At 38.6% G+C, this 72,089-nt stretch overlaps 4 protein-coding genes across 7 annotated transcripts; 1 reads left to right on the forward strand and 3 right to left on the reverse strand.

The window, feature by feature from the left end:
- Window positions 1–5,658: 5,658 nt before the first annotated feature.
- Window positions 5,659–11,850, reverse strand: LOC121996272. Its single transcript, XM_042550182.1, has 3 exons — window positions 11,490–11,850; window positions 6,299–6,626; window positions 5,659–6,077 (listed from the first exon to the last, which is right to left on the reverse strand). Exons 1-3 carry the CDS (start codon window positions 11,635–11,637, stop codon window positions 5,870–5,872), a joined length of 684 nt encoding a protein of 227 aa, XP_042406116.1. The 5' UTR covers window positions 11,638–11,850; the 3' UTR covers window positions 5,659–5,869.
- Window positions 11,851–12,018: 168 nt separating this feature from the next.
- Window positions 12,019–16,262, forward strand: LOC121996271. 3 transcript variants are annotated; one of them, XM_042550179.1, is made up of 6 exons: window positions 12,019–12,426; window positions 12,776–12,972; window positions 14,049–14,129; window positions 14,920–15,162; window positions 15,565–15,642; window positions 15,748–16,262. In XM_042550179.1, exons 1-6 carry the CDS (start codon window positions 12,315–12,317, stop codon window positions 16,063–16,065), a joined length of 1,029 nt encoding a protein of 342 aa, XP_042406113.1. In that variant the 5' UTR covers window positions 12,019–12,314; the 3' UTR covers window positions 16,066–16,262. The 3 variants fall into 3 exon arrangements, with proteins under 3 accessions (XP_042406113.1, XP_042406114.1, XP_042406115.1); XM_042550180.1 differs by having other exon boundaries at window positions 14,929–15,162; XM_042550181.1 differs by having other exon boundaries at window positions 14,935–15,162.
- Window positions 16,263–16,432: 170 nt separating this feature from the next.
- LOC121996273 (F-box protein At4g18380-like) lies at window positions 16,433–18,721 on the reverse strand. Of its 2 annotated transcripts, none has more exons than XM_042550185.1 (2): window positions 18,380–18,721; window positions 16,433–17,624 (listed from the first exon to the last, which is right to left on the reverse strand). In XM_042550185.1, the coding sequence occupies exons 1-2, from the start codon at window positions 18,403–18,405 to the stop codon at window positions 16,820–16,822; spliced, it is 831 nt and encodes a 276-aa protein (XP_042406119.1). In that variant the 5' UTR covers window positions 18,406–18,721; the 3' UTR covers window positions 16,433–16,819. The 2 variants fall into 2 exon arrangements, with proteins under 2 accessions (XP_042406119.1, XP_042406118.1); XM_042550184.1 differs by having other exon boundaries at window positions 16,433–17,988; window positions 18,380–18,718.
- Window positions 18,722–35,756: 17,035 nt separating this feature from the next.
- On the reverse strand, window positions 35,757–37,214 carry LOC121994741 (protein MLN51 homolog). Its single transcript, XM_042548676.1, has 3 exons — window positions 36,706–37,214; window positions 35,980–36,082; window positions 35,757–35,799 (listed from the first exon to the last, which is right to left on the reverse strand). The coding sequence occupies exons 1-3, from the start codon at window positions 37,212–37,214 to the stop codon at window positions 35,782–35,784; spliced, it is 630 nt and encodes a 209-aa protein (XP_042404610.1). The 3' UTR covers window positions 35,757–35,781.
- Between the last annotated feature and the right edge of the window lie 34,875 nt (window positions 37,215–72,089).

Below are 72,089 nucleotides of genomic sequence, written 5' to 3' on the forward strand. Positions count from 1 at the left end.
GGATTACTAAATATCAAAAAGAGAGAAACTGTTAAGATAGAAAGTACTAAATAGTCAGACTTGTGTTTTGATATTAACAATAGGTTTAAAGTTAAGCTCTTGAGAATTGATATGGTTCTTAAGCGTGCATCTTACATAATAGGAAAACCCTAACAGATCAGGTGGATCATATACTAGGCAATGAGAAGTCTTAACAGATCAATTGAATTGGACTCCAAGCATAGAAACTCCAGATGAGTCAGTGAAATTGGGCATCTGACAGGACAAACTTGATGGGTCAGTAGAATTGAATATCAAGTAAAAGAAAGTCCTAATGGGTCAGAGGATTCTATGCTAAGTAAAAAAAGCTCAAACATGTCAATTGGATCGAATGTTTGGCAAAAAAGGTTGTTAAAGCTAAGTTTAGGAGTGGGTGAGGCATGTCCTAGATTTGGGACAAAGTTAGGTGTTGATCTGATTAAGATACCAACTCAGGTTTCGAAGTCAAGATCGATCAGTGTTGGCTGTCACACTTAGAAGCATGCATTAATGTTTGTTCGTGCTAATTTTGATTTTTGTAGGAATATTACTTGCTGGACTAACTCAATTTTTTAGGAACTTGAGTTTAGTGGACCGAAAGTATGGTTTGGTCGATTGGACGATTCAAGTGACTGAGCAAATAGGTTCAGTCAACCGTAAGCTGATGTGGCATAGAGGAATGACATGCTAGCTGATGAATCCAGATCATTACTGTTCTGTTGATCTAGCATTTGATGTGGACAAGGATAAGTCTCAAGATGCTGACACAACATAGGATAAACTTCGAAAAGCTGACATGGCAATTGCACGGTCAAAGATAAATACCGAGAAGTCGACGTCTTAAATGATGTGGCGGAGGATAAGCATCAAGTTGTTGATGTGTCAGAAGATAAGCTATGTAGTGTTGACGTGACAAGATATTAGGCGACTGGAAATAGATTAGGTAACCAGAAAGATCCAATTAGCGGCTGAACCTAGATAGGAAGCTAGCTGGACAAGGTTTGGTCGATCGGACCTGTAGATCTATCGATTGGAAAAGTTGATCTGGATCAACTGATCAGAGATAAGACTCTTATGGGTCAATCAGATAGCTGGATCAATTGACCGAACAACACCAATAAAAAAGGGCTTCAAGACATCTTATTCACATCAAATTTCTTCATCAAGCAATCTCTATGTTCCAAGAATCTTGGCCACACTACGCTCCCTCACTCTTCGACAACCAACGCTAAGTTCTGAATCACCAAGAGTTGTTGGTAACATTATAGTTATTTCTTCTTCGTATTTTTTCATTCTATTCTAAAGAGATACAGAATAGAGTGATATTATATTCTCTTCATTTGTGAGACTTCTCTGTCTCCAAAAAATTTCAGGAGAAGAGGTTAGTTGCCTATTCAGATAGTGATCCACCCAACATATAGCTGGCAGAGTAGCAATCCTGGTGACAGTAAACTAGGTAAAAGAAATTGTCATCTGTGTTATGTTTTGTTTCCTATACGTTCCCCCGTCATTCAATCCAACAATTAGTTGATTGCATGGACTATTAGAGTTGATTGACTGATACCATGAAATTGAAGATTGTGATTTGTATGCACTCAACTGTTGTACATGTACAGTTGATTGATGAAAATCACAATGTGTTTAAATTTGTGATGTAATATAAAAGAAATAGAAGGATGAATAGTCAGCTAATGAACTCAAAAAATTAAATCGAAGGATTATAGTAAAGATAATTATGCTCACTTTAAATATTTTTATAATCAGTCTTTAAATTATATAAAGAGAGATAAATTATGAGGTAGTTTATAGTCGATCTCCAAATGATTAGGTGATGAGAGGAGTTTTTATTCGAAAATATTCACCCGTCAAAAACTTGATCCCTGTCTTATTATAAATAAATCTATTATTCTCTAAAAACACTCTTCTTGGTGAACAATCAACTAAACCTGTAAAAAACAAACGATAGAAGGTTGAATAATGACCGATAACTCGGAGGAAAAAAATAGAAAGATGAGTAATTGACTTACAGAATTGACTAATCAACAATATAGTCGAGTAGTCCACTATAGGAGCAAACAATAAAAGGAAGGCAAAATTGTCCCCAGGGCGTAGTACAGATGGGGAGTGCATGGTTTCGTGGTTGAAAGGTCCAGGGGTCGATCCCCGGGATGTCACTACCTGGGGTTAACGTCTCCGCCATGCACTTCATATCCGTGGGACCGGCTCTAGGGGTTATTTACACTTGACCCGAACCCGACCCGAACCCGACCCGTTTGACCCGTTTAACCCGTTTAACCCGTTTGACCTGTTTAACCCGTTTAACCCGTTTATCTCGTTCGACCCGTTTGACCCGTTTAACCTGTTTGACCCGTTTGACCCGAATATGACCTGAATTCATTAAATAAAATTTGTATATTTAATTAAAAATTAAAAATAACATTTATCTACACAAATTGAAAATTCATATCATAAATGATAAGCCATAGCAACATTGCAATCAATAGCATAACATATCTCTATGTTTAGGGTTTTTAACTTTTTTAAATTTGTAATTTTAGTTTAAATTTATAATTATTTATAAACGGGTTCGCGGGTTGTAATCGGGTCATTTCAGGTTGACCCGAACCCGACCTGTTTATTAATTGGGTCAAATGGGTCGACCCAATTTCGACCCGAACCCGAAACTACCCAACCCTAACCTGATTTTTTCGTGTTCGGTTCGGGTCGTGTTTTCGTGTCGGGTCAAAAATTGCCACCCCTATTTGTAAGACAGATCTTGATCTTGATATAGAGTTGTCTTCCTCATAATCTACAATAAAAAAGAAGGAAACACTTTCAACAAATTTAGAGGAATACAGATCACTTTTCTACTAATCTCTACAAAATATTTTAATTTACGTTTTATCAAGCTTTCATGATTACATTTATATCTGTTAAGAGATTTCTTCTACCTCCGCTGAGACCGAAAAGGAAAAACGTTAGTGAAATTTTTGATAAAAACAGTAGGACTGTGGAGCAGCAATCTGAGAATTGTGAACCACGTTAAATTCTCATGTCTTGTGGTTGTGGTGTGTTTGTATTGACAGTGCACTACTTTTGTTGGTTATTTGATTTGCGCTGCATATACTTGAAAAGTGAATTGCAATACTTAAGGTACGTGATTCGCGCTATTCACCTCCTCTCCCCCCCGCTGATGTGGCGGTTCCACATTTTTTTTTTTAATAAAAGGAAGGCAAAATTAGAAAGTTATTTGGCTGATTGCAAAGACTTTGACATACCATAAAATGGCCAGATACAAAACACGTTCAATCAACTTATGGTAAAAAATGGGAAAATTTGCATGCAGTCCCCATTAATAAACATAACTTTGCATGTACTCTCTATTGGAAAATATTTTTCTTTTCACTCCCTAATCTAATATACTTACCTAATTGCCCCTGATATTTTAAATATAAAAAGTCTAAAAATGAATATAAATCCTCTTAAATTCAGTACAATTAAACTAGAATCCAGTATATTTTCTATCTTATTAAGTACGATTCTTTTTCCATCTCAATTGGATGAAAAATATACTAGATTTTCTTTAAATGATACTCAATTAGATGTAAAATATACTAGATTTTCTTTAAATGATACTATACTAGATTTTCTTTAAATGATACTCAATTGGATGAAAAATATACTAGATTTTTTTCAAATGATACTGAATTTAGGAGGAATTATATTAAATAGGAAAAAAGTTGTACTCAATTTAATAGAAAATATACTCTATTCTAGTTTAAAATGCTGAATTTAATAGGAATTATACTCATTTTTAGACTATTTATACTTAAAATATACGAAAGATAATTTTAATTAAAAATATACTCAAATATACTAGATTTTCTTTAAATGATACTCAATTGGATAGAAAATATACTAGATTTTTTTTAAATTATACTCATTTTTGGACCTTTTGTACTAAAAAAATCTGAGGAGCAATTAGGTCACAATATTTGCATGAGGGAGTTGAAGCAAATAAAATTTTGCATGCAGGGAGTGGAAACAAAGTTTTTTATGAATGGGGATTGCATGCAAAATTCAAATTCTGATTGGAGATTTTTCTCTACTTTACTCGTAAAAAATCATAAAAAAAATATTGTCGAATTCGCGCACAAATAAAAAGACACGCAACAAAGAAAAACTACTGATTTTTTTTTTTTTTTTTTTTTTTTTTGCTCTGTTCTCCGTTGAAGATCTTTGTAAGTAGGGGTGGCAATTCGGTTCGGGTTCGGGTTGACAGGTTCGGGTTGGCAGGTTGGCGGGTTGGCAAATGACAACCTGAACCCGACCTGATTATTATTTCGGGTCAAAATATTCAACCCGAACCTGATCTGTTTATTTACACTTGACCCGAACCCGACCCGAACCCGACCCGTTTGACCCGTTTAACCCGTTTAACCCGTTTGACCTGTTTAACCCGTTTATCTCGTTCGACCCGTTTGACCCGTTTAACCTGTTTGACCCGTTTGACCCGAATATGACCTGAATTCATTAAATAAAATTTGTATATTTAATTAAAAATTAAAAATAACATTTATCTACACAAATTGAAAATTCATATCATAAATGATAAGCCATAGCAACATTGCAATCAATAGCATAACATATCTCTATGTTTAGGGTTTTTAACTTTTTTAAATTTGTAATTTTAGTTTAAATTTATAATTATTTATAAACGGGTTCGCGGGTTGTAATCGGGTCATTTCAGGTTGACCCGAACCCGACCTGTTTATTAATTGGGTCAAATGGGTCGACCCAATTTCGACCCGAACCCGAAACTACCCAACCCTAACCTGATTTTTTCGTGTTCGGTTCGGGTCGTGTTTTTGTGTCGGGTCAAAAATTGCCACCCCTATTTGTAAGACAGATCTTGATCTTGATATAGAGTTGTCTTCCTCATAATCTACAATAAAAAAGAAGGAAACACTTTCAACAAATTTAGAGGAATACAGATCACTTTTCTACTAATCTCTACAAAATATTTTAATTTACGTTTTATCAAGCTTTCATGATTACATTTATATCTGTTAAGAGATTTCTTCTACCTCCGCTGAGACCGAAAAGGAAAAACGTTAGTGAAATTTTTGATAAAAACAGTAGGACTGTGGAGCAGCAATCTGAGAATTGTGAACCACGTTAAATTCTCATGTCTTGTGGTTGTGGTGTGTTTGTATTGACAGTGCACTACTTTTGTTGGTTATTTGATTTGCGCTGCATATACTTGAAAAGTGAATTGCAATACTTAAGGTACGTGATTCGCGCTATTCACCTCCTCTCCCCCTAGCATACTTCGATGCAACACCATTACCCACATAAATCATATTTGGGAGAGGTCTTCTATATCACCTCACACTGTGAACTCAGTACACGGCCTCCTATCAAGAGAATGGGCTCCTTCGCTTGCCACTACCTCCAACATATGCCTTAGCACGATCCTCTAATAATTTTATTTCTTTTATTAATTCACTCGTGTGTGACTTAAGCATAAGTTCTAAGAACTAACGTACCCTCTCATGCTTTTCCTTGTGCACCCCAAGTTGAATGCTACCTAATTCCGCACTGTCATCGTCCATCTCAACCTTCCATCTTAGAAGCAAATTACAGACAAGATATACATCATGTTACAACTCTTAGTAACAACTCATCACAATGGCCTGTCCTTTAGGCACCTAAATATACATCATTCTGAGGTTGAAGAAAGGTAATAGTCAAAGAATGATGTAAAATTTTCTAGTAAAAGAACAATGCTCCTTATCGACGTCAAAGTGGCAAAATAGCCTAATGTCACGAAATTTCACAGGGCAAAGGGTCACAGCACGATGAGCTTCCTGTTATGAATGTGGTCACCTTCTGAATGTGTATTGTGGTCATGATCGTGGAAGATGAGGGTAAGTATTCCGACCAGAACGAGCACAGAGCCGACTAGGAGCTTGTCATTTCGCTCCACCCAGTGAAACTTGAGCTGGCTGGCGCCAAAAAATGAGAGGGCCACCAGTGATGTCATGACAGTAATGGTGCTGCAGTCCATAAAAAGGATATGGTAAGTGACATCGAAGGATCTCACGGAAGAACAAAAATGGAAGAAACCGGATTCAGCTGACAATAAACCAAGGGCCTCATCTAACCTGAGAAACATAATATGTCTAATACACTAATCCTGTCTATCTTCCTTTTTTTTTAAAAAAAAAATCTTATTTATATATTCAGTTTTCTTTCTGGACAAAGTGCAATGGCTTACCTAAACAGGAGCACAATGATAGCTAGAACCATCATAGATGATGAGTTGCCGACGGCGAGGAAAACTGGAAGAGTTGTGGCACAAGGAGATAATGCAGGTACAAGAATAAGCCCAGCCACAGCCATCTTCTCCATGGGATGGTTGTGAGAGTGAGTATGACCTCCCTTGCCCAACAAAAAAAGAAGAATATAGCTTCCTCCGAGAACTATCAGCAGCAATGAAGCAAGCTTGTGAACAGTCTCTTCGCCAGCAATGGTGTTAGCCATGGTGATGGCAGTAATCCCCAGCAGTGACGTGGAAATCACATGCAGAACAGCTCCAAATACAGCTGTTTAGTGGAGAAAGGGAAACCTTAATTCTACCTCGCATGCAGAAGAAGGTAATTGTAAATAAAGAAAAAAAAATGCCACGCTAGTGATACCAATAATAGAATCAGCATAAGATGTCTATATTTCCCCAAAATGATTGTTAAACGATAACCAGCCAGGAACAGGAAAGGCAATTAGCATCACAAGGGATGGCACTGGAATGACCACTTCATTTCTCAAATTAGTATTCAATTTTTTTATCATTAGTTCAGGAATTATTTATCTGCAATCATGGTTTCCTTGATCATGTTACTTAATAACTATAAAATACCGAAAATGGGCGAATAACCATAAGGGAATTTTCCAGAAATTTTTAAAAATTTTCTAAGAATTTTTCGAAACTTGTATGACGAGTTTAAGGGGATCAAATATTGAGCCCTAGAAAAGTCTATTTAGATTACCCTATTTTAACGAGGAAAAGTTTTGTTTTCTTTTGTTTTTCTTTTATTTTCTTTCTTCTCCCATCACCGTTTTCTTTTCCCCAACCCGCAGCCCGCGCCTCACCCTTCGTACGTTTCTCCTTCTCTTCCCAACCGATCTATTTAGATTATCCTATTTTAACGAGGAAAAGTTTTGTTTTCTTTTGTTTTTCTTTTTTTTTCTTTTATTTTCTTTCTTCTCCCATCACCGTTTTCTTTTCCCCAACCCGCAGCCCGCGCCTTACCCTCCGTACGTTTCTCCTTCTCTTCCCAACCGACGCGCCATCGCCGCCGCCGCCGCCGCTCGTGGCGGTTTGGTTCTCCCCTACGCGTACAAAGCCTCGGCAGAAGGGAAATCGGGCACCTTTGCTCTTCCCGTTGCTGCCATGCCGAATTCCCTCTTCTTCTCATTCTTCTCTCTGTCTCTCTCTCGGATGACTCAACGCCGAGGCCGGAGGAGCTCGTCACCGGAGCTCGACGGAAGCTAGTGAAGTCACCGGAGCTCGACATTGCCGAGGAAGACCTAGCGGTATCCGGTCGAGAGATCTCTGTTTCGGGAGTTTCAGCGATGATCGTCGACGGTACGGCGGCTAGGGCACAGCGGAGGCTGGATTCGTGTCATCTCCCAACCAAATCGACCTTCCCTTTCCTCTCCTCGCGCTGCTCACAGTGCGTTTTCCCTTTTTGCTGGCCGGATTGGACCGAGCGGCGCCACCTAGCAGCAATCCTTAAGGTAGGTGGTTTAGTGAGCTGTGGATTTGAGTTCTTGGCCTCTATTCCTTGATCTGACCCATGATCTCCACTTTTGATCTCACCTTGAAACGGACAGTGAAGAATTCCAGTAGGGAGTCTTGTTCCGTGGAGTTTTCTTGGTCCAGCCACTCAATCCAGCAGCAGCTCACCTTGTTCTTTGTTCAACAGCGGCTGAGTTTGAGGTATGATGTAGGAATTTGGCTACGTATTGTAGTTAGATAATGGATCATGTGTAGATTGTTTAGATTGATGTGTGGAAGTAGGTATAATTTGGATTTACATGGTTAGTTGTTATTCATCTGGTTTGTTAGGTTTAACTCGTATGATGGAATAATTAACCCTAGTTGAACGTTGTGTTATATTTAACTAGGGTTAAAGGGTCGGGTTTAGTCTAAGCTGCGGTTAGATCCGAATTGTTAGTTAACCAAGAATAAATAAATTAGGGTTCTTGGTAAATAAATATTTTGATTTAGCTATTTTGTTTAAAATAAAAACTTAGCTAAACCATACGATTTATTACAGGATTCGGATTCGGGACGAGCACTTCGACATAGAGGTTGATTAGCTCGATCTACATTGGAGGCGGGTACCTTGACCTATCTATTTTGATACGTCTTGTTGATATGTTTAGTAGATTTTTAACAAGTAATAATAATTATGTTTATATCTGCATCGGCATGTCACTATTTATTTTTGAGCATGTTTTGTTTGTTACCTGATTAGCATTCATGCCCTTGTTTATTATTTATGTTATAGAGGTAGTGACATGCCATGCTTTATGATATACTGGACTGGTTAGATACCCTACTTGACATGTGTACCGAGATCATATTATTTGATCCACATATTTTGGTACACATTATATGGAGAGGGATAGGATTAGGATATTTCCCGGCTTAGTGACATGCACCATCTTGCATGATTGCATGCTGAGCGGTTGACAACTCCATTATTGTTGAGCGCATCGCCAGTTACATGGATCTGCATACACAACCACTCATGGGTTAGTGGTTTTTATTCAGGCAGGATGTGTTGCAGCAGGTTGCTCTGTTTGGCTCCGTTGGTCCGCTCATGGGTAGTGTGACGCAGCGTGGTAGCCGACAGGGATCCCTCCCAGTCATCGCGACCGGGAGATGAAAGCAATGCACTCCCTCACTATGTTTGAGGTAGGAGGATAGGTGTACTCCGACAACATCCCGTCCACTCGATCACTCATCAGGAGCAGTGACGACAGAGTGCACGGTTGTCACAGCCCTACCCACTCGGTCTCACCATCGTGTGTGTGATGACTGGCTGGTGTCAGGGTGACCAGGACATGTTATTGGCATCATATGCATTATTTGCATTTATTACTTGTGTTTGTTACACTTTATATGCTGCATATTAGATGGATGCATTGTTTGACATGCATACAAGATTTATGATACTTTGGGTCTGACGACCTTGATATCCCTATACCCAAATTCTGGTTAGTACAGTTACTCCTTATCTTACAGTTTTGCACTTTCTATATATTATATCAGGAGACTATACACATAGTTATTGCTATTTGTTATAGTTTACTATACATGTCAACTAGGTATTCGCTGAGTGTTGGACTCACACCCCGTTATTACTATTTTCAGGTTGAGGTTGTTCAGGAGGTTCCAGTCGCTAGTCCCCCACCACTGCGCGTCGCGACGAGTTCGCACATTTTCTGTTTTCTTATTATGTTAGACTATGTTTTCAGACTTGTAGCTTTTGACATTTAGATCTTATACGTTTCGTTATTTGTCGATGGGTTTTCATTTGGATGTATGCTGAAATTTGTATTTTATGGGTGTAGTTGAGTAGGATATCGGTTTTGTGTTTTATGGGTGTAGTTGAGTAGGATATCGGACTTGTGTTTTATGGGTGTAGTTGAGTAGGATTTTTTGCGATGATTTCCTTATATTTGCTTTAGTTTAGTTGTTACTATTAAACTGCGTGAATGCTTGCTATATTTGTACTGTTATATATTATTATTGTTCCGGCCCTGTTGGCCGAGGTATATGTGGCTCTGAGGGCATTGTAGGAAATTTCATATTGTCACCCGTACAGGGGAGATGCTGCCGAAATTTTCTCTGGCAAGGACTACCTGAGGCGTGACAATAACAATGGTGTATAGTCCACCCACCGAGCCTATGCTCTGCTTAGGCGAGTAAGATCAGCCTGAGAAGAATGTATATGAACAGCAAAGGTTCCCTGGCAAAGTCAAAGCTTTAGCCTGAACCATAGCCAAAGGGCACTTGCATACCAAGAAGCACCTTCACAAGCTCAACATCATTCAGAATGATGCATGCACCGAATGTTGCAATACGGCAGAGCCATCAGATCATTTGCTTCTTGGGTCCTGTTTTTCATGTATGGACTTCAATCTCTCATTAACTGGTGTCAGGATTGAGCTTAGGTTTTCTTTGGGGCCACATAGTGCGAGCAAAGCAAAGGATTTTTCAAAAACACCAAAAATTGACCAGTGAGGTATTATAGTTACTATGAGGCATTACCATCCTCTAAGCAGACTAGCTCTAATGGAACACCCAGATACTACAATCCCATAAAACTTAATCTTGCCTTCCACTCTAATTTATATATACACCTTTATATTCCAATTTCTAACAACATATAAATTGGTAGGCTTTCGATAATTTGTTCCCTGTCAGAAAAATTAGCATGCCTTTAGGCTAGCAAGTTGCAAGTATAGGCAGAAAGTAAAGTATGCATCTTGCAGATAGTGTTCCATTTCAGCTTTGTAATTTTCTTTTATTCATTTTCTATTCTTGATGTTTTACAATTTACACTGAACTCGCAGCAACCTTCAAAACTTTTGTAATCAGACAAGAAGTATGTCCTCAATCCAATCTAGTTCTCTTAAAATCCTTAAAAGGAACTCGATCCAGATAGACAATTTTAATGCCGACATGCATTTGAAATTAGAAAAGCTTTTTTACACAATAAAACCTGAGAACGTCTTTTTGAGTTTGTGTAGAGAAATCCTTTCCCATCATTGTCATCTATCTTATAAAAGCACTACTCTTTACATGAACAAGCAATACCTTAACAACTATATTCCATTATTCATATGCACTATACTTCATGATATTAGAATAAGGCAAAGCTTGACAATTATATGGGCCAATTTTGTCATATGAAAGACACTTGACAATTGACATTACTTGGATTTCTACATTGCAGAAAAATTAACCCCAAGTGGCAAGTTAAAAACCAAGATTGCTATGAACGAATATCATAATAGTCCAACTGCATCAAACTTGGCAACCAAATAACGAGAAGATAATATAGACAAATGCAGTTCCTTCTGTTGCATTTTTCCATAATAAATCTGATTCTATTTTGCAAGATAAAATCTGGATATTGTAATGACTAATTAGTGGATGAAGATGTTGAAGTTACGACTATTACGTCAGGCCTAAAACTACGTGTCACCAATTCGCTCCGAGATCTACTATATTCCATTTAGAACAGTAAATATTAGGAATAAGATCACAAGAAGGAGGAGATAAAAATGGAAAGTTTAACCAAAATAAGTATCAGTAAACGAAGGAACTAGGGCATGATCTGAGAAACCAGATCCAAAAAAAGCAGGTATAATTAGGGGTCACTGCAACTCACTGACGAGGAGAGTGCGCGGGAGGGACCATTTCTGGGCGCGGCCGACCACGGAGAAGGGAAGCCAGTGGGTAGGAATGAAGGAATGCAACAGTGAGACCGTGGCGATACCTCCGATGGTGGAAAGATCCTGCGCGCTGAAGTTGTCCATTTCCTGATTTCCAAACCTAAACCACCCAATTTGTTACAGATCTGCGACAGGAAACGCCACCATTCCACAGGATACAAACGAGATCTAGGCTCTGGATTCTGCTCGCGTCGATTTGAACCAGCAGCGTCGCTGGATTGACAGTATCGAACCTAATCGTTGGTGATCGCGAGCGAAGAGCGAGATGAGAATCGGGATTTATCTTCAACTTGGTGCCGTGGGAAATAGAGTGTGGTTCATGATGCCGGGATCCTATCCAACCCCTGTGAGCAAGATTAATCGTCAAAGTCGTTCTCATCTAACTCGTGAACCGTCCATTGTAGCTTAATCGTAACGGATTGTCCCGTTACACGGTATCGGCCCCGTCATAAACTTGAAGCCGATACAAAGTCCCTTCTTCGCTGTCGCATCTCTTGCTTGCGTGGTCTCGTCTCGTCTCGTCTCGTCTCGTCTCGTCTTCCCGCCTATACATGGGGGCAAAATCTCTCTGCTTCCTTACACAAATTAGGGTTTACTTGATGGATTGATGACGTTAGAGATACTGTTCTCCGTCGCTCTCTTCGCGATCTGTGGCGATTAACCCTTTCTCTCCTTCGATTTGATTCCTTGTGTGGGGGCACTTAAACCCTCCGTGCGCGCACCACACCTTGGTTAGAGGTTTTCGCTTCGACGCTGGAAGAATGGCGCTTGGATGGAGGCACCACGCCCTTATCCAAACTTTGCTCTCTCGAGGCCCCATGACGGAAGAAAGCTTCTATTCGCTATTCACCGGCATTAGCGGCAAAAACCCAGGTAAATTTTACTGAAAAAAAACTTTTTCCCTCTTTTTATCTGTGAAATGTGAAGTATTATTGTGATTTGGTAGCAAGGTTAACGTTGGATGTTTAGGAATGAAATATTTTTCTGAGATCGGGTCTGCAGTTTCTGATTTACCGTATGCACTGTTTTTTCTTCAACTAAGTTTCAGAAATTATTACCACAAATTTGTATATGTCTATGATGTTGCTCAGGAGGACCTGAAGTTGAAGGAAGAGTAGACTCCCTTTAGCAAAGGGAGTGGTTAATCATTATCTTGGAGTTAATGTATCTCAATGACTTAGATGTTTGTGCAGTATAGCTTATAAAATGGAATGATCTGCAGCTACCCACCGTCAAGTATTTAATGAAACTCTTCTCAAGATCAACAAAGCACTTGCTTATGTGCAATTTGAGCTGCGAGCATGTTGTAACCAATATGATGGAAAGGTTAATTACAGTGTGGTGAACAATGTTGTTGATGAACAATCGAAGCTTGGGTCCAAGTATTCTGTTCCACAGATTGCATTCTATAAAGGGGTGGTAGGTCTCATTTGGCTCATTTGCAATTGAGTTATTCCAAATCTTTTCCTTGATACTAAATGCTAGGTGATTGTTTTCTATCAAATTGTTTTGTGGTACATCTTTATAGTGTATTTCTTATCTATTTGTTTTATTTTTTAGGTGAACATAAGTCTAAAAGGATGACAGAATAAGATTATTCTTAGTAGTTGCTTGGGTTTACATATGTTTAAAGCCTTCATTGTTGGACAGTCATCTAGCTTAGCATACTGTTGTGCAGGTGAATTACCATATTCAATTAATTGTCAAATCCCTTGGGCTTAGGTACAATATTTTAAAACACTAGTGAGATGCAGGGGATTATTATTGTTTTATTAGTGGTTTGGAAGTCAATACTGCTCTAATTAATCAGCCAGCTTCAAAATGCCTTCTTGCTCTTTGTCACTTAAAAACTTTCTAGAGATTATTGAGCCACATAACATTTCTGATTTACTATGTTTTTTTATTATTACAATGTATGTTTTGGACCTCCACATTGTTTGGTCTTCTTTGGGATAATATTACTATATAAATTCTTAACTTCTTATTGCAGAAACAGATAACTGATATGTCTCTCGCTAGATTGTCTTTTCTGTTGTAATTGGATAGTCAACTCATTCACTGTAGCGAATGATTGCATAATAACCAGTGTGTCCGTCAAATTTTGAATAGATTTGAAAGCTCTTGTCTGATTTCTGATCAGCTGGTGATTTTTTTTTAATGCTGAGATATACCTAACATTTTGTGTAAATTGAGTTTCCATTGATTTTGAGTTATTCATCTCACCCATGTTGCATATGAAGTTTCTATGTATATTTTTCGTGAGTCTTTTTTCTCCTAAGTGTGATTTTATTAGTTTTGGGGAGTAAAATGTTACTTGGAAGTTCTCTTGAGTTTTGTGTGAATTCCAGTATAATGCATATATATCTTGTTTGCATTTTAAGATGTGTTTGCCTTTAATATTTTTATCACAAGTTCATATTTAAATGAAATTTTGGAACTACTACTTTTATAAAACATCATAACTTAATAATTTAACATCCTCATATTGATGGCAGATAGAAGCAATTGTTCAGGGTGCAGCATCCCAAGGCTGCATAAGTAGCATTGATGCCCTTCATGTTCGCTTGGAAAGTCAGGTTTTCATTGGTTTCCGTTCCAGTTTCTCTTTTCTGAAAATAAGATCGTTGCATCATCGTTCTCTTAGTTATCTCTTCCTTGTATACTAGACTGCTTTGAATTTCCTACTGTCATCGCTCCATTAATGTAGATGTATTTTGTGATTTGTAAATGGTCTCTTGACTTACGTGTGCCAGTTTCTTGTTGAACTTAGTCTTATCTTCTACTTCCGATCTTCATGATTGCCTTGAAAATTATCTCGTTCCTTCAAATATTATGAGTTTCATTTGTTAAGTTGTTATATCGTGGTGCACTATAAAATGAGACTAACCAAGGGTTATACTACTGGAGGTGGCTCCCGTGAGGAAAATAAATAATAGAGACATGAGAAATATTCAAATCTAAATAGTTCAATAAATCTCCTTGGTGGATGTTATTCATAAGCGAAAGAGTGCATTTGTGCTATTCACTGAGAGTTTAAAAAGAATAAACTTGAAGTTTGAACCATTGATAGAAACTTAACTGAAGAATTTACTAAGTAGAATTAAAATTGAGCATGAAACATAGCGAACATATAGGTTTAAAGTTGATGAATATGGAATTTTCTAGTCTTGCTTGTTGGTATCAAATAAATGGACAGCTTATTTTGCCATGTAAAGTTTTGGAGGGCAGCCTGCTGTTTTTTTTTTTTTTTTTGCTTCTTTTGTAGTTAATATATTTTTCTTGTATTATGATAGGATGTTCTGTGTTCTACTGCTTTGTCAGTGAACAATGTGTCTTTTAGTCATTAAGTTTAGATCAAAATCATAGTGGTTTCAGCTTCAGGATGGGCAGAGCTCACAGGATAATCAACAAAGAGTTCCTGCAGCATTCAAGAGTTTCACAATGTCTCAGAAGGAGAAGACTCTCAATGATCTCATGAAGGACCAGTGGTTATGCTACATACCTGATGGTAAAATAGGCCTTGGTATAAGATCATTCTTTGATCTTCGGGGTTGGTTTCGTAGCAATGATATTCCTTCATGTGAAGTCTGCAATGAAGCTGGTGTGAAGGTATTAAAAATCTCACTAATTTACTAGTCTTTTCTCATAAATAATGATCTATTAATACCTTGCTTACCTTTTCCTATCTGTATAGCATTTCTAGCTATATATGAAAAATCTACATATTCAAAGAAATTATACCATTGAAGACAGTTTGATTAGTTTATGAATCTTAGCATGCAGAACCACAGAGTTTGTTTTCCAAAAGAGAATTGTATTATTTTGACACCCATAAAATTTAAACTAGAATATGTAGAATCACTAATTTCTTAGACCTGAATTGGAATATGTGCCAGCTTCGATCAAATTGAAAGTGTCTCTTGTTACTTGCTTTTCTACTGGACTGCCATGATAAATTTCTTGAATTGACTCTTTTTTTCCGCCTGTTAATTGTTTGGTTCTGTTGTGCAGGCTTCCATCTGTTCCAGTGAAGCATGCAATGTTCGGATTCATTACTACTGCTTAAAGAAGAAATTTTCTGTGCAAAAGGTTCAAAATTCTCGTCTGTTGCTTGTATTTCTCTGCATTAGGTCTTCCTTTTATTAGCAGTTTTTTTGTTTTCAATTTCTTGTGTCAATTCATATGATCCATCAGGGTTCAAAGGCTTGTCCTCGTTGTGGTACTGAATGGCCTCAAGCCGATCTGAGTGAGTTAGATCTTACAGATGCAACTGAACAAATTCAGGCGCATTCATCTGCGTCTAAGCGAACAAAGAGATCAACGCGCATGAAAGCCGAAGCAGTTGAGGCAGTTCAGTCCCATGGTGGAACTCAAAGTGAAGCACCTCAGGTTCCTGTAACAAGGAAGAGGCTTCGGAGCTACAAAGCCGAACCAGAGCCAATCGAAGACGAAGGCTCCTCCCAATGTGCGGCACCTCCAAGAGTTAGAACCCGTCAATCTCACAAAGTTTAGCGAAACACAAATCCTTACCAATTAATATCTCTATATAGGTTCTTGTTGCTTCATTTTGGTTACATTAGCATTCAGACCCTGAATTGGTACTCAGGTTTTGTGCATTCTACCAATCTGAGTGAATAACAATGAAATTAGGGTTTTATGATATAATTAGGATTTTTCAAAAAAAAACATTGTGCAAGATTGTGTTGTTAGATTGAAATGATGTGGATCTATTTTTTTTTTTTTTAAAAAAAAGGCATTCAGTGATGCTTATTTGTTTAATATAAAAAAATTTGCTGAAACTCAACAACGGGAACAGCTCAGATGATCACAGTATTCCAATTTGCACCGCAATTATCAGACAAAAAAAATCCTAAAACACTTCTAAAAAGTGGCAGAAAAAGCTTCCTTCTATAAACTAATAGTTCACAATCTGGTAATACAGGAAGAACACTGAGTGCATTCAATCAATAAAACTGAGAACCGGAAGAGCCATTAGTTCACTATCCCGTAAGACCACAAATTTTAATAGAACCCCATTCATTGCCACCCTTCAATTCAGAAAACCCAATGCAAGTACCAGTAAATAAGACTATCACTCAAAGGAATACAGATCTATCCAGATTTATGGCATGTGACTTCTACATGGATAGCTCTTATCGCTATACATATGCAAAGCAACATAACACAACACAGTCTGCACCCTCAAGTAGAGTGCAAAGGATTCATATGCTACTGCAGTGTGCAAAAAGCAGGCAAGTTTCGTCATCTAGAAGCCTTTCATTTCCAAAAGGTGTGTCCTTCGCTTCATCAATGCCTTGACTGCAGTCTTGAATGGGTTATCAAATGATCCAGAAATGTAGGCATCAGTCTCAGCCCTACTGCTGCTAGCAGTGTTTCCATCAGAAGATGGCTTGATTGTAACTAGGGTCGTGCCTCGCAATGCCATCCCACATGGGAGCTCCAAGTAGGGGGCATATTTCATCTCCATGTTTGCTGCCGGAACTTCTGTCCTGTTTGAAGATGCTGACGGTGGATTCTCCCTGAATTCCTTCAGTTGCCCTTCACCCATGCTCAGGGTTCCTTGCCCGTCCCCATCAGTCAAGACCAAGCTCTTCAAAGTGGGATGGTTCATAATAATTGGTTGGAGAAGATAATGCCTTGTGGAAGCAGCAATGAGGGAGCTGATCATTGTCCATACGACTCGACTCTTTAGTGCCCCATTAGTGCAGATTGATTCGGGAATACTTCCGCTGTCTTCTAAAGACGCTTCAAGCTCAGAGACAGGCTTTAGATCAACACTTGTACCTCTCAAGATCACGCATTTCTGAAGACTACTCCCAAACACAGCTCTCCATTTAAGAAGAACCCCTTCTTCAGTTCCAGCATCGCCCGAAGGGAGTTCAATCTGGAGGTTGCGGACATGGGTGAAATCCTTGAGAACTTGTGCAAGGGAGTGATGAGAGAGCAGCAGAAAGACAGGCTTGTTACTTCCTTTGGTGCTATGAAGGTTGTGGAAGTCGGACTTCAGGAGGGCATTGAGGATCAGTTTTAGGAAGTTGGAGTTCCTATGTCTGCGAAAGGTAGGGCGAAATGGATCATCATCAAAATCACCATCAACAGTGACCACACAGTCGATCTTAATATAGACATCTTGGACCAAAAACACAAGGGAATTGAACCGCCTGCAAACAGCTGAGCAGCGGCCAAGTGATCGGACATCTGCAGGCTTGTTAAAGATTAGGAGGGCAACGGAGTCAGGAAGGAGATCGAAATGATCCAGATGAGAAGAAGGGTCAGCCAAGATTCTTCCTTTTGGATGCATTTTTTTTGTAGTTTGTTTCTCAATGAAAGCTCCTTTCTCTAAATTGCTAAGAATCAAACAAAAGCATGGCCAAATCGTCCCAAACTTAATTGAGATGTTTGAAGCTCAAAATCCTGCAATCACTTCAAATTTCCAGTTACCATTGCCGCAGATTTCAACATTGGAAGCGACACAAAGGAGATCGTAAATTTTAAGATCCTTAAGAACAGCAGCTAATTAGAACAAACTACTACACATGCTAAGCTTCTAAAGGAGATCAAGAAGAAAAAAAAAACCGATTAAAAAGATATTTCAAATCAGAATATCTAAGAAAGAAGAGGGATCAGGATGAGCCACTCAAAATTAAGAGGATAGGAATCTCAATGCAGCGAACCATTCCAGAAAGGATACCAAGAATCCAAAATTTTGTCAAACAACAGACAAAAAACTACACACGGAATCTTTAAACTGATCTGCAGCAGGAGGGCCAAAACGAAGAGGTTTATGAGAAAAATCAGACATTACCTGAATCCATGACCATTAAGATCCATCGCGGGACAGAAACTCCACCAATTGCTCCAAAATCCCCCCTTTTTCACGCACCCTCCTGGATCAGACAGCTCGATGCCTCCGATCGAAAACAAATCGCTCAAATCCGAACACAAAACCTCCCCATTTCAGATCGACCCCAAAAACCCGATTGTACTCACGGTAGGGAGTTTCCCCAAACAAATCTCGCAAGTGACTGGAAACCAAAGATTTCCTGAAATATAGTAGGGTTTTTAAGAGGGAGGTGGTGCGTTGTCGTTGGCACAGTTGCCCATAGTTTCGTCGTCTGCCCGTCTTTCGCCGACGATCGTATTGTATAGGCAGAGTTAACGGCGCCGTCAATGCCGTGACATCTAATGTTGCCGTTACCGTGTGCAGATATATTATACATACTAGACATAGATGGTTGGGCAAAATTTTCAAAATACACAAATTATTTCGCGGATAACATTCTTAGTACGGTAATTTACCAAAGTATTTAGTTTTTCTTTTTAATTTATGACATACAATACTTTAATAATTATCAAAACATATATTAATTTATTTGATTTTTTCATTTTATTCCTCCGGCCAACTACATACCATCTCAATCTCTCTCCCCCCCCCCCCCCCCCTCCTCCTCTCTCTCTCTCTCTCTCTCTCTCTCTCTCTCTCTCTCTCCTTTGGAAAGCTAATCTCCCACATATAGATTTATTTTTCTTCAAAATACTTCCATAAAAAAAGACCAAAAATAATAATAGATGGTACATTTGAACTCTTTACTACTTCAAAAGTTTACAGGACCTGAAATGAGTACAATTGGATCTCTCTAGGTTTCGATCAAAATCCACTAATTGACGTAAAAGAGCTCCTATTACACCTATTTCAGGTCCTGTGGATTTTTGAGGTTACAAGGAATTTAAATATGTTATCCATTATTTATTTCGATTTCTCTGGAGGTATTAAAATATTATTGAAAGAATCGGTTGATATCACACAAACGTTGAGCCTGATATAAAATGTCACCTTTGGAGAAACCAAAATAAATAATAGAGGGTATATTCGAACACCTTGCAATCTCAGTAATCAACAAGAATTAAAAATGAGTGCAATTAGAGCTCTCTAGGCCGATTAATGGATATCGACCGAAATTAATTGAAATTCATTAATTTACCTAGAGAGCTCCGATTGCATCCATTTCAGTTCTTGTAGATTATTAAAGTTCCAAGGTGTCCGAATATGTCCTTTATTGTTTATTTCGGCTTCTCCAAAGGTGGGATTTTATATGATTTAACATCAGACCCAACGTGAGATTTCGATCGATTTCGGTCGAAATCCATTAATCGACCTAGAGAGCTCTGATTGCACCCATTTTAGGTCCTGTAGATTACTGAAGTTGCAAAGAGTCTAAATATATACTCCATTGTTTATTTTGGCTTCTCTGGAAGTAGGATTTTATATCAAGCCTAATGTCAGATTTCAGCCAATTTTTCAAATAATATTTTAACAAATTCAGAGAAGTCGAAATAAACAATGGATAGCACATTTGAACTTATTATAACCTCAAAAATCCACAGGACCTGAAATGGGTATAATTGGAGTTCTCTAGGTCAATAAATGAGTTTCAGTCAAAACTTACTAATTGACTTAGAGAGTTATGATTGTACCAATTTCAAGTCATGTGGATTTTTGAGGTTGCAAGAAGTTCAAATATGCTATCCATTATTTATTTCGGCTTCTCCGGAGGTATTAAAATATTATTGAAAGAATAGGCTGATATTACACAAATATTGGGCCTGATATAAAATCTCATCTTCGGAAAAACTGAAATAAACAATGGAGGGCATATTTGGACTCCTTACAACCTCAAGAATCCACAGAAATTGAAATGGGTGAAATTATAACTCTTTGTTGGGGTTGCAAGGTTGCAAACATAGTCCCATATTGAAAACACATGGAAAAGATCATGAGTTTATAAGAGAAAGATATCTCCATTGGCATGAGGCCTTTTGGGTAGAGCCCAAGAGCAAAACCATGAGGGCTTAGGCCCAAAGTGGACAATATCATGTCATTGTGGAGATATCTAAATTCTTTTCGATCCTACACTCTTTAGGTTGATTAATAAATTTCGACCGAAATCAACTGAAATTGGTTGAAATTCCAAATTGGGCCTGATATGAAATCATATCAGGTCCAATGTGGGATTGTGGTCAATTTTGGCAAAAATCCATTGTTTATTTTAGCTTATCTAGAGTTGAGATTTTATATCAGGCCGGATGTATGTGAGATATCAGTCGATTCTTTCAATAACATTTTAATACCTACGGAGAAGCTGAAATAAACAATAGATAATATATTTGAACTCCTTGCAATCTCAGAAATCTACATGACCTGAAATGGGTGCAATCAGAGCCCTTTAAGTCAATAAGTGGATTTTGATCGAAACCTACTGATTGATTTAGAGAACTCTGATTACACACATTTCAAGTCCTGTGGATTTCTGAGGTTACAATGAGTTCAAATATGCTATCAATTGTTTATTTCAGTTTCTCCAGATGTGTTAAAATGTTATTTGAAAAATTTGTTGAAATCTAACATTGGGCTTGATATAAAATCCTACTTTCAGAGAAGCCAAAATAAACAATGGAGTATATATTTGGACTCTTTGCAACTTCAGGAATCCACAGAACCTGAGATAGTTGCAATCGGAACTATCTAGGTCAATTAATAGATTTCGATTAAAATTGATCGAAATCTCACGTTGGGTCTGATATGAAATCATATAAAATCTCACCTCTGGAGAAGCCGAAATAAACAATGGAGGACATATTTGTTAGGATCGGTGCGACCAACAAGAGGGGGTTAATTGTCTACACACTAATAACAAACAAACCTTTCTCAATCTTTTTGAAATAATAAGATACTTGTATAAAAAGAATTGATAAAATTAAAAAGAAAGATGCTACCAAGTTTTTTACTTAGTTACAACCGGGAAGGTTGTTGATCTAAGACTCTGAAGCACTACTCAAATTCTCCTTTTGTCGTAGGCGGAGAAGCCTCTTACAAGCGTTGGAAGCACACACAGTTGTAAAACACTTAAAGAAGCTCGTATATAAGTTATTCTAGACTACTGGGATCAGGGTTATATTTATAGCCCTATTCGGGGCGCCTGGAAGGGTTCAAGGCACTTGGAGGGGGATAAAATTTTATCCCCATCGCGACGTCTCATGCCACATTAAGTTTGGATAAAAGTCCTGGTCTGGGCGCTCGGAAGGGTTCTGGGCGCTCAAAGTCCGGCAAGTCTAGGCGTCCAGACCAAGAAAGTCAACATCCTATTAACTTTTGATCCCGGTCTTCCGCTCCGATTCCGGTCGCCTTGGCCCGGGTCTTCTGCTCCGGCTTCGCTCGCTTGAGTGATCTTGGCCATCCGAAATAGAGCTCACCCAAACCCAACTTCCGACCTTCGAGTAATCTTCCGCTCTGGCTTTTCGTCCCTGGGAAATGCCGTGCGCCTCCTTCTCATCTGCCCACGTACTCTTCCACAGCACCTCGTTCTTCAAACGCACAGAGCCCGTTGGCTCTCTTTCATGTCATCCTTCTCGCTAACTATGTCTTTTGCTCGACTCCTTATGCTCCTAAGTTCCTGCACACTTAGACACAGGGGTTAAATATCAACAAGACCTAACCTGACTTGGTTGATCACATCAAAACTAGGATAGGATCTTTGCGTTAGGCTAGGAGGGGGGGGTGAATAGCCTTTCTTCTAATTTGTGACCTACAATTTGTTAGCGGAAGCACAAAAAGGAATGAAATTGAAAGACAATAAGAAGACGAGGCTAACTCCTTGATTTACTTGGTCTCCGCCTCCTTGAGGTGACTAATCCAAGGCACGCACACACCCAATCAAGCTTCACTAAGAACTTCTCCTTTTCGATCTACTAACGAAGGTGGAGAAATCTTTACAAGATGATCTCTTCCCCTCACAAGATTTAGAATGAGCTTAGGAAGAAGAGAATGAGAGTTTTTTAGACTTGGGGTCTCTTGGAGAGCTTAACAGTATTTTTGCATGAGTTACATTTGTCTCTCCAAGCTTCTCACATTATATACAGGTTGTTGGAAAACGTGATACCAGTCGACTGCTGAAACAGGCAGTCGACTGGTGGTAGCACGCAACGGCTACTGTTCTAGTCCAAATCTGCAAGGATTCTGTGTGTCATCATCCTAATGGTATTATACTAGTTGACTGGTATCCGTAAGTGAACAGAATATTTCACATTCCTACACATTCTCTCCAGAGTTTTCCTTGAAGCCTTCCTCCTCAACCCTTGTCCCTCAGATGCACTCAAGCCTACAACTCTTCTTCGTGTCATCCTTCACGTTGCCTTGAGGTTTACTTCCCTTCACTCCGTTGCTCCTTGTCCGTGGTCCCTCGGATGCACCATCCTTCACCAATCTTCAAGGACCTGAGCCATAGGATGAGACTTTCCAAGCTTGTGTAATTTTACCAATTCCTGCACCACTTAAGTACATATTAGAACCAATATAAAACCTAACTTAAATTCTTTGACACACACATCAAAAACAATGATTACCCAATTAATCCTAGGTCGATTGTATCAACAATCTCCTCCTTTTTTGATGTATGGCAATATGTTTAAGTTAGGCATAAGAATAACTTTGAAAATTATAAACATAGTGTAAATATGAAGCATAACATTCATAACTTTGAGAATTGTTTTCATGAAGCATAAAATCCATAACTTTGAAAATTGTAATCATGAAGTAGAAATCATGAAATCCAAACTCCCCCTTAACATATGCTTTATCACATCAAAAAAACTTTCTAACTTAAACTTGTCTCAACCTCCCCCTTTGACAAACATCAAAAAAATAGGAAGCAACAATTCCATCGGGCCCTTTAATCCAAAAAGTGCCTAAAACATAGGATACTCTCTAAATAATCAATCATATAAACCCTGTACAGAATAGACATAAAACTAGAAAAAACATATGCGCACACGAATATGGACTAACAGTGAAACATAAGCATATAAGAAATAGTACTAAAAGTCACATAAATAAGCATAGAAGTCATGCATAGATTGATATGCAAAGTCCTAAAGAGATAGACCCAAAAGAGACAACAACACCCAAGAACAATATCAATGGTGTTCGAGGTGATAGATAAGAAACAAGTCGAAGCCACAAATGCACCCAACACCAAGTAACAGAATACAAACACTACGCTGAAGCATCATCATGGGAAGGAGGAGGAGGAGAAGGACCCTAGTAGGCAAGATCTCAGCACTGCATCATGTCAAACATCTCTGTCTGCTGCTGGCAGACACTCCGAAACTCCTCACGAACAAATTCCTCCAAGTGAAAGACTCGCTCCCGCAGGGACACACGTGCCGCCTCTAGAGCAGGGGCAGGAACCTCCTCCGCATCATCATCTGAGTCAGAATCATCCTGGCTAGGTTGGCGACGCCACACCATGACATCCTCACGTTGCTCAATTTGGGCTAAGGAGATCTGTCGAGGCCCTAACTGGTTAAAGTCCTTGGACAACTGATGCAATGCACCCCTAGTGACATCTATCCCTTTGGTTATGAAAAACGATGTCAAGACGTGACAGAATGACATGTATAACTTTCCTTGAACTGGTCGAGAGAAGTGGATGATGAACTCATATACCTGAAGGGCAATATTAATATCAAGACACTGCTCCAAGGCATACATCATTACTAAATGAGGGAATCTAATTTTGGCTTGCCCTTTAGTTACTATAGGAAAGAGACAGGCAATGCCCACCTTATAGAAAATGTAACTAGGGCTGACATAAGTATTGCATCAAAAATGCATTTAAGTGGAGCCCTCGGAGCATGAAAGTAATGCTGATGAATCATATCTATGGAGACATGGGAAAGTGACTCAGTGAGGGGCTCAACAATCTGAGGAAAACACTTGAATGGGCTAGCTGACCGCCTACACCCTAAGAAAGACCTCAAGACATCAGGTGTGAACTCAATGGATATCCCGCCGACCGCAGTGACATATGCTTGACCCCCGGTTTGACATGGACTTAGATTATTATAGAATTCCTTACAAAGATCTATATTAACCGTAGTCATGTAATAAAATAACTTATCTAAACCATAATGCACACCAAGATCTATGATGTCGGGGGCAATCCTAGTAAAATACAAATGATTGAGATACCGACAACTCATCATCTGAAAATCGGTATTCTCAAAGCGTTGCCGACTAGCCTCGAATGGAAATCGACCCCCGGAAGGTGGTGGTTGAGACTGGTGAGAGGAACCCTCGTCGACATGACATTTTTGCCTAACACCCTAACACATTTAAATGCAAAACAAGTGCCCATTTTGAGCCAAACAAAAGGAGAAAACAACCATATAAGAGTATGAGCATGAATCAACTAGAAATTTGAAGATTCAAGATGAAAGAATGCATGACCGACGCTCCATATGCCTCTGAGCAGCAGGTTGAAGATACTGTGGCGAGAAAATCAACCCTAGACTCAGAGTGGCTGTGGATCTTGAATCGGAGAGGAGGAGAGGGTGACAAAGGAAAAGAAGAGTAGATCCGAGGGGTTTGGAGAGGCTTAGGAGACAAAATGAGGTTGGGGGAGCTAGGGAACAACCGAAATCGGCAAGAACGGCGGGCGATGGTGAAAAACTAGGGTTTCTTCCGCCGCCCGATTGGGCACGCCCTATATAGAATTGAGGGCACCAGTCGACTGCTGGAACATGCAGTCGATTGGACCCTCGAAATAAAACTTACAGAACCATTCTGTATCATGGAACAGTGTTATCAGTCGACTGCGTAGTCGACTGCACCAGTCAACTGCTATATGTATCAGTCGACTGGCACGCAGTGTGCTGGAATTATTTCGGATCTCAACTTTAGTAATGCACTAAATATTCTCTATACCCTAAAAAATACTCAAATTTTATGGAGAGGTCTGTTATGTCGATATCTATTTGGGAAAAATAAGTAGAAAATTATATTCAACTCGGATCCCAAGATATCTACAAACTCCATAACTATCAAGATTACACAAATGCAACCTTGATCTAAAAGACTAGTTGGAGTTTCCTCTTACTAGACTTAACCTTGCCAAGCCTGAGTACATTTCTAGCATACATTTATATGATAATTATGCATTGAGGTCATAATTTAACACCTTTAGAACTATAACGCATAATTGCATACAAGATTATATTATTTGAAATATTCAATCATGTTCTAGGAGCAATGAGCATATTGATTGTACACAAGCCTTCCCAATGTTGATTCAATGAAGAATTGATATTTTTAGATGTCATTTTAGCTCAAGATAATGCATCATAACTAACATTATGAGCCAAATACATCTTTCTAATATTTCACATGAAGACTACGTACAAACAAGGCATCGTAGGTCCATTGTGAAATATGACTTACCTTTTAGGTCATGAGATCATGCAACGCTAAATTCACTATTCTACAAGGCACATACCAAGTTCTCTCCTAATGGAGGTGAATTTTGCTTCGGGTAAAGGTTTGGTAAAAATATCGGCGAGGTTAGATTTAGATTCAACATAACTTAGTTCAATGTCTCCTCTTGCCACATGATCTCTAATGAAGTGATGTTTTACCTCAATGTGCTTTGTCCTAGAGTGATGCACCAGATTTTTGGTTAAATTGATAGTTCTCACATTATCACACAATACCTTGACCTTGGAATAGTGTAGCTCATAATCTTCTAGGGTATGCATCATCCAAAGCAATTGAGCTACACAACCACCCATGGCCACATACTCGGCCTCGGTTGTGGACAAGGCCACACAAGATTATTTTCTACTACTCCAACTTACAAGAGAAGGTCCAAGAAATTGGCAACCACCGCTAGTACTCTTTCTATCTAATTTGCAACTTGCATAATCGGAATCGGTATATCCAATTAAGTCAAAATTTTGAGTTCTAGGGTACCAAAGACCCACATTAAGAGTGCTCTTGATGTATCTCAAAATTCTCTTTACCACTACTAAGTGCGACTCTTTGGTACATGATTGGTATCTTGTACACATTCCTACCATAAATAATATATCCGATCTACTAGCGGTTACGTATAGCAAACTACCAATCATGCTTCTATATTGCTTTGGGTATACTACTTTTCCTTCTTGATCACTATCTATCTTGGTATTAGTCCCCATAGGGGTAGATGCTCCTTTAGCATTTTCCAACCCAAATCTCTTGATAAGTTCTTTAGCGAATTTGGTTTAGTAGACATGAGTTCCTTCACTAGTTTGTTTGACTTGTAATCCCAAAAAGAAACTCAATTCTCCAACTATACTCATTTCAAACTCACTTTCCATGTGTTTGATAAAGTCATGAAGAAGTTCATTATTTGTTGAGCCAAAAATGATATCATCAACATAGACTTGAGTAATAAAAATGTCTCCATCCTTAGACTTTAGAAATAATGTTGGGTCAATTGTTCCTCTTCTAAAGTTCTTAGAGATTAAAAAAGATGAAAGTCTCTCATACCAAGCACGGGGAGCTTGTTTTAATCCATATAATGCTTTCTTGAGTTTATAAACATGATTTGGATAATTGATGTTTTCAAATCTGGGTGGTTGCTCTACATAAACTTCTTCCTTAATAAACCCATTTAGGAAAGTTGATTTTACATCCATTTGATGAAGTTTAAAATCTATGTAAGCGGTATATCCTAATAAGATCCGGATGGACTCTAGCCGAGCTACCGGAGCATAGATTTCATCATAATCAAGTCCTTCTACTTGATTAAGACCCCTAGCTATCAACCTAGACTTATTTCTAGTGACTCTCCCTTGATCGTCCAATTTGTTTCTAAAAACCCATTTTGTTGTAACGATTATACTATCATTAGGTCTTGGAACCAACTTCCATACATCACTTCTTTCAAATTGGTTCAACTCTTCTTGCATTGCTAGAATCCAATCCGTATCAAGTAAAGCATCATTAATTATTTTTGGTTCAAGTTGTGATATTAGAGCAATTTGACTAGTGTGATCTCTAAAGTAGGATCTAGTCCTTACCCCTTGCGCAACATCTCCAACAACTTGATTAATAGGATGATCTTGGTGATGCCTTAAGGTCCTAGAGGGTAAGAGATCATCTTCTACATGATGTTTATTATTTTCATTGCTTCTCTCATCATCCGAAGCATTTCCTCCCCCTTGATCAATACCCCCTAAATGTAGATCTTGTATCCCTTGAGTAAGGTTTTGTTTTTGTTCAATTATATCCTTATCAATAGATGATTTCCTAGGATAAGTGCTAGTAGACTCATCAAATTTAACATTAGATTATTTCTCAACCGTTAGAGTCCTTTTGTTGTAAACTCTATATCCTCTATTAGTAGATGAATATCCAACTAGAATTCCCTCATCGGACTTGGTCTCAAATTTTCCTAAGTCATCTTTGGTATTAAGAATGTAGACCTTACACCCAAACACTTTGAAATAATGAATTGAAGGAATTGTTCCATTCCATAGTTCAAAGGGTGTTTTTCCTAAAAATTTGTAAATCAAGACACGATTTTGGATATAACATGCGGTATTAACCACTTCGGCCTTAATAAAGCCTAAATATTATTAAATGTCACAAAAGGGCTTATCAAATTAACAATTAATATCCACTGAACCCCTTACATACACAATCATGTTGTAATAACGAGCCCAGGATCGAACCTCGAGGAACCAACGGTAGGATGTAATCTAGGATTGTATTTATTCCCTATTTTTGGGGTTTTTAACATGAAAATGGGGGTTTGAACTTTGAATATAAATCTAACAAATGAAAAACTCAGAAAAATAAGAACTAACCTAATGCATAAAGAAACCTAACTATGTGCCAACGATTAGTTCATACGCATTGTCACACTACGTAATGAATTTCATCATCAACACACTTTAACTAAGGTATAAAATAGCAAGACTCAAATAAAATCTAATCTAAGCATTGAATTAAATTGGGAATAAAATAACAAGAAGCATTTAAATCTGATCTAAACAGAAATTAAACCCTAGCTTAAAACTTAAACTCTAAACAATTAACCAAACATCAAATAAGACTTAAACTAAGCTTCAACAATGAAATGAAATGCTAAATACTTGCTAAAAACATAACAAACATAAAAGGAAATCTGCTCTAGCTTCTCAATAAGTAGCAAAATGAAATAAAATGGGAAACCAATCCATTCTCACAATCAATCTAACAAGCAACGCACTCTTGCCGTCACACAAGAGTGCCGAAGTCGAGAACACCCAACTCCGGACCTCAATAAAGAACTTCAGCTGTGTCTCAGTTCAAGGTATGCTCAAGAACGTCGGCGGACCACCTCCGGTGAGCTAGAACAACCCTAAACCCACTCAAGTACCGAAAATATGGATTTCTGCTACCTGGAATATCTGGATCTGGAATGAAGTTGAGGATTGCGGATTGTTGTCGGATGGAGCTCAGGAACATCGGAAGACCACCTCCAAATGTCGCTGATGGGAATCGGAGCTCATATTTGGAAGAACACCTCCAAATATGAGGTGAACAGAGGTATCGCAGAAGTGCAGAATTCGCCGCAGGGAACACCCGCCAATGGATCCAGATGATCGGGATGATGATGCCGTGAAGCTCTACAATGAAGATGTCGCCGGAAGAGTTGGTCGGAGAAAGGAAAGGGGTCGAAATCCCGGAGATGCCGCGGGACGCGAAGCTGCGTGGAGGAAGAGTTCGACGAAGACCAAGGTTACTGTAGCTTCTATTTTAAATCTGACACAGATCTGAACGGACGGATGAAATCGATTTGAATCTTGATCAACGGTGGAAAGTCGCCTAAAATCCGATCCGAAGGTACTGATCTTGATCTAAGGACTGGATCTACTCTCCCTTAGGTCGGAACGACCAGATCTTCACTGGATGGTTCAGATCTGTCCAATATTTGATGAACGGTCCATAATGCTCGGCAGCTTGATCTTCTCGTTTAAACTCCGATTCGAGCACAAATTTGGTTTGAATAGATCCAAATCCAAGATCCTTTGATGCCTACAAAATAAGAATAAAATATTAGCATCAAATAACACCAAAAAATAATATAATTTGTAATTAGGTCCAAAATCGATACAATGTATAAAATGTGATGTAACCATGATTTAAACCTATGAAATCAACATCAAACCATGCATATATGAATCAAAATAATATAGTAAAATCATGGTTATCAAATCCTCCACACTTAGTCTTGAACGTCCCGTGCAAGTAAAGAAAACTAAAAATCATCTCCACACAAATTCCCTAGCAATATCTAAAAGATAGTAAAAGAAATTTAACTAAGATCATCTAAAGATCACAAACAATCATGAATACAATCCAAACAATAATCAGTAGGTATGGTAGTTTCAATCCAATTGAAAAATTAAGCAAGTTGCAATTTCACAAGGTATTTACCTATTCTAGCTCTTACACTCAAAATTGTATATATGTGAAGCTCACTCAATGCAACTCACAACATTTCACTACTATAAGCTTGCTTATTTTCTAACTCTCCACCACTATAAACATAGCATACATGAATCAAAAGGAATTTATCATGAAGAATTGAAATAGAATAAAAAAGAACAATGAAAGTGAATGTAGTAGCAAAAGAAAAGGCATTAATGAAGAAAATGAGAGAATGAGAGTATTGGAGGAATATACTTGATGAGTTAATCATTTTGATGTGTAAAGAGATAAATACCATTTGTTGTTTCCAATTCAAAAGATCAAGCTAACCTCCCTTTAAATTTGATGTCAATCCAAGATTCTTGATACTCTATCTCCACTCTTGATACTATTTATTTTGCCATTTTTTTTTCCGATCTATTTTTTTTCTGTTCTTCACAATTTTCTGTTTTTCCACTTCCATTCCAGCATTTGGAACTAAAACAATCTCACATCACCTCATGGAGAAGAGCTCCCTCCCCCACACTTAAAATATTGACCATCTCGGGCAATTAAACACCATCCAATCCAAGATGATACACCTCTAGCCACTATTTCTGATTTCATTCTGCAGATTTTTTACTTTCTCTATTTCTGATTTTTCCTACCCTTCCATACTGTTTACTCCCTGCACTTCTACAACTAATGAGTTCAAAAATCAAATTCAGAATTGATATTAAAGAATTCCAAAGAGCAGAATTTCTAGCTCTAAAACCTATCCAAACACCAAATCCTGCCACAGTCCATCTGCATTTAACAAAATTTCCAGCTCTCCTAAACAGCTTGAAAAATGCATTCATGTATATCAGCATGTAAGGCTTGAAGAGAATAGAATACCAAAGGGTAATAGAAGATCATCAACTTCACTTGGACCTCTTACTAATTAGAAGTATATCACCAATACTTGGCATACAAATAAAACTGAATTCTGGATTCAAACATCTGTTGTACAAATTCTGTAAAGAAAATCTTATAAAACTGCAAAGGCAGTACCAAACAGTGGCAAGGAAACACAACATGTACCCAAAAACTTGATACTCTCTTAGCAACAGTTTTCTAATTCTGTATCTCTAGTCCATTTCTCAATTCAGATTTAGATCCAGCAGGAGCACATATCATTATAGCTGCCAAAGATATAGAAAGTCACAACCACTGATCTGAATTCCAATTCTGTACAATTTGTAAAAAAAAAAATTCAAGCAATCTAACAGTTATTGAACATCCACCACTCATTCCTTTTCTATCCTCTTCCAGTTGTTTGCTCTTGCAAAGTAATGGAGAACAAACTAAAGAAAACTTCAGAAGAAAATTGCATTCTGCATTAAATTAAAACTGCAGGAAAAACTACAGAAAACTAAGTTTGAAGAAAACTGCAGAAATGAAGACAGCTGAAAATGATAAAAGATCATCTAAGTACTTCAATTTGAATTACTTCAGAAGTTCAGATTCAATCATTCTGAAAACTACAAGCAATCAATGGATAAAAGATCAAACTACATTCTGCATACTTCTCTATTTTTATTCTTGCAGATTTGAGTTTTCTTAAGTTTCCAATTTCTCACACTTGTAGCAGAAAAGAAGGTTGCACTAAAAGGACTAACACTCAAGTAAATCTTTATTGGGTGCTATCATCACATGTACTAGGCACTAAACTAACCTTCGAATTTCAGTAGCCCTGCTGTGCACTTCTTAGCATCCTGCTCTTCTTCAAATTCTGCAACTTTATCCATCTCTGTAATTAGATTAAGATCCAATATTGGCACAAGCAACTTCACCTTACTTGCAAATTTTGATGTACATTTCAAAATGGCTAACAGATCCATTGATAATTAACAACAGAGTTAACTTGACAAGAAAACAATTTTAGTGTCTTTTCAAAATTCTAGATTTTCAGGAATTTTGAATAAAGTTTCAGAATCTACAATTGAAAGTAATTTCAGTTTGTAACATTGAGACTTCAACTTTGTCCTGTTTCTTCAGAATATCAGCATCTACACTCTGTTTATTTTATGTGTCAATCTGAACATTTCCTTCTATGAACTTTTCTTGCTTTATACTAATGACATTAGCTTCATTAATCACCTACAGCAGCCTATCATCAACAACTTTTGAATTCTGAATTCCCAGATTGCAACTTCAGACTTCACCTGATCAGAATTTTCAGCAATTCAACAATCAAATTCAACAAGAATTCAAAGGTTTCAAACTTCAGATTCTTTAAGAGAATGCCTGCACTTCAAAATCTAGGAAATTAAATATAGTTTCACTGATCTTCACTAACAATTGGTTGGAACTCTTGAATTTCAACTCAAACTATAAAGATTCATCTTACAAAATTCAAACTATGCTTGAGCATTTCACTGATCAAGAATCATAGTAAAAACTCGATCCAATTCAGAAACTTCCAGTTATAAATCTGGGCACAACAATTAATTTAGAACAACTCAAATCAGCTTACAAGGCATCAATCTGGAGTTCTGCACCCACTACAACTTGATTTATTTTCCTGATCATGTTAGTAAGAAAACATCTCCAATGCCACCTTCTTTAATAAGCTACTTTACTGATATCATGTAAAACTGAGTAGTTTCCTTATCACTGCAGTTATGATCCAGCTCCACTCACTAATGTGTCTCATTTAGTGCTATAATCACAAGTAGTTGAATTCTAACCATATTGATCAGAAACAACACTAGTAATTGACACAAAAACAGATTCTGCAGCTGAACACAAAATCCAGAACTTGCAACTAACTTCTACAATTAGATTTCCGAATTATCAGAATTATCAGAATTGAATTTACTGAAATATACATCTTCAAGCTTCTAATTCAGACTTTAGATTCCAGATTAACTTAACAACATGAAGAAATTGACTTGTAAGAATGTATCCATTGGCACAATTTCAGATCTCATTTCAGATTCCTGCAGATTTTCTTCCTGCATTCAGTCTAAGATGCAGCATTGTCATGATTCCACATTACACTACAAGGAAAAAGCCTTACAACAACGGTTTTTCACCGTTGTCGTAGCCCCTTTCGGGCTGTTGTTAAAGGCTGTGTTGTTAAAGGGGGTGCTCAAAGACAACAGTTTTTAACCGTTGTCTTTGAAGGCAAAGACAACAGTTTTACAACGGTGAAAAACCGTTGTCTTTTCATTCAATGACAACAGTTGTTCACCGTTGTCTTTGAGCGTATGCCTAGGCTCTTCAACAACAGTTTTGAACTGTCTACGACAACGGCTAAAAAATGTTGTCTTTTTTGCCAATGACATCGATTTGACAACGGTTAAAAACCGTTGTCTTTTTAACGAACAATGTTAATTAACATCAGTTTGTCACTGTTGTCTTTTAACGCCATTGACAACAGTTTGACATATTTAAACTGATGTCTTTGGGTATAATATACAACATTTTGACAATAAATAAAAAACTTATTAATCTTTTCCTACTCAACGGTTTATAAAAAACATCATCATCCAGTGCAAATTTCATCCAGTGCAAATTTCATTGATAAAAAACCTACATAATCAATATTTACAATGCAAATTTCATTAAAGTACCAAACATCATCATCCAAACATCATTAAAGTACCAAACATCAACATTCAAACATCACAAAAGTTTACACATCCAAAAGTTTATATATATCACACATATATATAAAGTCCAAAATATCATATTTTGTTGGAGCAAGTCTTCTCTACCTATGCATCTTCTAAACACCATATCGATAACTGCAGCCTTTTCTGGTTTCTCCTCCCTCCTAGCTTCTCTTTTCTTCTCCTTTCACAGAAACGAGGTCATTATCTTTTCCCTGAGGTAAATAGCATATGATTGCAAGTTAAGTCATTTCCCAGGAGTAAATGGCATAAAGATGATGATGACAAAGACGTTGTACACAATTGAATATGATAACAATACTTCTTTCTAGGCACAAACTAAAATTACTGCATAACTCACTTTCAGTTCAAGGAAACAATGCTTCCTTCTGGGAGCAATGGATGCAAATTTATATGATGTGGGCACCTCAAGCAATGGGACAAACCAAAACAATAGTGATGTTTGTAACGATGGCCAGAAGAAGAGGAACAATTGAGATGAGCCACAAAACCACATTCAGGTGGAGTAGCAACAGAGGCCAAAGCTGAACCAGAAATACCCCCTTCGTCACTATTAATAATGGAGGCATCTAAAAAATGGATTCTTCCTACCAATATTGAATTACTTATGTTACAGGGTGACATATGCAATCAAAGTTTGGACCTCAAACATTAAATTTCTCTGTTAGTTACTATACATGGTAAAAGCCCATTAGATATACATTAAGTTGCAGTTAGGGAATCAACAAAAAAAAAACACACTTGCGTTGATATTTCTGCTTGCGTATTCTTTTGCAAGTCTTGGTGAGACCAATCACTCCTGCCTTTGCAGGACTGTAATTAGCTTGGAATACATTACCGACTAAACCAACAACAGATGCCCCTGCTCAATTGAATGATATTTCAATATCTCGAAAAAAAACTAAAGCATAAAGATGCTGCAGTAACAAGATTATTACCCTTCTAAACAAAGACATCTACATTATAAAATTGAGATCCAAATTGTTTGTTATGTAAACCAAAATATAGTATAAATATGTGTTCTATTAGAATTTGGAATACTACTTAATCATTTTAAACATTTTTCCAAAACATTCTCTCAATTCCATTGTGATTAAGGTTAATCATTTTTTATATTTGAATTAAGTTATCGGTTTGTATTTGATGTTGGTACAGCAAGTGTGCAGTTTAGTCATGTTGATTGGATTTGGTAAATGGACTCAGAGACAGATATCTCCAAATCAAGTGCAATCAAGTATAAGCAGCATGCGCTGAGTGGACTCAAGGGCAAATAGCCCAGATCGAGAGGACTCAAGAGTAGGTGACCTGGATCAAGGATGTGCTCAAAGAAGAACATCTGGGCAAAAGAGATTTGGTCCTTGAATTCTCAAGGGATGATTCGTAATCTTCCCTGTGATGTCAGGCACAAACATAAGAAGACGAAACATCATGGGCATATTATTCCAAGCATTCAACGGTTCATGAACTTTAATCAACATACACATCATGGAAGGAAAAAGTATAATTGACAAGATAAATTGAAATGGTACAGTGGTGAACACAAACCTCACCGAGAGAATTAAAGAATCTCACAAAGAAAAGGGAAATAAATTTATTTGAATCATGAACAAGAAAGTATTTTCATGAATAAGTGTGGCTAACAAGGTTTGTTATTTTATTCATTGTGATATACTCTAAATTAAACTTCTCATACAGTATTTTCATATAGTATAGATCCTAAAAAATAGAGGTTGGTTTCCTATGTTGAAACATTGCCAATTTGTTTCAATTTAACTGAATATTATTATTGTCAAATGCAATAAGATGAACTCATGTATATACCTATTCATAAATATGATCTTGTATGCATTCGGCTATCTCAGAGCGCACTTCATCAATTTCTTCTTGAGAGTACTCCGCTTTTGTGAACTGTGAACACACATAAATTATATGATCTTAAAGAACAAAATATAATTAATTGAAAAAAAATAATAACTAAATAACTTCTAATTATTTGAGATGATAAAGATAATATTACTATCGATGGTAGTGTATCCCCCTCGATCATTGCATTTTCTTCAGTAATTTGTCTCATAAATCTCATCACGTAATAACCACATTGTTTCGCATCTGGCTGCCTAAGAGCCTACGTTAAAGGCAATTGATATTGTTAATGATAAAAATACACATACCTTGATTGATTGAAATAGAAGTACCCATACCTTGATTACTTCCCATTGTACATGCTTTCTTCCTTTCCTTCCATTGTTCGAATTAAACAATCTTAACGCCCTTCATATATACATTCAACATAATTGATATATAAGTGTTTTATGACTAAATTAAATACATAATAAAAATCATATATAAACGACCTCTAGACTTCCGCTGTTCCTGGGAGAAATGGATTATCATCCTTAATTAGAACCTCAAAGGTTGGTTTACATAATAAGAATATTGGAAAGAAAGTACCTCATGATTTTGTGCATCCTGCAGATTCATTTCTTCAAATCTATCATGTACCCAAGCACGTTCATCTTTAGAATCCCACAACTTTTGGACACCAAACATACACCTAGATAAAGGTTATTAAACGAAAAATTTGTAAGGAAAATAAAAAAGTGGAAATGCCAAAAAAGAGAAGTTTCAATGTTGCCTTAGGAATATAAATAGTGCAATATTTGATCCAAACTAATACAGTCACTGGCTGCAACAAAAATGGGAGAGGAAGTGAAAAAATAAAAATATATTGATAAACAACTCATAGTGGTGAATAGTAAGTAATGGATTATGTTTAATATATAGATATAGATAAAGGAACAAAAGTAGCTAAATTATACAGTGTTAGGTTATATTGTCCATTGTTCCTAAATGACTAACCATTCCTCATGATCAAGTCCAAGAAGCAAAATGTATGCATTATCTATTGAAAGTTATGAATTATATCTATACAAACCTTTAAACATTATACTCAGTAATAGAATCTCAATCAACTGCACACTTATGTGCTCATAACAGTTTTCTATCAATAATTTGGCACACGAGTGATTGAATATCTCTAATTAATGGGAAAAAAACAGATGAAGATCATGAAGAATAGAAGTAGATTCTTCTAAGAAAAAAGATACCTATCATACCAGGAGTGCAAAAAGTATAATTATGTTGTTTTGACTTTTGACAAGCAATAAATAATATCACCTTCGGCGACCCCTGCCATTGTCCTGGAACCGATCATCGTGCATGTAGAAAGCCCCAGCAGTCGGCACAGCATAAGGTTCATTCTCCTTCACCTCCTCTTCAACAGGTTCTTTGTCTTCATTTTCTTCTGAAGTCCCAAGAAACGCCTGCCCATTGCCATCAGGAACCGGCGACTTTCCCAAGTCCCTAGGACCTTCACCCACTGGAACAACCCCCATATTCGCTCCTTTTCCTTCCATCATTCCTTCTACAGCAACGAATTCCTCTACTTCGCCCGCCAGTTCTTCCTCCTCGCCGTCGTAGTACTCCTCTTCATCATCATAAACCTCGGCGCCACCTTGACCATCCGACTCGCCGTCGGATCCAACCTGGTCTCCCGCGGCAGATTTCCCCCGCCCATCGTATCCTTCAACTTCCTCGTCGTCGCTTGCCTCCCTCCGACGCATCCTTGGCAACGGCGCGTCCTCGGGATCACTCTCGTACTCCGATTCTTCCTCCCTGACCGCCATCAATCTCCTCCGCCCAACCCTAATAAGCAGTCCACCCCCAAAAAGAAAACGACGATGGTGCACGCGATGGGGTAAAAAGAAAACGAAATTAATGAAGAATAGTTGTTGCAATATATATTTTGTACAAAATTGTAATTTTATCCTTACTATTTGAATAAATCCATCCATCTTAAAATAGACCACAAATTTTATCTTAGAGATAAACATTAAGGGATATAAATTTCACTTCATCAAAAAAAAAAAAAGGCAAATAACTATGTTTGACTATTTTTTTATAAAATAAATTTTAAAGACAACATAGTTTTAGACACCAAATTAAAACTGTTGATTAAAACTAATAGACAACATAGTTTTAAGCAACACTAATAGACAACGGTTGATTAAAACTGTTGTCGTATGCCAAATAAAGATATCTCATAGACAACAATTTTAAAAAACCGTTGTCTTATGTATGTCAAAGACAACGGTTTTTTAAACATTGTTGTCTTTTTTTAAAAAACATGACTAACAACAACAGTTTTCAATAAAACCGTTGTTAAATGACAAAAAGACAACAGTTTCTCAAAAAACTGTTGTCTATTAGGTGTGGTTAAATCTATAATTTCTTGTAGTGTTAACATTTCTACATTCTACACTAACATTCTTAAATATATGCACATGTTGCAGCATCCTTTTAATTTCTGCACAACATCTATTTGACACATACACCAGTTTCAAACAGATTCATCTCCAGTACTTTCTAAGTTCAGAAATCACAAATCAGTACCATTCAAATTGTAGAAGACATGGAAGTAAATGAACCCAATTTGTTACTGTGAATGCCAGAGCTCCTCTATTTTTCCTCACTATTTTGAGAGCTGGTGATAAAAAATTGATACACATTTAATTCATCACCTAAAACTGAATTCCTGTGCTGCCTTACTACATTTCTGCAGTTTTCTTGCTTCAATTTCAGCAAAATTTTCTAGCTCATAAGCCCTGGAAGATAGCTAGCAGTAAGACTTAACCTCATTTTCCTATAATGGCACAAAAATTCAACTTGAATTTGAGCTTTCTCCTGTTGCAATAACAGTCCAAAACTCAAGCTGCAGATTTGATTCATATTCAGTTTTCAGCATAGTTTCCTTGTTTAGTATCAGATTTCTTGTCTAAAAATCTTGTAGCTCTATTGAAGCAAGATAATCCTTTGTCAATACTGGATTAGCAGGTGAGTTTCAAAATTTTTAATGAACCAATAGCCTTGATTTCATTCTACACAACCACTGCTGATTCCATTTCTGCACATTCTGGTCTTTGTACCAACTTGCCACTGTTTAGCCTCAATAAATTTTAATACTCTTTATTTTGCCTCTTAAGATTCTTTACAATGCATCACTGAGAAGCCTACAGGTTTCAGCATCTCTTAATAGTTACAATCCATATCTCAATTTGGCACAAAACTGCCATATTTATGCAAATATGCACTTTCTGAATTTCTGCACTATACTCATTCTTGTCATTCCAGCAATCCTCCTTTTTGTTTTCATTGTTCCATTTCAGATCTGACACTCCATTTCTTGGATTAAGTATCACTTCACAACCAACAACCATCAATGACTTCTTTTATTTCTTTCCTTACATCCAGATTCAACCTGTCAAGCACTATCAAGTGTCATTGCTATTTCATACTTTTCAGTAATCGAAATGAATCCTGATAGAAGCTATTTATGCCAACATTCCATTTGTTACTTCACATTACAAAACTTCTTGTAAGCTTCTCCCTTACTTGATTTCATTTTTGAATTCTTGATACTCCCACAGCTCTCAACTTTTCAGAATTTCCCAGTACTGCAATTTGTCTCACAGAATTCTGAATTCCTAACTGCAAGAGTCTGTCTCTGTTCTGTTGCTTTCCTGCTTTCTGCTTCCAATGGTTGCACAACTTCCAACTCTTCTTATTGATTCCTTCCACTACAATGAGATTGGATAGTTCAGAAAATCAGTTCCATTAAATTTGCATGCATCCATGATTCACTTCCACACAACACATCCTCAAATTCTATATTAACTTCTGTAATCTGTTGCTTAAGATTCTAATTATGGAAATTGTGAGCCAACACACAATTTTGAATATTGCAATTTTCGGTACTTAATTCAGGAATTTTGGTTTCCATTAAGTCCCTGTATTTCAGCATCAATACTAATTCTGTAAAGTTCCACCTCTTGAGTTTCAGCAATTAATTCAATGTATCATTTCAAGTTTTCTTCAAAATTTACTCTTACCACTGATATGTAACACTAAGATCTTCCTAATCATGAGCTACATCAACTATCAGCTGAATTCCAGTGTCTCTGTTCTGTTGCTTCTGCTCAGAATTCCAGCAACAGATTTAATAATTCTGTCCATGCAGTTAGTAGAAAACATAGAAAGACCAGAACACCATTTGTTACTGAAAGTACAAGAGCTCCACTTGAGTTTTTCAATGACTTAGTGCTGCTCCAAAATTTTGGTACTCATTTGATACACAAATTGTTCTAGCTTCCTAGCAGTGATCAGGTTTCATGTTTCTCCATGGCATTCCATAGTTTCTTAATAACATGCATCTTCAATACCTCAAATGCTCAAATAACTTCTGAATTTACTACATAGCCCATTCATTTCATATCAGAGACATTAAGGACACTATAGCACAAAGATAATCCAGAAAAACATTTGTTTGTATTGGTATCGGAAATCCTGATATCATCTTCAGATTCATGCTGTAATCTTTTTGCAACATCAGCTTACTAAAAGGTCTTATTTAGTACTGAATACACAAGAGCTCAAGCTCAAATTGATTGAATTTGCTACTGATACTTCAGGTCTAGAACAAACAATGCTTAGCAAACCAACTTCAGATTTCAAATCCGAAATGCTTCTATGCATTAATGTCAGAATGTGCAGGGTTCTGAAATCATTTACATTCATTAGCATTCCATACCTTCTTCAACTTAGTATCACCATAGTATCAAACTCCAAAATTCAAAGCTATTGGAACTTGCTCTTAACATGATAAAACTTAAGAAATGGATGCATTTAACATAAAATCTTAAGAGCACTTCATTCGTGGCAAAATTTTCAGCATTTTCTTTTCTAGAACAGTAGCATCCCAACTTTAAAAACCTTAAGCATTTAACTCCATTACATCTTCCCAAAACTTCATCTTTGGCTTGAATTTGAATCCCGTCCATTAACAAATGAATCCAAGCATTCAAAAGCTCTATACATCTCCCCCACACTTAACACTTTGTCATCTTGCACAATCTAACTCATTAAGAATTCAACCAACACTCTTAATAGAAACATGACAAACAAAGATGATCAAAGGTTAAAATGCTAGATGAGAATGTTTCAAGAAAATTGTGGAGAAAGAAATTAGAATTTATAATGAAACGAGAATGACAAATTTCCTTAATTTCCATGCACACATATGCTATTGTGACTTTGAAAAGAAACTAAGCAAGTTCTAGAGTTTCAATTGTTGTAAGTGCATGTCACACAAAGAAAATAATGAGGTATAGGCTTAAGGTGACCCTCTCTAGGTATTTTATATGCAATCAAACTCAATTGATCAAATTGGAATCCACTACCATGTTAACCAATATCATATAAGTAGAATATCCAATTATATCCAATGACCTAAAATTGATGATCAAATTTAAAAGACTTTTTCCATCTTAAAAGTATAACTAGAACAATTCATGGAGAATTTTATTAAAAATAGCATCCTATGTTACTAAACAAAATGCAAAGTATGAAAGTAAAATGCAAAATGCAAAGTATGAAACTAACGAAAGTCTCTCAAAAAGAATTTATTAACAAAGCATGAATTAAAATGCAAAAGGAAGCTAAATTAGAACCAACTCCCCTTTCATTCCCGGTGGTTGAAGAAGATTCAAAAGGAGTATCCATGCCGGTAGTGGAGTACTCATGGTTTCACTCAAATTCTTCTTATTAATCATTTTTCCTTTCACCATTCTTTCAGGAGGTCGAAGGCGGTTCAGTTTAAGTACCCACTCCGGAAGCTTATGTTCTCCTACACAATCAATAAAGCAAAACATCTCCCACATGCATGTGGGATAAGAAAAAAATAGGAGAATATTAGTGTGGGTAGAATATGTATCAAGAAATGAATCACATCTAATAAAATCAATGAATGGTACCTTTATTAAATTTTCTGAAAAATCACAAAAAATACTCACCTTGTCCTGTTGAAAGGTACCTAGAGTGGTGTTTATTACCTCTTCCTCATCAAATAATGGCTCAGATTCTGGTTCTGGAGAATGTACAACTTCATGTGGTGATCCTTGGGGCTCTGCTTCCATAGCACAAGTCCCTACACTTTCATCCTCAAATTCAGGTGATCCTTGGGGTAATGCTTCCAGTAAGTATTCCCCTACACTTTCATCTTCAACATCAATACCTGCATCTTCAACAACATCTAAAGCAACATCATTAGTAGAATCAGAAATTTGAACAACTACATCATCATCACAAATAAAACTAGATAAATCTTGTTAATAAATGGAAGTAGGGTCAGGCTTGACAAAATCACTACTTTCCATCTCTCCACTACAGTTTTGTGCTTGTAACTGATTAACGGATAGTGCAATTTGATCTAACTGACTCTGAATATTCTATATCCTTGCAAATTGCTGCTCTGGATGCTCACTCATTTGATGTATAACTTCATTGAATTTCCATATTGAATTTGCAAATTGTTCTTGTACTTCCTCATACCTATTCTGCTACTCCATAGGTGGGTAGTACTGAGGCTCAAGCTGATAGAACTGAGTCTGAGGCTGGTAGTAATAACTCTCCATCCCATCTCCAAAATACGGATAATATGGATCCATGGTCAAATAGAATTTCCTGTTCTTACACAAAAACACTAGCCAATGAAATTAGAAGACTCAGGAACAAATAAAATCAAAAACATGGATATATAAGCATGAAAGCAATCAAAACAATAATTTTTTTTTTAAGTTTTCCAAAATAAAGAGCAATCCTAAAATTATTAAACACCGTTTCAAGTTTTCCCCGGCAACGACGCCAAAATTTGATAAAGCCTAAATATTATTAAATGTCACAAAAGGGCTTATCAAATTAACAATTAATATCCACTGAACCCCTTACATACACAATCATGTTGTAATAACGAGCCCAGGATCGAACCTCGAGGAACCAACGGTAGGATGTAATCTAGGATTGTATTTATTCCCTATTTTTGGGGGTTTTAACATGAAAATGGGGGTTTGAACTTTGAATATAAATCTAACAAATGAAAAACTCAGAAAAATAAGAACTAACCTAATGCATAAAGAAACCTAACTATGTGCCAACGATTAGTTCATACGCATTGTCGCACTACGTAATGAATTTCATCATCAACACACTTTAACTAAGGTATAAAATAGCAAGACTCAAATAAAATCTAATCTAAGCATTGAATTAAATTGGGAATGAAATAACAAGAAGCATTTAAATCTGATCTAAACAGAAATTAAACCCTAGCTTAAAACTTAAACTCTAAACAATTCACCAAACATCAAATAAGACTTAAACTAAGCTTCAACAATGAAATGAAATGCTAAATACTTGCTAAAAACATAACAAACATAAAAGGAAATCTGTTCTAGCTTCTAAATAAGTATCAAAATGAAATAAAATGGGAAACCAATCCATTCTCACAATCAATCTAACAAGCAACGCACTCTTGCCGTCACACAAGAGTGCCAAAGTCGAGAACACCCAACTCCGGACCTCAATGAAGAACTTCAGCTGTGTCTCAGTTCAAGGTATGCTCAAGAACGCCGGCGGACCACCTTCGGTGAGCTAGAACAACCCTAAACCCACTCAAGTGCCGAAAATCTGGATTTCTGCTACCTGGAATATCTGGATCTGGAATGAAGTTGCGGTTTGCGGATTGCTGTCGGATGGAGCTCAGGAACACCGGAAGACCACCTCCAAATGTCGCTGATGGGAATCGGAGCTCATATTTGGAAGAACACCTCCAAATCTGAGGTGAACAGAGGTATCGCAGAAGTGCAGGATTCGCCGGAGGGAACACCCGCCAATGGATCCAGATGATCGGGATGATGATGTCGTGAAGCTCTACAATGAAGATGTCGTCGGAAGAGTTGGTCGGAGAAAGGAAAGGGGTCGAAATCCCGGAGATGCCGCGGGACGCGAAGCTGCGCGGAGGAAGAGTTTGACGAAGACCAAGGTTACTGTAGCTTCTGTTTTAAATCTGACCCAGATCTGAATGGACGGATGAAATCGATTTGAAGCTTGATCAACGGTGGAAAGTCGCCTAAAATCCGATCCGAAGGTACTGATCTTGATCTAGGGACTGGATCTACTCTCCCTTAGGTCGGATCGACCAGATCTTCACTGGATGGTTCAGATCTGTCCAATATTTGATGAACGGTCCATAATGCTCGGCAGCTTGATCTTCTCGTTTAACTCCGATTCGAGCACAGATTTGGTTTGAATAGATCCAAATCCAAGATCCTTTGATGCCTACAAAATAAGAATAAAATATTAGCATCAAATAACACCCAAAAATAATATAATTTGTAATTAGGTCCAAAATCGATACAATGTATAAAATGTGATATAACCATGATTTAAACCTATGAAATCAACATCAAACCATGCATATATGAATCAAAATAATATATTAAAATCATGGTTATCAGGCCCACAAGTAGGTAGGTAAGGAGTATGCATTAAACATGGTCCTAGCCATTTCTTGCAAAGCCCTATTTTTCCTTTCCACTACACCATTTTGTTGAGGTGTTCTTGGACAAGAAAATTCATGCTTATAGCCATTTTCTAAACAAAACCTAGAAAAGTTCAAATTCTCAAACTCTCCACCATGGTCACTCCGAATTCTATCAATTTTTAGGTTCTTTTCATTTTCTACCCTCTTGATAAATCCTATGATTGTTTCTAAAGTTTCCTCCTTATGTTTCAAGAAATATACCCACGCATATCTAGAGTAATCATCAACTATCACCAAATAATATTTGTTATCCATCAAAGAAGGTGTTTTATGACAATCAAAAAGATCCAAGTGCAATAATTCTAGTGGTAATGAAGTACTAGTTAAAGTTTTACCTTTATGTGATGACCTTGATTGCTTACCCTCTTGGCATGCATCACACAATTTGTCCTTGATGTACTTGATTTTTGGTAGTCCCTTTACAAGCTCCATCTTAGCTACCTTGGCTATGTTCTTCATGTTGATATGTCCAAGTCTTTTATGTCATAGCCATCCTTCCTCTTCTTTTGATATTAAACACTTAATCGAGGAGTTAGAAACATATGAAAGATCAAGATAATATAGATTTGTTTTCCTAAATCCTTTTAACACAACATTTTCAAGACTTTCATGCTTAATTAAGCACTTATTGGGGTGAAAGTCTACATTGTATCCGACATCACATAATTGACTCACACTAAGCAAATTAAACTCCATATTTTTAACCAATAGAATTTTATGAATGGTAATTGTAGATGATACCTCAATTGTACCTTTACCTATAATCTTGAGCTTTCTACTATTCCCAAATGATACGGTTCCTTTCTTTATATAGTTTATTGTGGAGAACTTGCTCACATCACCGGTCATATGTCATGAGCAACCGCTATCCACAATCCACATACTTGTATCCTTTTTCTCTTCTACCTAAGTAACATAAAATACACAACTCTTTGGTACCCATGCACTTGATTCAGAAATGTCATTCAAATATTTCTTAGGCACCCAAGCTTATTTTACCTTTCCTTTAAGATTCTTTTTAACTTTGTTTCTAAGTGCATCATTTCTAGTACTATCGATTAGAGACATATATGCAACTTCCTTTTCCTTTGGTCTATATCCTATTCCGTCTTTGTTGTAAACGGCTTTTTGGTCTCTAATGATCATATCTAAATATTTGGATCCATTTGTGAACTTCTCTAGACATGCTCTTAGCTCAATCACATCATTCTTCAATTTTTCATTTTCTTCCGTGATCATACTTGACTCACTAGAAGAACATGCATCATTTCTAATAGACTTAAGCTTTCCCTTCAAGGTCTTCACCTTAGATTGTGATTTAACAAAGGCATTTTTAAGATGAGCAATAGTTTTATATAGAAATTCTACTTTTGGAGATTCTTTTACCTCATCATCACTTGATGATGATTCATCACTCGATTCCTCTTCATTTGATGAATTTTCTTCACTTGACACTTCCTCTTGACTTGATTCATCTTTGTCATCTTCAAAAGCCATAAATGCCATATGTCGGGTAACATGGCATAGTTCATCTTCATCTGATGAGTCTATGCTTGGTGTATCCCATGTAGCTTAGGCCACCATGGCTTCCTTCTTCTTTTTCTCCTTCTTCTTCTTCTCCTTTTCTTCTTTCTTCTTTAATTCTGGACAATTTGGCTTGATGTGTCCTTTCTTATTACATCCATAACAAATGACATTAGTGTTAAAACTTGAACTTTGACTACTTTTACCTTTTGAGGGTTGGAACATTTTCTTCACATCCTTCCTTGTGAATTTCCTTGATCTTCCCATCATCTTCTTGACATAATGAGCCACTTCACTTGCCGACATTTCATCATCACTATCCGATGATTTTTGCTCGGATTCGGATGATGAGGATTCCGCTTTCTTTTCTTTCTTCTTTTTCTTCTCCTTCTTTTCTACAATAAGAGCTATACCTTTCTCTTTTGAAGCCATATTAGCTTGTTCATGAAGTTCAAATTCACAAAATAATTCATTAAGCTTAACTAAACAAAAATCTCTAGAAACCTTATATGCATTAACCATTGATGCCTATAAGGTGGTTCTAAGAAAGGATTGAAGAACATACCTTACTAGGTCCTAATTATCAATTTTCTCACCTATTACATGAAGCCCATTTACTATCTCCTTGAACCTACCGTGCATTTGGCTCACGGTCTCATTGGTCTTCATAGTGAAAGTTTGAAGTTGCCCCAACAAGAGATCTCTCTTGGCTCTCCTTGATTCACTTGATCCTTCATTTAACTCAATGAGTTTTTTCCAAAGCTCTTTGGCGGAGTTGAATGGTCCTACTTTGCTTAATTGCTCTTTTGAGAGTCCACATTGTAGGGTTGTTGTGGCCTTTGCATTTGCTTGGGCCTTCTTTGCCATCTCTTTTGTCCAATCCTTGGTTTGAAGAGGAGCTCTTGACCCATCTTTCGGCATCTCAAATCCATCTACAACACTAAACCAATTTTCAATGTCATTCATTAAATAATACTTCATCCTACCTTTCTAATATGCGAAGTCATTGCCATCAAAGAAAGGTGGTCTAGCGGTGCTATATTCCTCTTGAAATGCTATTTTAATGCTTCGATTTACGGTGAGTTCTTCCGATGTGATCCTTGCTCTGATACCAATTGATAGGATCTTTGTGTTAGGCTAGAGGGGGGTGAATAGCCTTTCTTCCAATTTGTGACCTATAATTTGTTAGCGGAAGCACAAAAAGGAATGAAATTGAAAGACAATAAGAAGACAAGGCTAACTCCTTGATTTACTTGGTCTCCACCTCCTTGAGGTTGTTAGAGTGTATACTAAAAACCTAGCTTTTTGTAAACATTTATATTTGAAATAAAAAGAATCACATTGGTCAATATCTATATTTATATGCTAAGTGTAGTTGTTCAATTGATTTATATTGTAGATAACATGGTGTGTGGTGTCACACACAAAAAATCATGTTATCAATTCCTTATAAATTATAAACAGTAGCTCACGACTAAGATGGAAAGGAACAAACCATTGGAATAGTCGTAGTGTAATTAGGTATTAGTTTATTTTGACTAATAAATTACACTAGTACACTCTGAGTGTATTGAGTAGGATCATTTAAGGTAAGTTCTTTTATACTTACTTAATAAAAGAATAAGACCTTAGTTATTATGGAAGTGTGTACTCTTAATCCTAATATAATAACAAGCACATATATTTAGTATTTATTTCTTTAACTTATCAAAGGGTGAGATTTAGCTCGATAAATCAATAGGCCCGATAAGTTGGGAAATGATATTACTTATAGTGTGTATTGTTGATTATAGAAGGAAACTGTGTCCTAGTAATCTAGGTTGAGAATGTTCCCAAGAGGAGCTCATAAGGATTGTCATGTTAAACTCTGCAGACGGACTTAGTCCGACATGACGATAAGGTTGAGTGGTACTACTCTTGGATTAAGAAATTAATTAAGGTGAGTTGTCAATAACTCATTTAATTAGTAGACATTCGATATCTTAAACACAGGGAGACTAACACACTCATAATAAGAAGAAGCTCATAATGTAGTTTGGGATTGGTGCGGTAGTGCAATAATAACTCTCTAGTGGATAAATTGGAATCTCGTATAGAAGTTCACATGTTTATAGGTTATCCCAAAGGAACGAAAGGTGGTTTGTTTTATAGTCCTAAAGATCAGAAGGTCATTGTTAGCACGAATGCCCAATTTTTAGAAGAGAACTATGTAATAAACCATAAGCCCATGAGTGAAATTGTTCTAGAAGAAATGAGAGAGGGCACACCTACTTTAGCACCAATAGTGCAAGATGAAATATCACAAGAAACTGTAACACGTGTCACAAATGATACACAACTACACCTCATCATAGTGGGAGGGTTATGAGGCAACCTGAAAGATTCATGTTTTTGGGAGAGTCTTTGGACTTGATCCCAGGTAAACATGAACCGGATCCCCAAACATATGACGAAGCACTCCAAGATAAAGATGCAGCATCTTGACAAAGAGCAATGAATTCAGAAATAGAATCTATGTATTCTAACAAAGTCTGGGAGCTAGTAGAACCGTCAAATAGTGTAAAAGCTATTGGATGTAAATGGATCTACAAAAGGAAAAGAGGGATAGACGAGAAGGTGTAAACCTTTAAAGCAAGGCTTGTTGCGAAGGGGTATACTCAGAAAGAGGGAATCGATTATGAGGAAACCTTTTAGCCAGTAGCTATGCTTAAGTCTATCCGGATATTCTTATCTATTGCCGCTCATATGGATTATGAGGTTTGGCAAATGGATGTCAAGACAACTTTCCTTAACGGAAGTCTTGAAGAAAACATCCATATGAATCAACCAGAGGGGTTTATTGTAAAGGACAAAGAGCATCTAATATGTAAGCTCAATCGGTCTATTTATGGACTGAAGCAAGCTTCAAGGTCTTGGAACATTCGGTTTAATAAAGTAATCCAGTCTTATGGATTTATTCAGTGTCTGGATGAGTCTTGTGTATATAAGAAGTGTGATGGAAACGTGGTGGTATTTCTTGTACTATACGTAGATGACATTTTGTTAGTTGGAAACAATATTAAAGTGTTGTCGGAAGTAAGGGTATGATTGTCCAAGCAATTCGATATGAAGGACTTGGGAGAATGTGCACATATTCTCGGGATCAAAGTAATAAGGGATCGCAAGAAAAGAATGTTGTGCTTATTTCAAGTTTCATATATCGATACAATCCTAGCTCGATTTAGCATGCAAGACTCCAAGAAAGGTTTTCTACCTTTTAGACATGGAGTATCTTTATCTAAAGAGATGTCTCCGAAGACATCAAAAGAGATAGAAGAAATGATGGCAGTTCCTTATGCTTCAGCTGTAGGAACCCTAATGTATGCTATGCACGAGACCAGATATCTGTTTTACCGTGGGTATGGTTAGCAGATATCAAAGTAACCTAGGACCGGGACATTGGATTGCCGTAAAGCAGATAATTTGCTCCCTGTGGGTTACACGGATTGGGACTGATAGGAACAATAGTAAGTCGACTTGGGGGGTTTTGTGTTTACTTTAGGAGGTGGAACTATAACAATGGAGGAGTGTTAAGCAGAGATGCATTTCAGACTCCACCATGGAAACTAAGTATGTGGCAGCCTCTGAGGCAACCATAGAAGCTGTATGGCTCAGTAACTTTATGATGGACTTAGATGTGATTCCTAGTTTGCCCAAAATTATTTGGTGCAGTAGCAAACTCGAAGGAACCACGAGCCCATAAGGCAAGTAAACACATCGAGTGCAAGTACCACCCAATACGAGACATCGTATAACGAGGAGAAGTTGTTGTCGCCTAGATTGCATCAGGAGATAACCTGGATCCTTTCACTAAGGCCCTTAAGGCAAGAGATTTTGATCGGCATGTTGAGGGGATGAGAATTAGATGTATGGCAGCGTTTATGGCAACATAATCTTTTAGTATAAGTGGGAGATTGTTAGAGTGTATACTAAAAGTCTAGCTTTTTGTAAATAATTATTTTGAAATAAGAATCACATTGGTCAAATGTCTATATTTATGCTAAGTGTAGTTGTCCGTTTAATTTATATTGTAGATAACATGGTGTGAGGAGACACACAGAAGTTCATGTTATCAGTTCCTTATAAATTATAAATAGTTGCTCACAACTAAGATGGAATGAGACAAACCATTGGAGTGGTTGTAGTGTAATTAGGTATTAGTTTATCTTGACTAATAAATTACACTAGTACACTATGAGTTTATTAAGCAGGACCATTTGAGGTAGTCTCCTTTTATACTGACTATATAAAAGAACAAAACCTCTGTTATTATGGAAGTGTGTACTCTTAATCATGATATAATAACAAGCACATATATTTAATATTTATTTCTTTAATTTATCAAAGGGTGCGATTTAGCTCGTTAAATCAATAGGTCTGATAAGTTGAGAAATGATATTATTTATATGGTGTGTTGTTGATTATAGAATGAAACTGTGTCCTAGTAATCTAGGTTGATGATATCCCCTTGAGGAGCTCATAAGGATTGTCATGTAAATCTTACAGGTGAACTTAGTCTGATATGATAATAAGGTTGAGTGGTACTACTCTTGGAGCTAGATATTAATTAAGTGAGTTGTTAGTAACTCATTTAATTAGTGGACATTCAAAATCTTAAACACAGGGAGACTAACACACTAATGATAAAAAGGAGCCCATATTGTAATATGCGATTGGTGCGGTAGTGCAATAATAACTCTTTAGTGGAATGAGATATTATTGATGAACTTGAGTTGGGTGTTCGGGGCGAACACGGAAAGCTCAAGCTCATCGAGAGACCAAAACCAATTCTTCCTCTCGGTCCCTATTGTAGCCTCTTATATAAAGCCTTATATCCACCCAAAGCCTAGCTTCTTAAAGCTCAAGTTAGGGCCGGCCAAGCCTTGCTTGGAGACCAAGCAAGGGGTCGGCCAAGCTAAGTTTGGAGCCCAAGCTAGGGCCGACCAAGCCTTGCTTGGTGCCCAAGCAAGTGGCCGACCACATCATGAAGAGAAGGAAGTTTTATTTTGTAAAATCTTTCCTTTTATAGAGATCCATAAAAAGGATTTAAAAGGATGATTTTAATATAAAACTTTCCTTTTTTAGATTGGTCATAAAAAGAAATAAAAGGGGGTTTTTATTTTGCTAAAAACTTTCCTTTTATGTTGGTTTTAAAAGAGAGTTTTAAATTTTAAAATCTTTCCTTTTATAAATTTCTACAAAGGAATAAAAGAGATATTTGAAATATTTCCTTATTTGTAGTTATCTATAATGTGAAAGAAAGATTTTAATTTTTGATAAAACTTTCCTTTTATAACCATGTTTTATTTTAAATCTTATCTTTTGTAGATATCCATAAAAGGATTTTAAATAGAGAGAGTTTAATTTATAAAACATTCCTTTTATAACCATCCACAAAATGGATTTTAAAAGAGAGATTTTGATTTTGTTTAAAATCTTTCCTTGCTTGGAGAATAAACATATGGTCGGCCATGTCATAGGAGAAAAAGGAAGTTTCATTTTTGTTACAAAACTTTCCTTTTTTGCAATCACCAAGGAATATAAAAGAGAAGGAGGGGGCACCTCACCCAACAAGACTTCTTCTATTCCTCTCTATTCTTCCTTGGTTGCCGGCCCTTGCTCTTTCTCTCTTCTCCTTTGTTTTCCCTCTTGGTGGCCGGCGACATCTTGGTGTGGAGATCACTTGGTGGCCGGTTGCTTGAAGGAGAAGAAGAAGAGAAGGAAGCTCTCTTGTCTAGCATCCCTTGGAGGAAAGTTGGTGGCCGGATCTTGGAAGCTTTGGAAGAAGCTTAGGTGGACTACCTCTTGGAAGATCATCGCCCACACGACGTTCAAGAGAAGGAGAGGAATACAATAGAAGATCAAGAGGTCCATAAGCTACAAAAGATATAACTAGTTATTAGTTTCCGCATCATGACTAGTTCATCCTTTTATATAGATCTTGTAAAACCAAACACAAAAGGTTATCGATTTTAGTTATCGTTTTTGTTATCGATTGTCGTTTCGATTTCATGTTTCGATAATGTATTTCTATTGAGGTCTCTATAGTTAAACCTTTATTACTGTAAGAAGTTAAATATCAAATTTCTTTGTGAGACTTTGTCTAAGAAGTGGTGGATGATCCCATACCCAAGAAGGTCTAGTGCCTCGTCATGTTTATCTGGAAGCCGATCTTAGAATTAGATATTTGATAACTTTTGTAATATGGTTTAACTTAGGAAGGTCACATCGGTTGAACTTGGAGTAAGAATGTTAAGTTTCGTTTCCAATCCAAGTTTAACTTCTAAAGGGAAATTTGGATTAATAATGTTAAGCATCGTTTGCAATCCAAATTTAACTTTACTAGAACACATGGGTAGCTAGGATAGTTCTATGCTTGTACAAATTTTTGTACAGGGGAATAGGACGGTATTCTGAGTAGCAACCAACAGCTTTGCCCTTTCTTGCATCTCGAGCGGGAGCTTCGTTTGAGGAAGTCAGGTCTCGATTCGCTTGCGCGATCTCAGAGGGCGTCTGGAATAAGGCCCAATGGAATGAGATCGGGGCGGGCGGCTCCTCTGCTTGTGTACCGGTCGGACCTTTATTTTGACCCCATATGGAGAGCTGTTCTGGTTGGTCCTCATGCGCCACTCGGCCTCCAGATGCTGAAGTTGCTTATTGTGCCAGCCGCTCGGCTAGTGCCTTCTGTTGCCGCTCTATTATCTTGGCTGCTCGTGCTTGCACGAGCGCGTCAAGCTCCTCTTGAGAGAGCGTCACAGTGTGCTGGTGTCCATCTTCTTCAATCTCCTTGACTCGGATTCAGGTGCGCTCCCACAGACGGCGCCAATTTGATCCTGTCCGAGAGCTGAGTCGATGGACGCCGGGGATGTGGCGCTCCTGTTGACTGGTAGAAGACTCCAAAGACTTAGATCCTTTGCCGTCATGAACCTACAAACACAGTGCCGAGCCGGGGAGGGGTTCCCCGATGATGGCCCTTCGACGCTCAAGTCAAATCTCCGGCGGAAAGAAGTAGAGCAAAAGAGAAACGAGAACTGTAGCTATAGTATTTTGTGAGCATACCTCCGTCGAAGTCTGGAGGTCCTTATATAGGGCTCCCTAGGGGCGTATGCACGCTCCCCTAGGCGTGCACGCTCCTCAAAGCATACCTGGGATGGACGTGTCGGAAAAGCATGCATGACACCCTACCTTTATAGCATGAGCATATCTCTGATGTGACAGTGGAAGTTTCCACTGTACGATTCTCTGTCTGACCAGGCCGTCGACCATACCTCTTGTCGGCGACACTAGTTCCTAGGAAGATATCGCCACCTGCTCCCTTTGTCCTTTACCGGGCCGAGCAGAGGGATTGCTCGGTTAGCCCCTTTCTCGGACCGAGCTGGGCCTCCGCTCTGCTAGCGCCTTTCCCGGGACGAGCGGAGGCCACGTCGGCTAACGCCCTCTAGGCGGATGCCCGCTCAGCCAGTGATTTGATGTCCGAATCCCCCATGTTGAGCGAGTGAACCTTAACTGTAGGGTTGACGCCGTGTCTGCTGTTAGCCGAGCGAGATGGCCGCTCGACCTTCGTCTCTTTCCGCTTTGCCTCATGAGCGTCGAAAACTCGGCGTCAGGCCGAGCTGTCGAGATGCCGGGTCGGTTATTCCTCCTACTGATTAGGAAGGTAATTTGTCCGGTCGAACGTCTGCCGGGTGTTGACCACTTTGACCTCATGCCGGACGGACCCCCTCTTATCACTGGGTCAACTATAATTCACGATTTAATTAATAGTCTGTCATAATTTAAAATTATTATATTAAAAAAATTAAAATTATAAATTCATAATGGGCTGTTAAACCATAATATTAAGAATAATTTAAAATTATTTATTAGTTGTTAAATAATTAATTATTTATTGTAAATAATTATAAACTCTATTATTAACAATAATAATATAATAAAAATATTAATTAATTATTAAATAATTAACTACCAATTAGAATATTAATATATAAGAAACTGAGTTTAAAGTCTTTGCACCAACACCTATCATTTTAACGCACATCTTTCAGGAAAAAACCACCCCGAATCTTCATTGACCTAATAAGGGACCGAATGGATTACAATTTAGACGGACCTGAGTTAATAGATAACTGACTTATTGACCCGATTATCAGCATAGACCAGATCGGATTAGGATTCTATCCGTGGACCGATCTAATACATACATGTGTCATTTTATAAAAAACCTCGTTTGTGTTCATTTTTAAATAAAAGTCTCTTTCTTATTTTTTTTCTCCCATTGTTTAAGTTTATTTTTTACAACAAAATCCACGGCAACACCTACTTAAAGTTACGAGATTCCAAAGACAGATCTAATTTTGAGATTTTTTTTTTTAAAGTTTTTCATTTTATCCCTTATCAACCATTGTAGCATTCAAAGAATAATACCATACTGTATTGGATTTTAAAATATAACATCATTGTGATGTTAATTTTAGAATTTATACAGAATTAAAGTGATGTTGATTTTTAAAAACTAACATCATAGTAATTTTTTTTTGAAATTCAATATTATAATAATAATGTTCTTTGAAATCTAGCATAATATAGTATTGTTCTTTTTGAATGTGACACTATAATAATTAACAAGAGAGTTAACATATAAAACAAGGCTTGAAAAATATGAGTTAACTACGTCTTTTAGAAATTAAATTCCGTAATAAACCCTTCCATCAATTGCCACAAAATCTATCACAAATTCATTTTGAAGTAAAGACATTTTCACACAAAAGAATACTAAAAAATGAATATTTTATTGTAAAATTTTTATCGCATTTTCAAAATCAACATGCAAACTATTGTACCTAAATTTGCCCCCGAGCTAAATACTTTAAAATTATTATATAGCGAAATTTAAAAAAACCTCTATATTTAAAAAATACCACTATTCTAATTTTATGGTAATAACTTCTCTTCCAATATATCTAAAATTATTAAATTATAAGTTATTATCATGTGACCTATTGATAAATTTGAATCACATAAAATAATTTCTTACAATTCAAGATAAAATTGTATATAATATACTCTTTTTAGAATCCTATATTTATCGAAGTTTCATCAACTGAATTATCCTTTTATTGATAAAAATTGATACAACTTAATAAAATTGATCAAATATTATTGAAGTAATTTTAATAAAACTACTACAACCTATATAATTTTATCAAAACTATTTCACAATTTACCAAATGACATAAGTAGATTTGTGAATTGATCAAAAGACATATTATATTTTGGTATTTCTCAAAGGACAGACTCAATTTTATGCTCTTCTCGTTCTACCCCTCCAACTTTTTTCTCTTCTCTTTCCTCTCTCTTATGTATATAACATCTCTTCTCTTTCTTTTCTTTTTTACATGTATACATACATAACGTGGGCATGATATGATTTATATCAAACCCACGGGGTTTAGAGTTTAGTTGATTATTCCAATAATATCTTAACACTTTCAAAGAAGCCAAAATAAACAATGGAGGATACCGTTGTGCTCATTGTAGTCTCAGAAATCCACAAGACCTATAATATGTCTAATTGAACCTATCTAGGTCCATTAATGAGTTTCAATTAAAATTCACTAATCAACTTAGAGACCTCAGATTGCAATCATTTCATATCTTGTAGATTTCTGAGGCTACAATTTGAGTCCAACAGTATCCTCGATTGCTTATTTTGTCTTTTATGAAAGTGTTAAAATGTTATTGGAAGAGTCTGTTGGGATCGTTCGTACTCGGCTAGAGAGGGGGGGGGGGTGTGAATAGCCGCCCCAAATTCTCGCGTTCTTCCTACAGTTAGGGTTAGTCGCAGCGGAAATACAAGGAAGAAACTAAGGAGAAGAAAAACAAACCGATGTAACGAGGTTCGGAGATGAACTCCTACTCCTCGGCGTGTCCGTAAGGTGGACGAAGCCTACCAATCCGTCGGTGGATGAGTCCCCGGAGAACCGGCTAAATATGAGCTCCTTATGGGTGGAGAAACCTCACCACAAATACTTCTTGCAACAGCAAGATAAGGAGTACAAATACAAGAGAAGCAAGAAGTAAATACACAGCAAATGTAAACAACCCTTGCCTTCTTGTCGACTGTTGAAGAAGCAACAGCTTCTCAGACGCCAACCACAGCAGCGGAGTCCCAGCCGAAGGAAGAAGCTCACGCGAAGCTTCGAAGAAGAGCTCAACAAAGCTCAAGCACCAGCAGCACTTAGCAGTAGAGAAGAGGAAGAAGAACATTTCACGGAAGATGCCCTCGTCTCCTTTATACATGCGAAGAAGAAAAATGAAGAAACTAGCCGCGTTGCGTTGCAGCTAGAACCTGATCGGCGTGGACCGATCAGACCTGTCGATCGGTCCCCGCGATCGATCGAATGTAAACATTCATGCGTTCGATCGGCCTCGCGGACCGATCAGTCACCGGATCGGTCCACGACCGATCCCAACTCTTGGCTTTGAGGCTCTTCCTTCCGCGACATCGTCTCCCGATCGGCCGCCACGACCGCTCAGGGAAGCTCCTGATCGGTCGCCACGCCGATTAAAGCTCGATCGGTCCACGCACCGATCAGCGTCTTCTCGCGCCATCGATCACCGATCGGTCTGCAGACCGATCAGATACCGATCAATAGCACACTGATCGGTTACTGATCGGTCACTAGACCGATCAGATAACTAATGACTTGGTTTTTGCCCAAACCAAGTCCAAGCCTTCCAAACCAACATTCGGTCAACCTCGACCTGTTGGTACTTCATTCCGGTCACTCCCTTGACCTGCTAGAATTCCCCGCCAAGTGTCCGGTCAATCCCTTTGACCTACTTGGACTTTCCTCAACACCAGATGTCCGATCATCCTTGATCCATCTGGATTTTCCCTTGCCTGGCTCCACTCACCCGGACTTTCACCTGGCTTTACTCACCAGGATTTCCACACTGCCTAACATCCCAGTTAGGACTTTCTCACTGCCTGGCTTCACTCACCAGGACTTTCCAACTGCCTAACATCCCAGTTAGGACTTTCCCACTGCCTGGCTTCACTCACCAGGACTTCCCACACTGCCTAACATCCCAGTTAGGTCTTTCCCACTGCCTGGTTTCACTCACCAGGACTTTCCTCCTGCCTAACATCCCAGTTAGGACTTTCTCTCGTGCCAAGCTCCCTGCTTTGACTTCTCCGTGCCAAGTCTCCATACTTGGACTTTTCTCGTGCCAAGTCTCCACACTTGGACTTTTCGCTTGCCAAGCTCCCTGCTTGGACTTTTTCAGTGTCAAGTTCCCTGCTTGGACTTTTTCGTTGCCAAGTCTCCATACTTGGACTCTTTCCCGAATCAGGTCAACCAGGTCAACCTTGACCTACGGTTGCACCAATAATCTCCCAAACATCTATTCTTGTCCCATATCAAGAATACAACTCTTCCACGAGTGTCAAACATCAAAATACAACTCAACTAGGTCAACCTTGACCTAAGGTTGCACCAACAATCTTCCTAAGTCAAACATCAAAATACAACTCGAGTCAGGTCAACTCGAGTCAGGTCAACCAGGTCAACCTTGACCTATGGTTGCACCAACAATCTCCCCCTTTTTGATGTTTGACAAAACCATAATCAAGTTAGGTTTCCCAATGTTCTTCAATGTTCTTCCTTGAACATTATCTAGAACATTCTCCCATTCTCCAACACTCTCCCCCTTTTTGACACACATCAAAAAGAGAGAATCAAGGTCAAGAGTTTCCTCCTAATGAAAGTCCCATAGCTTTCATTGAAACTCTTAATTTCCCCCTTGATACTAAACTCAACAATCAACTTAGTGATAATCCCATATCACTAATCCTCAAAAGTCTTAAGGAGTAAAAACTCCCCCTAAAAGTCAACTCCCCCTTGACAATTAGGTAAAACTCCCCCTAAAGGTCAACTCCCCCTTGACCATTGCACCAACAATGTCTTGGAGAGTTTCAAACCTTTAGAAACCCGAAGCTCACTCCCAAAAACTGAAATTTCAGACACCCGCTGAAAATCAGAAATTGGCACGCACTGATCGGTCCTCAGACCGATCAGAAGCCCCCTGGATCGGTCCCCAGACCGATCCACGCTTCAATAATCGCACTGGATCGTCACTGATCGGTCACCAGACCGATCAGGCCTTCCCTGGATCGGTCCGGTGACCGATCCAGTCTCTGAAATCAGAGATTTCTGATTTTCTCCCCGGGAGAAGTTCAGAAACTCACAGAAAATTCCAAAAATCGTAAAATTTTGAGGATACATTTCTCATAACATATACTATCAAGGAAAAATAGTTTTCTATGAAAATAGTTTCCATTTTTCAATCTTGATACAAAGTTCAAAAACTTTGAAATAGTTCAAGTTTAACTCAACTTTGTATCACAATGTTTAATGATGAATGCTATCACTAGGAAAGCTTCATCAAGGTTTTTCAAATCAATTTTAAAATGCTTTTAAAACCATTTGAATTTAGGACCATAATCTTAGGGCTAGATGTACATGACTTGTACACAAGCTTTCCCTATGATCCTTAATTTCTTGAATTAGGCTCATCTAGGTACAAGAACTATGCACCTTGATCCTAATTCATGATCCTAATATCTCACACACATCTAAAGTGTATCAAACACATCCATGGCAATTTTGATGTGAGATATGGGTTTAGGTATCTTAGACTAAGGTCTCATGCATTTTCTAAATACAAATTTGATCTCAATATCAAAATGTGTTTTTCATCCTTAAATCAATTCAATTGATTATTAATGCAAGAGATGATGTCATGGCATAAAGTTTGAAACTTAAATAAACATGATATAAAAACTAGCCTAAGCATTATCATGACATTTCAAATGATAATAAAACTAAACATGATGTCATGACATGTGAGGGCAAACAATCATAGCAAGATTTAGCATAAATAAATATACCTAGATTACCTATCTAAGTATCCTTAACCACTTGGCTAACTTCAAATTTAATCCTAGATTGCCCCAAAATGCCAAAATCCTAATTTTGACACTTCTTGAACTCTAGATTAATTCATGCCACTTAAAGATCAAATTTATCCTCAAAACTTGGCATGTTTCATTTTTCCTCGAGAGTTCTCTAGATTTTCCCAAATTGTGCCAATTTGAGATTAAAAATGAAATTTCCAATCTTTTAGGCACATTTAACTCTTCAAAGGAGTAAATGATAATTCCATTTCATTTTCAAAAGTTCTCAAAACCTTGAAAATGCTCCTTGAGTGTCAATTTCCTCAAAGTTGGGTTAACTACCCTTCTAATTGAAGTTGACACTCTCTAACCCATCTATGGGGTAGAGAAGATGCTCCTAGGAACCCAATACCTATTAGAGCTCATTGGGTTCACTAAATATTCACTAGGGATAACTTCCCTAGCAACCCTCCTAATGACCCTCTTAGGCTTTAAAGCCTTGGTCATTTGGGTCTCATCAAGGTCAACTATAGGGGTGACTCCCCTTGTGACCTTGGTAATGGTCTTCCTAGCCCTAGGTTTTGTTCCATAATCGAATGAAACATTATGATAAGTGGGCTTGACCACTTGGGACTTAGGTTTGTGACCCAAACCTTTCTTGTCCTTGGACTTGGGTTTTTGACCCCTAGATCCTAGAGTCAAATCCTTAAGAGCCTTTTCTAGAGAATCAAGTCTTGACCTCAAGACTTGATTTTCTTTCTCTAATACCTCAAGTTTTGATTTATCATTTTTCTTTGAGGTATTCCTAGGCATGTGTCTAGATGATTTGGGATTTCTATCTAGATTTTCCTTAGCCTTAGATGAGTTAATTCTAGGGTTAGCATTTCTAGAATTGTTCTTATCTAGGCTAACATGCTTAGCTCCTAAGCACATGTATCGATTTCTAGTGTTAACATGCTTATCATTATTGACAATGACAATAAGACTACTAGCATGCATCCTACTAGAATTGCAAGAATGAGCTTTAAATGTTACCTTAGGGTTTGCCTTAGCTCCCCCTTTACATGTGTTTGGCCTCTTGTCCTTGTGAGGTTGCCTCCCCCTTGGACATTGACTCCTATAGTGTCCCCGTTGCTTGCATTGGAAGCACACCACGTGCTTCTTGCTCTTGCATGTCGGGACTCCGGCTTCCTTGACCTTTGGTGCCGGTGGAGTCTTTCTAACCCTCTTTGGACACTTACTCTTGTAGTGCCCAAACTTCCTACACTCAAAAGACATTATGTGTAATTTGCTTGAAATCACAGTGTTTGAGTTACCTAGGGTTGTGGATGTAGATGAGCTTTCTTCTTCATCCCTTCCGGAGGTAGATGCCTCTTCTTGCTCCGATCTTGAACAAGAGCTCTCCTCCTCTTCTTCCTTGGATGTTGAGTAGCCCTCAACTCCCAATTCGCTTCCTCCATGATGTGAGCTACTTGGCTCACTAGGCTCCTTTTCATGGAATTTTGTCAAATTTTTTCACAATTCCTTGGCGTTGTTGTACCTATCTATCTTGCACAAAACATTATTAGGTAAAGCAAATTCAATAATTTTTGTTACCTCGTCATTGATTTCGGATTGTCGGATTTGCTCTTTCATCCACTCCTTCTTCTTGATAGGTTTTCCTTCCTCATCCATCGGAGGGGAAAACCCTTCTTGTACACAAAACCAATTTAACATATTAGTCCTAAGAAAATACATCATCCTTACCTTCCAATATGTGAAGTTGTCGTGAGACTCGTGGAAGGGTTGAATCGTGACATCTTCTCCATAGAGATCCATCTCTAGCCCGTGCTCCCCCGGGTGTTGATCCGTCGAAGAGAGGCCTCGCTCTGATACCACTTGTTGGGATCGTTCGTACTCGGCTAAAGAGGGGGGGTGTGAATAGCCGCCCCAAATTCTCGCGTTCTTCCTACAGTTAGGGTTAGTTGCAGCGGAAAGACAAGGAAGAAACTAAGGAGAAGAAAAATAAACCGATGTAATGAGGTTCGGAGATGAACTCCTACTCCTCGGCGTGTCCGTAAGGTGGACGAAGCCTACCAATCCGTCGGTGGATGAGTCCCCGGAGAACCGGCTAAATATGAGCTCCTTATGGGTGGAGAAACCTCGCCACAAATACTTCTTGCAATAGCAAGATAAGGAGTACAAATACAAGAGAAGCAAGAAGTAAATACACAGCAAATGTAAACAACCCTTGCCTTCTTGTCGACTGTTGAAGAAGCAACAGCTTCTCAGACGCCAACCACAGCAGCAGCTCAGTCGGAGTCCCAGCCGAAGGAAGAAGCTCACGCGAAGCTTGCGAAGAAGAGCTCAACAAAGCTCAAGCACCAGAACAGCAGCTCTGTAGCAGTAGAGAAGAGGAAGAAGAACATTTCACAGAAGATGCCCTCGTCTCCTTTATACCTGCGAAGAAGAAACAGCGAAGAAACTAGCCGTTGCGTTGCAACGGCTAGAACCCTGATCGGTCTGTGGACCGATCAGACCCTGTGCTGATCGGTCCCCAGACCGATCAGTCAGTGTACAGAAACATTCTGTGCGTACTCTGATCGGTCTGTGGACCGATCAGGTCACAGCTGGATCGGTCCATAGACCGATCCCAACTCTTGGCTTTGAGGCTCTTCCTTCCGCGACATCGTCTCCTGATCGGTCGCCACGACCGTTCAGGGAAGCTCCTGATCGGTCGCCACGACCGATTAGGGAAGCTCCTGATCGGTCCACAGACCGATCAGGCGTCGGTATCTGATCGGTCTGCAGACCGATCAGATACCGATCAGTAGCACACTGATCGGTTACTGATCGGTCACCAGACCGATCAGATAACTAATGACTTGGTTTTTGCCCAAACCAAGTCCAAGCCTTCCAAACCAACATTCGGTCAACCTCGACCTGTTGGTACTTCATTCCGGTCACTCCCTTGACCTGCTAGAATTCCCCACCAAGTGTCCGGTCAATCCCTTTGACCTACTTGGACTTTCCTCAACACCAGATGTCCGATCATCCTTGATCCATCTGGATTTTCCCTTGCCTGGCTCCACTCACCCGGACTTTCACCTGGCTTTACTCACCAGGATTTCCACACTGCCTAACATCCTAGTTAGGACTTTCTCACTGCCTGGCTTCACTCACCAGGACTTTCCAACTGCCTAACATCCCAGTTAGGACTTTCCCACTGCCTGGCTTCACTCACCAGGACTTCCCACACTGCCTAACATCCCAGTTAGGTCTTTCCCACTGCCTGGTTTCACTCACCAGGACTTTCCTCCTGCCTAACATCCCAGTTAGGACTTTCCCTCGTGCCAAGTTCCCTGCTTTGACTTCTCCGTGCCAAGTCTCCATACTTGGACTTTTCTCGTGCCAAGTCTCCACACTTGGACTTTTCGCGTGCCAAGCTCCCTGCTCGGACTTTTCCAGTGTCAAGTTCCCTGCTTGGACTTTTTCGTTGCCAAGTCTCCATACTTGGACTCTTTCCCGAATCAGGTCAACCAGGTCAACCTTGACCTACGGTTGCACCAATAATCTCCCAAACATCTATTCTTGTCCCATATCAAGAATACAACTCTTCCACGAGTGTCAAACATCAAAATACAACTCAACTAGGTCAACCTTGTCCTAAGGTTGCACCAACAATCTTCCTAAGTCAAACATTAAAATACAACTCGAGTCAGGTCAACTCGAGTCAGGTCAACCAGGTCAACCTTGACCTATGGTTGCACCAACAGAGTCAACAAAAACCTAAATCTCGTGGGCCTAATATGCAATCATATTAGGCCTACGTTGGGCCATATTATGCTCAGGGGGTTTAGGATTTAGCTGATTCTTTTAATAACATTTTAATACCTTTGAAGAAGTCGAAATAAGCAATGAAGGGTATTGTTAGACTCCTTATAGCCCTAGAAATCCATAGCCGAAATGGATCCAATCGGATCTATCTAAGTTCATTAGTAGGTTTTAGTCAAAATCCAATTATTGACCTAGAGACCTCAGATTGCACTCAGATGGGTCAACCCATGGCAGGGTGGGCCAACCCATGGTAGGCTGACCATTTGGTGGGGAGGGGTGGGCGGGCCAACCTGTCATCTTGGTAGGTTGGAAAATTCTCAACCCAACCTAACTCAAGACAGGTTGCGGGTTACGGGTTAGGTGAGCCAACCTACTGGGCCATTAAATTTGTTTAAAAAATAATTATATATATATATATATATATATAATTTTAAAATTTGGTTACGAATTAGATGGGTTAAACCTACAATTTAGCACATAGATGTGATGCTAGGTATCTTCATATCAAAAGTTTAGTTGACGTTGTAGATAGTTTATCTTTCAAAGTGTTTGTTTTTCGTTCATTTGACAATTGTTCTTTATTTGATTTGAGTACAGAAGTTGGGTGAGTTTGATCTGATTCAAGTTAAAGTCTCATCTTTGAAGTTCTTGAATTTTTCATTTTAATTTTAAATTTTGGGGAAAAATTTTTGTCCGCAACTTACGAGCCAACCCAAGCCCGTGTAGGCCTACCTACTTGAGTCGTGGACCTAGGCGAGTCGACCCATCTGGGTCCACCTTTAAATGAGTTGATAAAATTTTAATTCAATCCGCTTAAATTGTTTTGGCAAGCCGAGCTAACCCTACAAACCCAACCCAAGTTCACGGCTCTACCCTTTTCAGTTTCTGAGGCTACTAGAAGTCCAATGGCGTCTTCCATTGCTTATTTTGGCTTCTCTAAATGTCACGCCCTGGAGGAGTCCCTTTCCAAAGAAATTTCGGCAGCATCTCCCCTGTACGGCGGACAATCTGAAACTTTCTACATCTCCATATATCTCAGCCACATGCGGCTGGAATAATAACAGAAAATAAAATACAACACACAGACATTCCACGCAGTTTAATAAGTAATGATAAGAAGACTCAAAATCCACCCTACTCATCTACACTCATAAAACACAAATCCGACGATAAGATCAATTTACCTCTTCTGTCGTTTAGGTAGGCATGTAGTAAAAGCAAAACCAAACCAAATCCATCGACATTATAAAATCCATATCATATCCACACCATCAAACAAAACAAATTTAGCATAGTCTATGTAAGAAAACCAAAAGACCAATAATATCCTCGAGGTCTGTAGGGACTAGCAACTGGAACTCTCTCCTGACAACATCAACTTGAAAAATAACAACAATGGAGGCGGGGTGAGTCCAACACTCAGCAGGTACAACTGATATACAAAGTAGGGAAATAACACCTAGCACTAATCATGCGTACAATCTCCTGATAAAAGAAAGATAAAACTGCAACTGAAGTAAATAGGAGAGAAACCGTACTAACCAGAACCTGGGTATAAGGACAAACAGTCCGAGTGGTATAGAAATCCTGTATGCATGTCAAACATAGGCATCCAAACAATATGCAACATATAAATGTAGCAAACACAAACACAAGCAATAAAAGCATCATGCATATGATACCAATGATGCGTCCTGGTCACCCCTGATGCCAGTCGATCATCTCACACAATAGTGAGGCCTAGTGGGTAGGGCTGTGACAACCGTGCACTCTGTCGTCACTAATCCTAATGAGTGACCGAGTGGACGGGATGCTGTCGGAGTACACCTATCCTCCTACCCCAAATCATAAATGGGGGAGCGCAATGCTCTCATCTCCCGGTACACGATGACGGGGAGGAATCCCTGTCGGCTACCACGTTGTGTCACACTACCCATTAGTGGACCAACGGAGCCAAACAAAGTCCCTGCTGCAACACACTCTACCTATATCGACCACTAACCCATGAGTGGTGGTGTGTGCAGATCCATGTAACTGGCGATGTGTTCAACAATAGAGCGGACTATCGCACAGCATGCAATCATGCGAATGATGCATGTCAACAACCACAAAATATCCTGAACTAATCCATATACATACATAAGGTGCACCATAAGTCAATGAATCACACAACGGTACACAGATCAGATAAGGTATACAACCTAGGTCCTGTACATGGTGAAGCATGGTATGTCACTACCCCCTATAAGCATGTATAAGCAAGTAAGGAATACATGAGATGCAAAACAAGCAATTAACCAACCATATAATAAGTATTGGGTAGTGACTAACCGAAACAAATGAGAAACATAATTATTGCAATTTGTTAAAATCACTACTATGTATATCAAACGACATAAAGTCAGAAGTACCCGCCTTCAATAGGAATGTCCAAATCCGACATCGAGATACTCGTCTCGCGTCAAAGTCCTGTATCCATTAGATATACGATTATTTAGCTAAATTCCTATAAATAGATAAATAAATTCTTTAACCCTAAATTAGGGCAAAAACCCTAATTACAAAAAAAACACATGTACCTAGGTTAACGTTAATTATTAACCTATCTATCAATCATTGATAACATGATTAAAACCCTATTCCTTACCTCACTTCTCACAGCAAGGATGTTGCTGGAAATTATGGCCGGAAAAATCATAGCTGCTGTGGAACCCCGATACACTTCTAGCGAAATGAATCTACAATTAAAGACCACTATCCTTAGTTAGCATGATCTTCCACCCAACACAAGTGCTGCTCACAACACAAAAATAATCAGAGCACAAATCGAAAACCAAACCTTAAACCCTTACCTTAAATCCCACTGTCGAATCACTGCTGCCCTCTGTCGCCTTCTCGAGCTCTCGACTCCCGGCGATACACAAAACAGAAGCACGGCAGCATCGCTCCAGATCAGCGGCACGGAAGTGGGAACTTGGCCGACGGTGGCGGCAGTGAATTTGTTGGTCGGCTAAAACCTCACAGCGGCGACTAAGGCACAGAAAATCAGCCGGCGACCAGCGCTAGGTCAGACCTGGTGGCTGGCACGCGAGTTCGGCAGCTGGTGGGAGGGACTCGGCTAGAGCAGAAGGAAGACCGGCGGTGTCTCGTCGGACCAGAGGAGGGGGAAAGGAATCGGGAGGCAGAGGAGTCTGCCGGCTCTTGTTCAAGCACCGGTGAGGTGGAAGAAGAAGGGAATGCGTCGAGGAGAAATGGCTGTCGGGGAAAGAAGAACTGGCCGACGGTGCTCCGTTCGACGGCGGCGGGCTGCAGAGAGATTAGGGCAAAGATTGGGAAGAAAAAGAAGAAGGCGAAGCCCTTGGCCGAGAGGTTTTGTACGCGGAGAGGGGGAGGAAACCGCTCGGTGCCGGTTAGGGCTCGGGAGAAGATGGCGTCGGGTGAGGAGGGGATGCGGCTCGGGTGCGTGAGGGGGAGGGAAGGAATTCGGCGAAAACAAAAGAAAAAGAAAAGAAAAAAGAAATGAATAAACATATTCAATTTTTCCTCGCTTAAATGGGGTAGCCTAAATAGGCTTTTCCTGGGCCCCGTTTTTATCCCCGTTAACTCATCCGTACGAGCTCCGAAAAATTCTCGAAAAATTTCCAAAAATTCCGGAAAATTCCCTTATTAATATTCGCCTATTTTCGGTATTTTACATTCTCCCCCACTAATAAAAATTTGGTCTCCAAATTTCATTATCTACCATCAGCAAGTACCAACAACAGATATAAAGTATAAATGCTGAATGGTAAATTAAATCACATATCTCAAGTGAAAAATGAGGTATCGAGCTCGGATAGTATCCTCGAGCTCGGATAGTAGCCTCCTCATCCAAATAATGCTGCCATCCGACTTTAACCAGTCGGATAGTCTTGTTCCGCAACTGAGGCTCTTTCCGGTCCAGTATCCGTACCGGAACCTCCTCATAGGTGACGTTAGGCTGAACTGGAACTGAGTTATCTGTCAGCACATGCGTCGGGTCGGGTACGTATCTCCTCAACATAGATATGTAGAACACATCGTACACGACTACCAAGGATGGTGGTAGTGCTAGCCAGTAAGCTACCGCCCCAATCCTCTCCAAGATCTGGAAAGGTCTAATGTATCGCGGAGCTGGCTTACCTCTGAGGCTAATCTCTTCACCCCTTTCGTGGGTGACACTCGCAGAAATACATGGTCGCAAATGGAAAACTCTAAGAGTCCGGTCAGCATAACTCTTCTGGCAGTCCTGTGCCTCTGACACTCTCCATCTAATAGTACGAACCAACTCTGCCTCATCCTGAGCTCTATGAGGTCCCAACAACTGGGCCTCCCCAACCTCATCCCAGAGGGTGGGTGTCCGACAAGGCCTATCATACAACGCTTCAAACGGTGCCATCTGGATAGCCAAATGCAAACCGTTGTTGTAGACGAACTCTCTACCAATGGCAAATGATCCTCCCAACTGCCTTAAAAAAAAATCCAATACACAAGACCTCAGCAAGTCTCTAGAGTCTAAATGGTCCGCTCTACTATCCATCTGTCTGCGGATGGAAAGTTGTACTGAAACAGAGCTGCGTGCCCAAGGCTTGCTGCAGACTCTGTCAAAAAAAAATGAGACGTGAACCGGGGGTCTCTATCCGAAATGATAGTCAAAGGAACACCATATAATCTGATGATCTCCTGGCAATATAGATCTGCCAATCGATCCAGGATATCAATCCTCCAGATCGCTAAGAAGTGTGCGGATTTGGTTAATCGATCAACGATTACCCAAATCGCGTCATGGCCTCGTCGTGTCCTCGGCAATCCCACTACAAAGTCCATGGTGATATGTTCCCATTTCCACTCAGGAATAGGAATCCGCTGAAGTAGCCCGGCAGGTCTCTGGTGCTCAGCCTTCGCCTGCTGACATACAAGACATCTAGCTACAAATTCCGCGATGTCTTTCTTCATACCGTTCCACCAGTAAGAACGCCTCAAATCTCGATACATGCGGGGCCCGCCTGGGTGGATCGCAAATCGAGAGAGATGAGCTTCCTGAAGTAGCTCCTGAGACCGGATGAGACTGAGGTACGCATAATCTGTCTCGGAAGTATATAATACCCTCCTCGTCTCGTGTGAACTCGGTCTGCTGCCCGGAAGCTATCTGACTGCAATTAAACTACAAATACTGATCAGTAGCCTAGGGCTCTCGTATCCTCGTCCTGATCAACGACTGAGCAACCATGGTAACCAAAGTACCCTGCTCTGTCTGTCCTTACCCCTCAAGGCCCAAATCGGAGGAACCTTAAATCAAGTCTGTGACCACAACTCGGTGGCAAGCTAAAGTCCCTCCGGACTTCCTGCTAAGCGCTTCGGCAACCCCATTAGCTTTCCTCGGGTGATAGCTAATGGTACAATCATAATCCTTCAGGAACTCCATCCATCTCCTCTGTCGGAGATTAAGTTCCTTCTAAGTAAACAGATATTTGAGACTCTTATGGTCAGTGAGAATCTCAAATGTAACGTCATATAAATAATATCGCCAAATCTTCATGGCAAAAATAATGGCGACTTGCTCCAGATCTTGTACAGGATAGTTCTTCTCATGCTCCTTCAACCGACGAGAAGCATAGGAGACTACCATATCATGCTGCATCAGAACAGCGCTCAAACCTTGAATAGATGCGTTGGTGTAGAGGACATATCCCTCCTCTCCAGAAGATAAAACCAAAATCGGAGCCGACACTAATCTCCGCTTCAGCTCCAAGAAGCTGGTCTTGCCATCCTCAGTCCAAGTGAACTTCACGCCTTTCCTGGTCAGGCGTGTAAGTAGCATAGCAATCCGTGAGAAACCCTCAACGTATATCCGGAAATATCGAGCCAAACAAAGGAAGTTGCGAGCCTCTTCTATAGACTCCGTCTACTCCCAACGGTAACAACCTCGATCTCCTGTGGAACCACGGTATACTCCTACTGGTGACCGTGTGTCTCAAACATCTCACAGAAGACAACCAAAAATACGCACTACTGATCTTCACATCTAGACGTTTCCATCGAAACATCTCTAGAACTATGCAAAGATGATGTGTGTGACTCACCGTGAATCCAAAATAGATCACAACATCGTCAACAAAGACAATGAAAACCGATCCAAACATCCTGGAAATACTAAAATCATCAAGTCTCTGAAAACATCTAAGGCTTCCCAAACCCTAATGGTAAAATCATGACCCATAATGTCCGTATCACAGACATTTCTAACCATAAGATCCCTGACGATAAGTCTAAAATATAATCACCAACAATACAAATCACCAAAGAATAGATCCACCAGTGTGAGAGCAACGCTCCATCACAAGAAATACCACATATGTGGGAGCAACGCTCTACCACAAACAATCCATAATAGGTGGGAGTAACGCTCCACCACAACAATCCAAAATATGTATCCACAATAAATATGGGAGCAATGCTCCGCTACAACCAATCCGCAATATGTGGGAGAACAAACCTAAGTGCCCAAAGCACCTAACTATCTAACTAGAGACTATCTGGGGTCGCTCTACCACAGATCACTGTGGGCAGCCAAAGGTATAACAACCTAGTAAGCAAATCAAATCCATAGTCAACTCTATCATCATCCTAGTGGGTCGGTCACCCACTAATAGGAGAATTAGTTGACAGGGTAATACAACCAATAATATAATGTAGACACTTACATTCTACATTCAACATAGGTAGAATCATCATGATGCTACCAACAATACACCTGGCACACGTGCACACACAACATAGGTATGATCGACATAATCATCCAATTAGTACACACCAAACACACTCATAGCACAGGTATAAATCAGTATGATACCTCCAACAATACCTACCGAACCCGTGTGCATATATCAACAAAGGTATAATCGACAATACACCTCAAACAACCTCACCTGGCATATATACACCTATGCCAAGAGTATAATAACAAAGCCTAATAGACACAAGTGCATCCACAAATCAAATATAATAAACAAGATATCTCAAATATTACACCGAACACATCTGCACATATCACAACTCAGATTAAATCGATAAAATACACCCAATAAAACACTTAGACATGTATGCCTAACCACTCGGGTATAATCTACTAAAAACCCACAATAATCATATGTATAACTGTGTACGACCCAAAAAAAAAAGTCAGAATTCAAGAACATCAAGACACTCTCATTTTTATCCTCAAAAATATCAGCCCACATAATATCAGATGAATAAGTCTCTACTCCCCATGAGAGCAAGTTAGCATTCAAAAACATCAAATCATTATTTATCCACATAGTCCAATATCAGAGGAAGCAAATATCAATTTTATCATCCTGTTAACTAACCAAACTAACCAGATTTATTAAAATTCATAGGCACACTCAACCGTAAACTCTCTAGCACCCGATTATAATCTGATCACCAACTATAATCATTAAACCTGTGAATATCATACATGACACTCACTATGTCACCATCAACGACAACCCAAATAATAGATCATCAAAATAGTTATCCACTAATAGATCATCAAAACAAATATCTAATAATAGATCATCAGACAACCACATAATATTTACTCTCATAAATCATTAGAAATCAACATATCACAATATTTGATCTCACAATATCCCTCAACCTCAAACCATTCTCAACAATGATCACACATGATAACTCCCCAATGACCAATTTTCATCGTATCGGGTACCCTAATATCCAAAAGATATGAGTATAAAAACTCTACGTGCCTCCAACAGGAATATGTAGGTATCATCCATTACCCAACTAACAATAGCAGAGGCTGGTACGTGCCTCCATCTCCTACTAGTAGTAACAGAAGCTAAAACTACTGATGGTATGATATGAAAAATCACCAGAGACTATAATCCTTGATCTCTATTAAGGTTAACAATGCTCAATGGCTAACCCATCACATATAATATATGTTACAACAACCAGACAGGTACTAAATAAAAAATGCTAATACATGTCATAAACTATAAAATTAACATCATACCTATATGTCGTCTAGAGATGTTCCGTCGCTGTCCAGTCCCCAATTTGACCTCAAAATTCTGAACGAGAAAATCGCCGGAAATCCATAAAAAAATCCGAAACGGAAGTCCGAATATAACCATAACGAAAATCCGTACAAACCGAAATAGATATCTAAATATCCAGAACACCAAAAGCAGGTATCATAACCCGCTCTGATACCAATAATTGGTATCAGATAAATCTCAAAAATCCGTAACACGAAAAACAACAAGTATCACCAAACTTGGCGCTCTGATACCAAATAAATTGGTATCAAGTTATACCAAATATCCAAAATATGAAAACAAAGGATCGTAAAACTGCGCTCTGATACCACTAAATTGTCACGCCCCGGAGGAGTCCCTGTCCGAAGAAATTTCGGCAGCATCTCCCCTGTACGGCGGACAATCTGAAACTTTCTACATCTCCATATACCTCAGCCACATGCGGCTAGAATAATAACAGAAAATAAAATACAACACACAGACATTCCACGTAGTTTAATAAGCAATGATAAGAAGACTCAAAATCTACCCTACTCAACTACACTCATAAAACACAAATCCGATGATAAGATCAATTTACCACTTCTGCCGTTTAGGTAGGCATGTAGTAAAAGCAAAACCAAACCAAATCCATCGACATTACAAAATTCATATCATATCTATACCATCAAACAAAACAAATTTAGCATAGTCTATGTAAGAAAACCAAAAGACCAATAATATCCTCGAGGTCTGTAGGGACTAGCAACTGGAACTCTCTTCTGACAGCATCAACCTGAAAAATAACAACAATGGAGGCGGGGTGAGTCCAATACTCAGCAGGTACAACTGATATACAAAGTAAGAAAATAACACCTAGCACTAATCATGCGTACAGTTTCCTGATAAAATAAAGATAAAAATGCAACTGAAGTAAACAGGAGAGAAACCGTACTAACCAGGACCTGAGTATAAGGACAAATAGTCCGAGTGGTATAGAAATCCTGTATGCATGTCAAACATAGGCATCCAAACAATATGCAACATATAAATGCAGCAAACACAAACACAAGCAATAAATGCATCATGCATATGATGCCAATGATGCGTCCTGGTCACCCACGACGTCAGTCGATCATCTCACATAATAGTGAGGCCGAGTGGGTAGGGCTGTGACAACCGTGCATTCTGTCGTCACTAATCCTGATGAGTGACCGAATGGACGGGATGCTGTCAGAGTACACCTATCCTCCTACCCAAATCATAAATAGGGGAGAGCAATGCTCTCATCTCCCGGTACACGATGACGGGGAGGAATCCCTGCCGGCTACCACGTTGTGTCACACTACACATGAGTAGACCTACGGAGCCAAACAAAGTCCCTGCTGCAACACACTCTGCCTATATCGACCACTAACCCATGAGTGGTGATGTGTGCAGATCCATGTAACTGGCGATGTTCTTAACAATAATGGAGCGGACTACGCACAACATGCAATCATGCGAATGGTGCATGTCAACAACCACAAAATATCCTGAACTATTCCATATACATACATAAGGTGCACCATAAGTCAATGAATCAAACAACGGTACACAGATCAGATAAGGTATACAACCTAGGTCCTGTACATGGTGAAGCATGGTATGTCACAACCCCCTATAAGCA

The sequence above is a fragment of the Zingiber officinale genome, chromosome 6A (genome assembly GCF_018446385.1).
Source record: "Zingiber officinale cultivar Zhangliang chromosome 6A, Zo_v1.1, whole genome shotgun sequence".
NCBI classification, from domain to species: Eukaryota; Viridiplantae; Streptophyta; class Magnoliopsida; order Zingiberales; family Zingiberaceae; genus Zingiber; species Zingiber officinale.

Excerpts from the sequence above, each read along its gene's own strand:
- LOC121996271 (XM_042550179.1), top strand. The coding sequence starts at position 12,315 with ATGGCGCTTGGATGGAGGCACCACGCCCTTATCCAAACTTTGCTCTCT. Across the intron at positions 14,130-14,919 it reads ATGTTCGCTTGGAAAGTCAG|TGGTTTCAGCTTCAGGATGG; the intron begins GTTTTCATTGGT and ends TCAAAATCATAG. Across the intron at positions 15,643-15,747 it reads AGAAATTTTCTGTGCAAAAG|GGTTCAAAGGCTTGTCCTCG; the intron begins GTTCAAAATTCT and ends ATGATCCATCAG.
- LOC121996272 (XM_042550182.1), bottom strand. The coding sequence starts at position 11,637 with ATGGACAACTTCAGCGCGCAGGATCTTTCCACCATCGGAGGTATCGCC. Across the intron at positions 6,627-11,489 it reads CCCGCGCACTCTCCTCGTCA|CTGTATTTGGAGCTGTTCTG; the intron begins GTGAGTTGCAGT and ends TCCACTAAACAG. Across the intron at positions 6,078-6,298 it reads ATCATTGTGCTCCTGTTTAG|CACCATTACTGTCATGACAT; the intron begins GTAAGCCATTGC and ends TATGGACTGCAG.
- LOC121996273 (XM_042550184.1), bottom strand. The coding sequence starts at position 17,875 with ATGCATCCAAAAGGAAGAATCTTGGCTGACCCTTCTTCTCATCTGGAT.
- LOC121994741 (XM_042548676.1), bottom strand. The coding sequence starts at position 37,214 with ATGGCGGTCAGGGAGGAAGAATCGGAGTACGAGAGTGATCCCGAGGAC. Across the intron at positions 36,083-36,705 it reads AATGGCAGGGGTCGCCGAAG|GTGTATGTTTGGTGTCCAAA; the intron begins GTGATATTATTT and ends ACCTTTATCTAG.